The 72,089-nt window shown below is 41.0% G+C and overlaps 2 protein-coding genes across 3 annotated transcripts; both read right to left on the reverse strand.

Annotated features, from left to right (window-relative positions):
* Positions 1-4,219: 4,219 nt before the first annotated feature.
* Positions 4,220-11,640, reverse strand: LOC106581907 (SLIT and NTRK-like protein 5). Of its 2 annotated transcripts, none has more exons than XM_014164355.2 (2): positions 11,336-11,640; positions 4,220-9,376 (listed from the first exon to the last, which is right to left on the reverse strand). In XM_014164355.2, exon 2 carries the CDS (start codon positions 9,374-9,376, stop codon positions 6,716-6,718), a length of 2,661 nt encoding a protein of 886 aa, XP_014019830.1. In that variant the 5' UTR covers positions 11,336-11,640; the 3' UTR covers positions 4,220-6,715. The 2 variants fall into 2 exon arrangements, with proteins under 2 accessions (XP_014019830.1, XP_014019829.1); XM_014164354.2 differs by lacking the exon at positions 11,336-11,640 and adding an exon at positions 10,590-11,325.
* A 19,010-nt stretch (positions 11,641-30,650) lies between these two features.
* LOC106581908 (protocadherin-17) lies at positions 30,651-49,217 on the reverse strand. Its single transcript, XM_014164357.2, has 4 exons — positions 45,628-49,217; positions 44,194-44,252; positions 43,853-44,025; positions 30,651-31,944 (listed from the first exon to the last, which is right to left on the reverse strand). The coding sequence occupies exons 1-4, from the start codon at positions 48,112-48,114 to the stop codon at positions 31,346-31,348; spliced, it is 3,318 nt and encodes a 1,105-aa protein (XP_014019832.1). The 5' UTR covers positions 48,115-49,217; the 3' UTR covers positions 30,651-31,345.
* Between the last annotated feature and the right edge of the window lie 22,872 nt (positions 49,218-72,089).

Raw genomic sequence — 72,089 nt, forward strand, 5'->3', positions numbered from 1 at the left:
GTAGATTTACCGTATTTTCACCGCAACTAGACAAAAGCCTCCAGGGGACCAGGACACAACGATCTAAGAATATCCTGGGGACGTCCCTGGAATAAACCAGGATGTTTTATCACATTATCACGTTATCAAATGAACTTCACATTAAATCATGTATTCGCATGTGGTCACTTGAAATTAATGTGGTTTTCCGTAAGGGGATGATTGAATCTCATGTTTTAATGTGATTCGTATGACGTTGATTAAAACTGAATGTATTCAATGTACCATGTACCACTACAAGATAATAAGGAGAGATCCCACTATGTTTTTCTATATCAACTTCCTAATTAGGCTTATTGTCTTATGGCTTGGTGGTACTTACTTTGTGATATATTAATTTAAAATGAAGTGAGCAACTTAAAATAACTTTCACGCTTGAGTTGATGTACTTGCTATGTGCAACGGTACACAGCCGTAAGCAAATAATGCTACCAAGCATCTTTAATGAGGAAAGAGATGAATGGTCAAATGTATTCAGTGCTGAGGCATTGGGTTACAACTCTTTGAAGTACTGCATTTTGTATATTAATCACGCTCATGACCTATTTGCTTCTGCAGTTTATGGAAATGGCACGTGTCCTTGTTGCCCCAATCCAGTCGTTCAAGATCTGAAGATGCCGTTAGAACAACAACACATTTCTTTAAGATGGGAGTGGTTGGTTTAAATGTGTCTAACAAGAACAAGGAGTACAAGATGTCAGAGAACCCATGAGGACCGAGGCTCTCTGTAAGGACAATAGAATGAATGGCAAAAAGCCCAGTCAGGTAAAAACAAACACTGGATGGCTGAAACAAGACTGTGTTCTGACGGCTTGTCTCAGCCATACACACCTTGCCATCCCCCCTCCACACACACTTTGCCACCATCTGTCTCAACCCGCTGTACCTTTGAGTTCTCTCCACGAGAACACACTCTGAAGAGAGACAGAAACATGAAAATAGGCTTTTAGGAAACCACTCTACACCCTCGGCCTAACATGGAAGTTGGGCATGGTATGAGTGTGTGTTGACATCCCTCGAACCAAATTTAAAGCGAGGGCTTCTCCGGAAGCTTGTTTTTTTTCTGACTCTGTTAAATCAAAAGAGAAAATGTTGTCCGAAAGAACCACAATCACTCTGGGTCAAGACTCTATCATTTCAGGAAGATTCACCACCGCATCCTCTGTTTTAGACTGTGACAAAGCAAGGGCTATTATTTTCAAATCAACCAGATGGCAAAAAAATGGGAGCAGCTAATTGTATATGTAAATCCACATGCACTACTATTATTATCAGCTAAGTATGATATAAGTTGCATCATCTGCTAAGAACGCAATTGGCATAGATTTCTTCTCATCTGTCATAGAGATGGCAACAGCCCAGATAGAGTGAAGCTTTATTCTCCCCTGTAGGACTAGCTGAAACACATTCCCTGAGCTGTAATCCTCTAAGATGCAAACTGCTTCTTGTTCTTGGGCTTTAATAAGTGCCAAGATTTCCCATCTGCTCATCCTATCACATTTTCCAGTACATGGAAGGACAATAATCTTTGATCATGATCTCCTATATCACTTTGCCTGTTTATTGTCACCCTAAATTACACAGGCCAACGAGCGTGCCAGGCTGTGATAGGCACTGATTGTAAAGGGGGCAGGCAGTACTCCAGGCCAAGATACGGAGAAGGACATGCCCTTGATGTGTTGTGCAGCCATCAGGCTAGGGAAGGGACTGATAAACAGAGGCTGGGTCTAGCCCAGGGGCAAAGGTTAATGTGAAATGCACAAATATGTAGGGAACCATGAACAATACAGTTGAGAACACAAATAAGAAAAGAGGGAATAGTATTGGTTACTGTACAAACCACAGTATAGAACAGCATGGCCTTGAGAACCATTTAGAAGGTAGATATGAGGCAGAGAATGTGTTGCATTGAAACCAGCGGTGGTCACAGTAAATGACAGGATATGTAGACAGGAGAACATAGAAAACATCACACAGTCTCTAGCCTGAAAATATATCAAATACCTAAAATACTTCTAACATAAAAAGCCTATTACACACATGAACACACAGTCGTATTTTGTCTTTCACCAAGTCCCATTTTGATGCTTGACATCAAATATAGTTCATATGTTAAGTTTGAGAAGTATAAATGAGAGAGGATAAGAGGGGATTGTGTCACTCCCCTCATGCTGGCAGTCATAAGCCAGGATGAGCCCCTACAAAAATCACACCCGCTGTTTCCAGCTGTTGCAAATGTGCTGGCAAGGTGTATGCTGACATCCTGAATTCCTACTAGACTTGCCAAGCCAGTAATTAACATTCTGCTCTAACAGCTTAAATTCACACAAAGATTAATAAACATAAAAGAATACACACATAAAAGTGCACACATATACACAAACATGCTGCTTGCACGTTGGCACAACACACACCAATGCACACACACACTGGACACACACACAATGGACACATATATTAATGCAACTGCATGTTCAATCTTTATTCCATGAATTATTATTGAACAACTGTACTGTCAGTGAGTTATGTAAAGGTTTTTTGTCCAAAAAATGTTGAGAGAGGATAGCAGTGTTGCCACATTGGCTGGAGTCCTTGAGACATGCATGAATAGACTCTGAGTCAATAATTTATGCACCCAGACACACTCACAAACACACACATACACACACACATACACATACAGAGACAGACAGTGGCACAGTGCTACACAGAGGAACAGAAAAAATATCTTAAGGGCCAGGATCATTTTTGAAGACAAACAATACAAATGCGAACAGAGATAAGATTCTGTTTTTACCAGTGAGAAGAATCGTTATACCCCTAAACAAAAAGGGGTGATCACGGTCATAAAACTCCAACTGTATTTAGTACAAGTGATTTTGCTATTTTGCTATTTCTCCTTGGGTGAACACTTGCAGTCATATGCTGCCTTCTCAGTGCCTGACACATCTCCTCAAGCTTACATAATGTAGATCTGCCCTAATTCCTCTCTCCAGAGCAATACTGTGAACTTCAAGGACTAAGAAACATAACACCAGCAATCTGCCAGACAAGTCAAGACTATGTCATAGTGGATGAGGGGGCGATTAAAATGTACACTTTTCTTCTGATTCTTGAGAACGATTATTGTTTTTACATTTGTAGTCCTGTATCCTTAACGCAAAGGGATATTATAAACTCCAAAAAGCAACGCAAATGCGATTAACATCCAAGTCTTGCTTTTAACAAGGGATTTCATGAGACTCATTATAACAGACCAAATAGAATTTATTATTTCTGCATCTCAAATCTATCACTTTCAATTTACAAATTGGGGCTAATTGCAAATTAGCACACATAATAATAGTTATTGATACATTGCTTTATAGACAGAAATATTACTGTGTTTGTCTATGTCTGTGTCAGGTAATTGGATGTTTCCATGGATACTATGCCTGAGGAAACCAGTCTCCTCGAAGAGTATAGAGATTAATATGTGTCTTTCCCCATCCATGCATGTAAATTTGGCTGTTGTACATATTGTACAGCTACAGACGGATCAGATACCATTATCAAAGCATTATGCACATTTCTTCAGAGACATCAGTTAGCTGTCTTCACACAAAATGCTTCAAATCAAAAATCTGCTGTTTGAATGTCGAAAGCAGTTTCAATTTAAATACGTGAGTTCCCGACGCTAAACTACACATTTCATCACAATGACTTTGGACAGATCGGACTGACTACCTAATTTCATCCGTAGTATGATGATTCTTGGCCCTGTAAAAAATGGCAGGTGAGGACCAACGGCCCTTAGTGGAAGCCATTTTGTCAAACTCCCCAGACAATAGGAGGTAAAACGTGATAACTTTCAACAAAATAAACAGTATGATCAACCAACATTGATCATATTGGAGTATAATATAGAGGGAAAATGACACAATCTTCAAAAGACAGCAGAGGATTGAGAGTATTTCAGATTATGTAACATAATTCATGTTTTGCACAGTATTATATTTTTCCTGGATGAAATTATGAGAGCGGTGTAAACTGTGTATATGTGGCTCCTGTAATCTTTGTATTGCTATGAAACATGCCAGTGGGCTTTTGGGGCAGTATTTCATAATCCACCCTCCCGGTGTGCTATGACATTTACTACTTCTAACATATTGGAGGGTGAAGGAAAAACAGAGACAGTATACAGAATGAATGCACATATTTTATTCATTGGCTAACAATAGGAGAAACAGCACTTTTTAAGATACATTTATCTCTGTGCTCACATCGTATACCCAAGTTGCATTCCCTCTCGTCCTGTATGTTTCCACAATAAAAACCAGGCTTTGCACTCCGTGAAGCAGCAGTCCGCAAGATGCAGCTGGCACATTCTATTTACAAAGTTGAAGTAAGAAGTTATAATTCACCAAATAACTTGAACTAAAGGGACAAAGTCGATAAAAAATGTACAGAAGTGGAACACTCGCTAGACCTCATTTACAAAACCCTTGTATAAAAAATTCAGAAGAAAAAAAACACTGATGTCTACCTGTTCGTACAAACAGATTTCCACGAGTCACATTTAATTTTTACAATCTCTTTGATATACTTGAATGTGATACAAAACATTGTGTGTAGTTTTACTGTAATGGCTATTTGCTTGTGATATATACACTGTACACCCTAACTGCATATGGATGGACATATTAAATCAATAAAGGCTAAGGAGGAGGGTCAGGAATTACAGTAAATCATTGGATATATTAATTGAACTCTTGTCATGTGATTTCAAACCCAACAAGAACAATGCTATGGTGCGATGACAGATACTGGAATCAAAAACACAATTTCTAACCTCAATACAATAAAAAGTAAGATTGACCATATTGGATCCATTTTTTATCAAAAGCACTAACAAAAGACTGTCCTTACTACAGTGCACTGGATTAACATGTCAATATTACTAACATGTTAACAAGTTAATCCAGTGCAATGCATTGTAATAGGGACAGTCTTTTCTTAGTGCTTTTGATTTAAAGAAATGGCCCAAAAATGGGTTAGAATGTATTATTTCTGAAACCCAGTCTGCTTTTCAGCACATACTGAGCAACCTCTGACATAATCTCATCACAAGTTGTAGGAAATGCCAACAACACAACATGGCAGTGGTGACCTTGGAACTGGAGACCAACACATAGAGACTGGCACATTTCATTACATTTACGAATGTTTACACAATTCGTTGTCAATGCTTTGAATAGACACCGTACGTACCACAGTGAAAGGACCATACCTGAAAATGTGTATGTCTAACAATAAATTAGAATTAGAAGATTCCTTAGTAATACCAAACAAATGTATGAATGTCCCAAAAATATTTTGAGTGATCAAACGTATAAAAGTGGCAGTCACCAGAAGTTATTTTGCATCCAATCCATTGTATATAGAGCTATTTCCAGCGATAATAGGGATACACACTGTATGTGTTTGCTGTTTATTTGTTGACAATGATATTCTGAATACTGATTTTGTATCCCTAAAGATAAAAATAGGGAAATTGAGGATTGTCTCCATCCTGGAAAAAAAAGTGGCTTTATGCACGTATAGTGCAAAATGTCTTATAACTTTCCTTCAGAATGCAGTGGTTGCATGTCTGCAATCATTTTACATATGGCTATAGCCATGGTTATTTACATAGTCTATGACTTACGAAATATATATAAGAAAGTGACATCATATCCGTTGTTGACCTGTTCGGGTCAATCAGTGCATTGTGTACAAAGTAATAAAACAAAAACAGAAGAACTACATTTCCAAATACTATAAAAATAGACCATTTGAAAAAAATGATATGAGCATACTGTTCCACCTCAAAACTGCCCAGGAATTATGAAGTATGGATTTTCCATTTATCTTTTAAAAACATTGTTTTTTGTTTGTTTCATGAATACCCATATGCACACAGAAGCCAGTTGAACCTCCCTTTTTGAAAAAGTGCAACAAGCATACATGAACTGCATATTTACATTAGGGCTGGGGATTGCCAGCGACCTCACGATACAATATTATCACGATACTTAAGTACCGATTCGATATGTATTGCGATTCAATACTGCAATTTTATTGCAATTTAATGTTCCAAACATATTGCTCACTATATGTCTGCTGCGGAGAGACAAGAGAGAACATTAGAAAATGAGAGTTGATCAATCATGGAAATAAAAGTGCTGAAAACATGTTGACTCACTATTTAAAAAGAAGATGGAGAACAAGCTATAGGATGAAAAATACCAGAGTTTTGTTCGAAGGGTCAGCCGACAAGCGCTAGCGCTACCTTCGATTTTACCAATCGATACTTGGATATATATCGATATATCATCCAAAATAATTTTTACTATATATTTTTTCCCCCATCACTGATTTACATACAGTTGTTGGCAAAGGAATTGGATAACCTCAAATACAATTTTTCTCAAAGCAAAGACTGAAATTGATAAACAAACTAGCTACTGTAGCAACAAGCTGTATTGAGGATATATAAAGACAAAATACCTATTTTTTATGTTGTTAAGGGGAAGCATCTGCATACTGTAGTTTCAAAAGATAGAAATCAGTGTAAAATGCTCAAATTGAACATGAGCACTGTGTGCCAATGCAGCAAACATAGCAATGATTCAACCTTTTAAGGGAAAACAGTCATTCAAAACTGGGTGAACGTTGTACGTTTCTCAAGAACTTCAAGGTAGTCGGGATCAATATGAAGCTTGGCTTTCAGTTCCCAGTACTCGCTCCTGTTAGGCTCAACATAAACAGTACTTGGTGCTGTGCAATATAATATTGTCTGTTGTATTCTTTCTGGGTGCATGTATTGGTGTCTGATATCAAAGTCTGACGCATACTGATTTGATGAATGGGCAGTATGCCTGCAAGGTAAAGCATTGCTGTAAGATGACGGCTTGTCGGGTTCTACATCTCTGTAGCAATACTGATGATTGTCTTGTAAGGGGGAATGTTTGTTGAGTGGCTTTGGAGTGCTAACACTGTATTCAGAGCTTATTGCGTTACTAGTCGCCTCTTCATCCGAGTGATTATTCAGAAACGCCCCATTCAACTCATCAAAGTCTCTGTACCCATCCACTGACTTGCTCTGGCTTGGGGTATAGACGGTACTCTTGCATGTGTGTTCTGTGGGAGGGGGGATGTACTCATACACATGCCCTGCAGACGTCCTGACTTTTGGAACGGATCCCTTTTTGTAAAGACCGTACTCCATGTTCAACGAACTAATGCACGCGTTCATTGAGTTATTCTGCTCTTTTAGAGTCTTTTGACGTCTCTTCTTCACAGCCACAAACAGTCCTGCAGCGACAAACACCGAAACGATGAACATCAGGAGCAGGGCAAGGATCATAACAGATAGAGGAACACTGTTGATATGTGCGTCGTCATCTAATGATGTTTCAATGGTGATAGTGCTGCCGGGAATGGTTTCTTCAGAGGGTGGGATCACAGAGGCAAGGATATCGGAGTTATTGGGACAGAAATTACTTGTCTTAATGTATCGCATATCCTCCCCAAACAGTCTTTTAGGGGAGCCACAGATTACATTGTTTACAACCGTGCCTGTGCTGAGCTGTTCCAGCCACGTCTTCATCTCTACAATTGAACAGCGGCAGTCCCAGGGGTTCTCGAACAAGTCTACCTGCACCAGTGATGTCAGCTGATCTAACACGCCACTGACAGGCAGATTGCGGAGGTGATTATTGCGAAGATTTAGTCTGGCCAATTTCAACCCATTAAAGATTTCCCCGGGTAAGGTCTTCAAGAGGTTATTATTCAGGAAGAGCAGCTGAAGGTTGGGGACATGCTGAAAGGTGTTTGACACAATTTCTCTAATGACATTGTATTCTAAATATAAGAACTGCAGGCTCTCCAATCCATAGAACATATCGACTGTGAGGCGGTCTATCAAATTCCCATTCAGGTATAGCCTGCGTAACTGTGTTAAATCCCCAAAGGCTCTGTCATGGATGTGAGCAATCCGATTGTTGCCAAGGTGAAGCAAATCTAATCCAGTTGCTTCAATGAAATCTGATGTCCGCACCACAGGGATATAATTCCCTGTGAGATACATCTTTTTGGGATTGTAGGGTTTGGGATTTAAGTCAGAGATTCGCTCAATCTTTCTCTCTTGGCAGTTGACATTCAGACCGAGGTCTGAAATTTGGAGATTGCAAGTACAGGCAGTAGGACAGTCCAAAGGCACAGGGGATTTGGTTTGATATGAAACGATTTGACCGTAGTTTTGCGGTTTATTGGAGGGGATGCGAGACGTGGGTTTTGACTTTAGTTTGCCTGACTGGCGAGGTCCCTTGGTGGGTCTTGACGAGGACCGTAAGATGGCAGAGGATGGGAATGAGGCTGTGACTGAGGCTGGTGTGGTTCTAAAGTATGCATCAGTGGTCTGATGTGCTTGGGGACGCATCTCATACTCTGCAATAGCTCTCCTGGGACACAGTTCTGGTTTAGAGACCTCATCAAGATCTCTCCCATGAAGCCGGAATGGAAACTCACAGACCACATCACCCACTAAAGCGGTGTACGATATGCTCTCAAGCCAGGCCTTTAGAGCAATCAGCTCACAAGAGCAGTTCCATGGGTTCTCCTCTAGTTGTAATTCCACAACACTGTCCATGTGTTCCAAAACACCTGAATATGGGAGCAGTTTGAGTTGATTCCCCCTCAGGTCAAGGTGAGTCAAAGGGACATATTGGAAAATGTTAGTGGGAAGAGTAGAAATTAAGTTGTCATTTAAAATCAGGACCTCCAGGTGACGCAGTTTGCTGAAGGCATTTGGCTCGACATGGGTGATGTAATTGTAGTCTAGCTGAAGATATTCCAGACTTTCAAGGCCAACAAAAAAATCTTCCTTCAAGGCATCGATTTTGTTATTGTTGAGATGTAATCTTTTTAATCCCTGAAGTCCATTAAAAGCTCCTGATTCAACGTCGGATATGTCATTGTTGCCGAGATGCAATATTGTAAGCCCATTGTATTCAACAAAGTCATTGGCGGAGAGCCTTTTCAAAAGGTTCCCTGTGAGCAGTAAATTATACGTTGTGAAGTACACATGGCTTACTTCAGAGAGATCGACAATTCCTCTACTTTCACAGCTTACTGTCAGTATCCCCTCTTTCTCCTCACAGGCACACAATCTTCGACATATCTCTCCATAATTGTCAAACATTTCAACGATGCCCACCGATGTAGCCACCAACAATATAATTACAATCCAGAGATGCATTTTCCTGTGTCGATGGCCAAACTCACACTGTTGGGCCGCCGAAGTATGCACTGTCATCTAGAGGAAGAAGATATACATGTCATATGACGAAACATTCTCATGAGTCCTCAAACAGCTTGTAATTATAATGCTCAGGAATAGCACCTGCCCAAGGGTAACTACTGGCTGCCACAGAATGACCCAAACTAATTGAACTAGAATAGAGCAGGACTCTTAATGAAAAAAATGGACATTAATTACACTCCAGTTACATCCAGTAAGTAGCATAACAGTGAGGTGAATAATAAACAAAGTCACACTAATAGCCCATACTTTAGCCCAGTGTGAAAACAAAAACCTTCATTACTCAGTTATCTTTTAAAAGTCAGATACAATTAAATAGCCTTGATTTTCAAAAGCCATAATCAAAACAATCAACCTGGACTCAGGGGTAGACGTAACCTAGTAAAACTAAATCCGGGACACTGCAATTAGTATGACATGTTACATTTTGTATAGTATGTATTCATTTCGTATGATATGTTAAAAATTGCAATTCGTACAATATGTTATGAATTTGGAAAAAGTATGATATGTTGTGGCTAACGTCAGCTAGGTGGCTAACGTCAGCGAGGTGGCTAACGTTCGGCTAGGGGTTAAGGTTAGGGATTAAGAGTAAGGTTAAAGGGTTTTAAAGTTAGGGGGAAGGGTTAGCTAACATTATAAGTAGTTGCAAAGTAGCTAACAAGTAGTAAGTAGTTGCAAAGTTGCTAAAATTGTCTGTGATGAGATTTGAATGTGCAACCATTGGGTTGCTAGACATTCACGTTATACGCCCACCCATCCGAGGTGGCAGGTAGCCTAGTGGTTAGAGCGTTGGGCCAGTAGCTGAAAGGATGTTAGATTGAATCCCCGAGCTGACAAGGTAAAATTCTGTAGTTCTGCCCTTGAACAAGGCAGTTAACCTACTGTTCCTAGGCTGTCATTGTAAATAAGAATTTGTTCTTAAGTGACTTGCCTAGTTAAATTTAAAAAAACACCCTGAACAACTACCCTCCCTTAAGTAACCTTCTGTCTTATGTAACCATACCAAACATAACATACTAATTTGAGTATCCTGCATTTACTTTTTCTTTGATATGTCTAGTCTATGAGACCAGGCTGAAACAAGGTATACACGTATATCTAAAAACAACTATGATGACTATTGACACAGAAATGTAGCCTCAGCAACAATGCAAACACTCCCACATCGTGTCTACATAGGATAATCATATTTAGAAATTCTTACCTCACTCACTGGTAAATAAGGTTCCTTGTTAGGTATGACAACGCACGTTCTATTGTATGACTTGCAAATGTTCTAAGATGCCTATTTGTTATGAACAGGTTAGCCGTCAGTAATGCACTAAAGGAGGATACAAATAAACGCTGATCAACCATAACTGCCAAATGCCTTTCTCTTTTCATAACGTGCTGTGCCAGAGGAGACAACGCTATGCCTGGTAACAAAGTTGCTTATTCGGTATCCCTGGAGGAATGTCTCTCTCTCTCTCTCTCTCTCTCACACACACACACACACACACACACGCGCGCACGCTATCTCCCCGCCCCCTCCCCGTCTCCCACTCGCGCGCGCACACACACACACACACACAGAGAGAGACGAATCATGTTGTTTTTTTCTTGATCGCACCTGCAAAAACTGCCGTTTGTATGGTGTTACCCTGACTACTACATTTACCATGAACATAAAAAGGAATCCTCGGTTGACACTTAACTTTTATAATATACACGGAGACAACTTCCTTGGCATCTCTTAACAAATAGCCTGCAATTTAGCCCCTTCAACTAATACGCAACTATCAAGGGGCATAACATACGATTATATATGACAATCAACCTAAAGATAATAAGCACCTCGACTTTTATCATTTGCAAGTGTCCTCCACTCACCCACTCACGTCTGATAAATGTCATGTAATTTAATGCAATACAGATAAAAAAAATAAATTAAATTGAATGGACACATCTTACCTAGTTACAGTTCCAAAAGGCGTTACACTGCATGGAAACCGATACGGTCCAAACGTCATTAATAATTAATCGGCTTCCAAGTGTTTCGTGTCCTCGAAAGATGGAGAGTAAGTGAACGCGTTTACCATGTTAAAACGGAGGACCGTTATTATTCACAAGATGGTCAATCTAGCAGGGAAACCGATTACGGTGAGTCTGCTTCGTTTAGAATCAACTGTAACGACATAATGTCATCAGCACTCAGATTTTTTTTTATAAATTTAACTTTTCACATGAAAATCATCACATCCTCTGAGGTAATAGTCCACCCCTCTTCTCCACACCCAAATATAAAAACGTGAGACAGAATACACCCCTCCACTAATATAAAAATGGTAGGACTTGCATTGCAATGTATTCAACTCTCGTGTATGCTATTTTAGGCATCTCACCTTGAACAAGTGTTGACCATGTGATATAGTGATTCACACCTACAAATTATTAGTCTGTTTGTTTTATGTTAATGTCGCCTATTATGAGGGCAGGCTGTGTTTAAAGAGCTTAGTTAACACTGCCTGAAGCCTCCGGTGTCCCTGTTGTTGACAACCACCCCTGGAATGAACCGTCACTATTTCCCTTCTCTACAGTATATTCATCCAACTTGGACAGTGATCTAAATTATGCAGTCTTCCCTCAACAACGTTCATATTATCATCCGGTGCATGAAATATACAATTTCACCCTTGTCATGCATGGGATGCTTATTGAGAGATGAGAATTGAGGTCTATGAACTGTTTGTAGCATCCAGAAAAAGAACTGATAGAAATGAGTCAGAATGGAACCTTTACAACTATGCTTGTTTATCCAATAATCCCCCACATTAGATGTGTCCAATCACCTGCCCTGGGACAGCATACTGTTTACATATTAAAATGTTACATTTTTGATAATGATATCAAAGCCAACAACTATTTTGCCTGGGTTATTCATAATTGGTAGTTACTACTGGTGCGCCTCATCTGCCTCATCATGTTAGCTTCACTCTAAACCTTGATCTTTATGAAACCAGACAGTATTCGAGGCAGTCAGAATTACTATGTGTTATACCATGTATTTTTCCACATTTTGTTACTTTACAGCCTTATTGTAAAATGTATTACATAGTTTCCCACCCCCCTCATCAATCTACACACAATTCCCCATTATGACAATGCAAAAACAGTTTTTTATAAATGTTAGCAAATTTCTTAAAATGTCTTACATAAGTATTCAGACCCTTTACTCAGCACTTTGTTGAAGCACCTTTGGTATTCTTATTGGGGATGATGCTGGAAGCTTGGCACACCTGTATTTTGGAAGTTTCTCCCATTTTTCTCCCATGTTCGATCGGGTTCAAGTCCGGGCTCTGGCTGGAACACTCAAGGACATTCAGAGATTTGTCCCGAAGCCACTTCTGCGTTGTCTTGGCTGTGTGCTTAGGGTATTTGTCCTGTAGCAAGGTGAACCTTTGCCCCAGTCTGAGGTCCTGAGTGCTCTGGAGCAGGTTTTAATCAAGGATCTCTCTGTAGTTTGCTCTGTTTATCTTTCCCTCGATCCTGACTAGTCTCCTAGTCCCTGCCGCTGAAACACATCCCCACAGCATGATGCTGCCACCACCATGCTTCACCGTAGGGATGGTGCCAGGTTTCCTCCAGACATGACGCTTGTCATTCAGGCCAAAGTGTTCAATCTTGGTTTCATCAGACCAGAGAATCTGGTTTCTCATGGTCTGAGAGTCCTTTAGGTGCCTTTTGGCAAACTCCAAGCGTGCTGTCATGTGCCTTTCACTGAGGAGTGGTTTCTGTCTGGCCACTCTACCACATAGGCCTGATTGTTGGAGTGCTGCAGAGATGGTTGTCCTTCAGGATGGTTATCCTGTCTCCACAGAGGAACTCTAGAGCTCTGTCAGAGTAAACATCAGGTTCTTGGTCACCTCCCTGACCAAAGCCCTTCTCCCCCGATTGTTCAGTTTGGCCGGGCGGCCAGCTCTAGGAAAAGTCTTGGTGGTTCCAAACTTCTTCCATTTAAGATTGATGGCGGCTACTGTGTTCTTGGGGACCTTCAATGCTGCAGACATTTTTTGATACCCTTCCCCAGATCTGTGCCTCGACACAATCCTGTCCCGGTGCTCTACAGACAATTCCTTCAACCTCATGGCTTGGTTTTTGCTCTGACATGCACTTTCAACTGTGGGACCTTATATACTGTAGACAGGTGTGTGCCTTTCCAAATCATGTCCACTTGGATTTACCAGAGATGGACTCCAATCAAGTTGTAGAAACATCTCAAGGGTGATCAATGGAAACAGGATGCACCTGAGCTCAATTTTGAGTCTCATAGCAAAGGGTCTGAATACTTATGTAAATAAGGCATTTCTGTTTTTTATTTTTAATACATTTGCAAACATATCTAAAAAACAGTTTTCTCTTTGTCATTATGGGGTATTGTGTGTAGATTGATGAGGGATTTAAAAATATATATTTTAGAATAAGGCTGTAACGTAACAAAATGTGGAAAAAGGGAAAGGGTCTGACAATGCACTGTATCTAACATTTTAAAACTACCTTGTGTATGTTGTGTGTAGCAGAATATGAAGAAAAGAGCTTCGACACCCTCCTGAAGCTAGTGTTTGTCTGGGGTCAGTCATGTGGAAAACATCTGGTATCATTTTACAGAACTGTGTGGCATGTAGCTATCCCTCATCATTGCATGTCTGTGATGAGTTTCACATGAGAAGCGGATTTAATGCTGTATTTTAATTTGAGGTATTGTCGTGCATCCTAATCTTCTGGGTCTGACTGGTGTGCAAAGTGCACAAGGCTTGGGTTTCTATCGGGTTCAGGGATTTGTACTCGGTGTATTGCTTATTGAGAATCCTTAGCATCAGCCAAACCCTGTCATTACTCTACAATCTGTGAATATATTACCATTGATGTTTGTTGTAACATAAGAAAAACCATTAGCTTGATTTACAGAATGCATTAATGCAGTATTTACAGCTCTTAACACACCATTTTCAATGACACTAATTCTTTTGATTTAATATTCATTGTTAAACGTGTGTGTGTGTGTCCTTGAGCGCATCTGCGTTTGCGTTGTTGGTTTGTCTTTCCGACAGATAAATCATGTACACCCGAAGAGCAGGAAAAGCATGCAGTACACTACTTGAGACATAGTGAGGCATGGCTTGAGACTGATTTAATATCTTATCAAGTCTTCCATGACACTGATCACGCTCTGCACCTCCGACTGGGAACACAATGCCCTTCACAGTAAAGAAGCGACACACAAATGACTCTGAAAATGATTGATGACTCATAATCAAGGGTCACATGGTCTGAGATTCACAAATCAAGCTTCTATTAAACAAATGTTTGTACTGTTACGTTTAGCGGAAATTCATGTGGAGCATAAGAAAGTCCCCTCAGCATCATATGATAGTGAACTGTGTACACCAGTGATGTAGGCTAATTTGCCTAGGCTGCTCTCCATGTAGAATTACTATGAGAAAGCTAACCAAATAGAGACCACACAGAGAGCTTGTAGTAATGATTCATTAGTTCCAAACAGATGTGTGGTGTATGCTTTTGATAACAATAACACATCAACAAAAGAATGTGTAGTTCTAAGCAAAGCTCTGATATGAATACCGATGGCAATATTTTGTATTCTCTTGAAATCTTTTGGACACAGCAGGGTGTGTTTGCTGAATTGTTCACACGTACAATTGGCAAAACAGCTTGTAAACTGATTGACATCTCAGAGGGCATAGGTAAGCGGTTTCTCTGACTGAGGAGTGCACGTTTTGCACAGTTTGTTACCCAACACAGTCAGAAAAGGTGACTCAGCCCACATAAACAACTCCAGAGTTTTTGGCACTGGCTTCCTCTCGGCAACTTTGCAAATATAAACTTTTATGTCTCACTGTGAAACAGGAAGAGCTGCCAGTGGGGGTATGAACAAACAAGACCTATAGGCCTATCCCCCAGTGTCTAGCCTCAGGGAACAACATAGCACAATGCACTCATATAACCCTCTCTTAGGGACCTACTGGATGGCTGGACTTCAGCTCTCAACACGAAGGTAAGTACCTCTATGAGGACTATGTACTAGGACTATTTTAGTCTGTTAAATAAATGAACACTGCCAGGTTAACATGTTCCTGTGAGGATGGAGAGAGCATGTGACTATTGTACACCAGGTCTACTTCAACTGTGAAAGATGACTAGTTATGATATACAATAGCGCCCTCTGCTGATATCTTTTTTATTGAATTAAAAAGGTCATTACAGGTAGCCTGGCTGACTCGATTCTGCCAGGGAGAGCTGTGACACACTGGTCTGGACAGGAATCCCTTGGTTGGTGCAATATTTGTGCAAAAATGTATTTGAGCTTTGATATTTTTTTTCCTGGGGGGGGTTGAGACCTCATTGTTTGGATTTGAAAATCCAGCAGTTGTATTGGAAAGGGCAGCGCTCAGGGTCTGTGTGTGGCTTTCCGTGTGTTTGAGTGAGAAAGACACAGAAGAGAGCCAAGCAGTAAAAAACCACAGTGCCCTTCATTATCGACACATCGCGCCTACAACATCAAGGAGCCTTTCCAGACTCTGAAGTCGAAAGACTTTGAGCGGGTGTCAGCCAGACTACATTATTGGGTCATTGTCAGGGGCAGACTGGGACCAGAAATCTTCTCTGGCAGTTCTAACACAGCCATTTAAAAAAAATCATGGACCCCATTATTAGCTGGATAATGATCATTTGGCTCAAAGCTAGAATCCTTAATTGAAATAATAACAAAGCATTCAACCCACCTCTGTTTTGGTAAAAAGCTGAGGGATGGGCCTGGAGAAATGTAACCACTCTCAAATTCATAGACAGAGATTTGGACGCAAGGACTGACCATCCAGTTGAACTAAACATATGAGGCATTTAGAAGTTATATTATTTAAATATCCATGGGTATATATCATTCATTTATAAGTCCCAGAATTGATGTAGTAATTAATTTATAAGTCCCAAAATTGATGTAGTAATTAAGGATTCTAGACAGGCCCCCTGGGCTAAAAATGGACAAGCCCATCTGGCATTTCGGAAAATGCCAGATTGCCAGTCCGCCCCTGGTCATTGTACATACAAAGACAGACAGACGGACAGACAGACAGAATATCAACATACCAAGTCAAATCACGTGTCCATCTTTTGAAAATGTTTCCCTGTGATAAAGCCATAGAGGTCATTCTCCATTGTTCAGCCAAAAACTTGAATAAATAATAGTGACACATTGTCAAAGGGATCTAGGTTGAAAGTAAATTGATGTAGCTAATATTTTAGTCAGTATAAGTGACAATTGTGTAAAATAATCAGCTTTAATTGGTCATCCAGACATATATATATATCAGCAGACTTACATCAGGACACAGTCCAGAATACATGTGGTTCCAAGTCTAACCACAGTGTGGCAGTGTTAACCCCTCAAAAAAGGTTATTCTCTGTGGCGCTTCACAGGTAAAGAAACAACACTTGTGGCTTGAGAAGTCTGAGTATTACTTATTTGATATTTGTTGACAAAAACATGTAACAAAACGGCTGTTATTTTTTTCTCTCTTAAAAAATACTCCAACCACCGGTGTTTTCTGTTCGGTTCACCTCTTACTCAGCTCGTTATTGATGTGTAAAGTCATAAAATGTTTGCTAAAGTCAATTGCTGCATAGTGTCTGCATGTGCAGAGATAGCAGTAGAGCTTTCTTTCACCTTAATTGAAAACTATGCTCACCTTATCTCTGTTTCACATGCTGACATGACTCTCATGCCCAATAACAACATTTTGTCTTTGGTAGAGATGAAAAACTTACCAAAAAATAAATGCCCTTCGTACATTATTCAGTAGAATACAGTTCAAAGAATACCCATGAATCTAACATTAAGTAAATAAAAAATGTTGCAGTTGGAGAATGTGCGTTTTGCATGCTCCGTATCTCCTACCCATTTAAAAAAATATCTATGTTGTAAAATAGTTACTATTGAGCTCAATATTGGGAGTTAAGAAATTTAAATGACAGAAAGCTGAGACCAGCTGTGTTTCCCCACAATTGCATTTAGAAAATGTATACAATCAGAAAACATTTTTCTCTCCTGGAACACGTATGGGGGAGGGGAAGTGATAGTAGCTTGCTCATGAGGTTGCACTTTATTGTTTGACCAAATTGTGGTTTTAGCTGGCCAAAAGATAGGACGTGACCTATGTAGAATGTGCAGCTCGCACCGATGCGACCAATTTAAAAATATAACTCGCACAGCCAAGTCAAAGGGTCGCATGTGACTGGATGGCTACAGTCTGGAGCCCTGGATCAAACTTTCAATTGTCAATTACGGATACGATTACGAATACAATAAGTAGGCTATGGCTAGATCGGCACACCCCCCTCGGCTACTCGCACCCCTCATCGGTGCCGATTACACTGGGATCATTCACATACACTACATACACCCACCCACATAAAACACACACATAGACCAACACAACACAAACACACCTATCGGTGGAGGCTGCTGAGGAAATGGAAACCATGTGTTTGATGTATTTGATACCATTCCACTTATTCCGCTCCAGCCATTACCAAGAGCCCGTCCTCCCCAATTAAGATGCCACCAACCTCCTGTGATACATACATACACGTTATCAAATCAAATCAAATCAAAGTTTATTTGTCACGTGCGCCGAATACAACAGTGAAATGCTCACTTACAGGCTCTAACCAATAGCGCAAAAAAGGTATTAGGTGAACAATAGGTAAGTAAAGAAATAAAACAACAGTAAAAAGACAGGCTATATACAGTAGCGAGGCTATAAAAGTAGCGAGGCTACATACAGACACCGGTGAGTCAAGCTGATTGAGGTAGTATGTACATGTAGATATGGTTAAAGTGACTATGCATATATGATGAACTGAGAGTAACAGTAGCGTAGAGAGGGGTTGGCGGGTGGTGGGTGGCAGGACACAATGCACATAGCCCAGTTAGCCAATGTGCGGGAGCACTGGTTGGTCAGCCCAATTGAGGTAGTATGGACATGAATGTATAGTTAAAGTGACTATGCATATATGATAAACAGAGAGTAGCAGCAGCATTACACACACACACGCACACTCACACACACACACACTTTTACACTCATCATTTGCTGCTGCTACTCTGTTCTCTATTTTACTGTTATTATTATCTATCCTTATGCCTAGTCACTTTATCCTGTCTTTATGTACATATCTACCTCAAATACCTCATACCTTAGCACATTGTTCTGGTACTGGTACTACCTGTATATAGCTTCATTCTTGTGTATTTTATTTTATTCTTCCTGTGTTACAATTTTTCTATTTTTAAATTCTGCATTGTTGGGAAGGGCTCGAATGCAGGCATTTTACAGTAAAGTCCACACCAATTGTGACTCCTGAGTGGCGCAGCGGTCCAAGGCACTGCACCTCAGCGCAAGAGGCATCACTACAGTACTTGGTTCAAATCTAGGCTGCAACACATCCGGACGTAAAGAAATGTGTCTGGTGCATGTGACAAATAAGATTTGATGTATATAAGGGGTATACTGGCAAATAAGGGACTTTTTTTAATTTTTACAGTTTACAAAGTAAATTCTGTCTGAAGAAGGTGATACAGGCAATTAGCATAGCAACTGTGACAATCTGTTGCTTCTGTCTGCTGTTAGTAGAGCTGGTGCATAGAATATCAGTCAGTGGAGGCTACTGAGGGGAGGACGGCTCATAATAATGGCTGAAACGGCAAGAATAGAATGGCATCAAACACCTTTAAAACGTGTTTGATACCATTCCACCAATTCCCCTCCAGCCATTACCACGAGCCCGTCCTGCCCAATTAAGGTGCCACCAACCTCCTGTGATATCAGCACCACCCACTGTGGTGGCACCGTGTAGTACATTGGTGTAGATGACAACTGTGGCTCCTGAAGGAGCAGGTCACAACAAAATCTGAGGAGTGAGGTGACTAGAGGATGGTTAAACTGATGTGACACCAGTGTGCTGCGAGACTAGCTTTATTTAGCAGTGTCTCTTTAATTCCAGAGAGCTCTGGATGGAAGCATTGGGGACTGCACACAACAGGCCGGTGATTACAGGCCCAGCGTTCAAACGCAGGTGTCTATGATGTTGCCATGGTAACACGGTAACACACATCACTTTTATGACAGCGTTTGCTCTCCATCTGAACCTGAGGACTTCACAATACCATCATTTAATAAGAACACTATTATGAAGCTCTATTAGAGGTTCAGACCATGCCATAGGGTTTTTCTGTTGTTTGCCAGTTCCAGTTCAATCGTATTTCATTTCATCTTAGACAGAGACCAATTTATATTGTTGATTTTTGTTGCTTACTTGGTTTATCCAGAAAAGTTTATCCACTGTGTGTGCATATGTGCGTGTGTGTATGTATGTGTGTGTGTGTGTGTGTGTATGTATATATATATATATATATATATTGTTTGTGTGTGTGTGTGTGTGTGTGTGTGTGTGTGTGTGTGTGTGTGTGTGTGTGTGTGTGTGTGTGTGTGTGTGTGTGTGTGTGTGTGTGTGTGTGTTCATGTGCGTGCCTGTGTATTTGGTGCAGCTTGGTGTTATGTTCTCGTTACGCTCCAGTGATACTCAGTCAACTGACCGTCTCCTCACCCCCTCTCCTTTCCTCCCACGTGGATTTTGTTATAAAACAGGGTGGAAATCAGGCTGAGCCGACATAAACAGAATAGATATTTATTTCACGTTTATCAGACCATTCACCATCCAAGCAGTTATGGAGTTGCTTTCATTTTCACATCATAGATGTACAGCCTGAGGCATTTCCCAGAGTAATATGTGATGGCAGACAGGACAGACAGTTGTACATCACCAATACTGTTATGTGTGTTCTCCACATAAAACCTAAGGAACTAAGGCTATTTTTTTTTGGTGGGTAATTTCACTAACCCCATTAACATGAGTTCTGGCTGCCATGCACAATGACACATTCAATATTTAAATTAAATATGTATGTATGCATGAAAGTATGTTCATGTAGAGCTACAGTTCTCACTATGTAACAGTCGCGATGAAAAGGAGAAAGTGAGTCTGTACTGCATGTTTAATTTTAAATTCAAAGGATAAGGGGATAATTACTTGCCATCAGAGTGTGTGAAAGAGGAGATAAGGACCGCCAAAAATAGATGATGAAGAATTGTCTCTGTGTTACATCCTAGTGGGGTGAGAATGGGAATGAAAACAGTTTGAGAACATTATTCACTGGCATATAAGACTCAAAATATATTTGCAACTCTTCGACTGTTACTGCCTTGTACTGTTTGTGTTAGTCTAGAAATGCTGAATGTAAACGGAAGGCCTGCAAACTTCAAGTATTCTATGAGATAATGAAGGATCTGATGAGAAATTACAATGTTGCGGTTAAAGATGCAAGAGCGAACTACTTCTCTACCCTGATCTCTGAGAACTCCCACAACTTAAATTCTGTTTAAGACAATTGACCGTGTTCTTGGTGCCCCCCCCCCCCCACCCCACCAGTTATACTCTCACATCCCCTGATCTCTGTGAACAGATTTTACGGTTCTTTACAGAAAAGATAGAACATTTTAGATCCCAAATTGACATAAACCGACACCATACCAGCATTTCTGATCAGGAGACACTTGAGGCAACTTCTCTGAGACTGTCAACTGCTTCCTTTTCCTCATTTGAGCAAATATCCTTTCAGTCCCTTCTTGATACTGTAGCTCACATGAAGACCTCCTCCTGCTCCATGGACATGATCCCTACTAGACTACTAAAAGAGTTTAAGCCTACTGTTGGCCCCAACATTCTGTCTATTGTAAATAGCTCCCTGACCTCTGGCTCCTTTCCAGCCTATTATAAAACTGCTCTGGTCCAACCCCTCCTTAAAAACCCCAGTCTAGACCTCTCCTCACTGAGTAGTTATAGATCTCTCTCTTTTAGAAAAAGTTGTTTTCAAGCAATTGGTGGCTTGAGTATGAACAACTTATTTCAACAGTTCCAGTTGGGCTTCCGCTCACTTCACATCATGGACACTGCTTTATTGAAAGTCAGTAATGACAATTCTGTGGGCTGCTGATGCTGGTTAATGCTATATTCTAGTTATTTTGATCCCAGTGGTGCATTTGATGCTATTGATCATAACATCCTTGTTGACCAGCTGGAGAGGTGGGTGGAAGGTCATATCTACGTGGCACAGGTTTCTCAGTGTGTGGTTTGGTATCTTCCCCAGCACCTAATCACTATGGTGTCCCTCAGGGATCAATTCTGGGCCCCATCCTTTTTCCATGTATATGCTTCCTCTTGGTGACATAAACCACAATCATAACATTCAGTTTCACTGCAATGTGGATGACACACAGCTTTATTTACCAATCAGACCAAGTGACCAAGCTAGCCTAGCTAGCCTTCACAAGTGTCTTGCTGACATCAACTTTTGGATGTCTGACAATTTTCTCCAGCTCAATGATAAGAAATCAGAGGTTGTTTTATTTGGTCGCCACCTTGCTAGAACCCAGACTGTAAATAACCCTGGTCATTTGTCCACCAATGTAAGGCCTATGGCCAGAAACCGTGAGGTCTTCTTTGACTCTGACCTAAACCTTAAACTGCATGTAAAGAAGGTTGTCCAGTCCTGCTTTTATCATCTAAGATATATAGCTAAAGTCAAGTATTTTATTTCAGTCACTGACCTGGAGAAAGTTCTACATGCTTTGTTTCCTGTAACTCTTTGATTCAGTCAGAAATCACTCCATCGTCTACAGTCAGTTCAAAATGCTGTAGCTCAGCTTTAGGCACTATATGACACCTGTTTTAGCTTCTCTACACTGGCCACCAGTCACTTTTAGAATAGATTTTAAAATGTTATTAGTCACATTTAAGGCTAGGCTTGGTTTAGCCCCATCCTATATCTCTGATATTGTATCCTCAGAGTCAGGATGCAGCCTGAGATCCTCTGGCAGGGCACTGTTGACCATTCCGAAGTCTAGGTTGAAAACGAAAGGAGACCGGGCATTTTCCATTAGGGAAAATGTTCCATTCCAAAGCCCCTAGACTTTGGAATGGTCTACCAGAGGAGATCAGGCTTGCAGATTCAGTGTCTCTTTTTAAATCCCTGCTGAAGACACTTTTATAAAGATGCTTTTAACGCATGATTTCAATGTATGACTTTAATTAGCTGTTTTTTCATTCTCCTTTCTTCTGTCTTTGCTTCTTTGTTAGTACTTTTATTGTATTATTTTATAATGTGAAACGCTTTGTTACTTGTATTGAAAAGCTCTATACAAATAAAGTTATTATCCAAAAATAAATAAATACAAGTTTATTGGTCACATACACAGTTTAGCAGATGTGTTACTACCCTAACAGTGCAGAAAACTGTCAAACAAGTACACAAATAATTAAATAATAATTTTCTTCATATTATTATTATCAGGCAACTCATCTCCACAGTGGTGCTCAAACCTTAGTCCAGTTAACTTGGAAACAGCTGTGGTAAGCATGGCTGATAGTACCTCTTTGAGTGATTAAATTGCAATCGATTTCTGTCAAATGTCAGGAAAAGCAAGGGTCCAGTGCCATTTAATCCGTGTCAGATGAAAGCTGAAGGTAAGGGGGCTCTGTTATCACTCATGTGTCACCCCAGCTGGAGAGTGACAGAGTGGTGCCATGGGTTTAATTGCCGTTAACACTTCTAGTGGGGACCTGCTGCCGGAGTCTCAAAGGCACTGGCCAGTCAATGGGAGTGAGGTGGGAGGGAGGGCAGTGTTTAAATTGGGATTGAGGGAAAGCAGCCATGTTTATTTGCGGCATTCAAAGATAATAAAGGGTAACGTTCGGAGAGGCTGAAAGAAGTTTGAACTCCGCAGGGGTAAAAGTAAGACTATTCCGGAGTAAAGACAAAAACTTTTAAAAGCACCTAAAAGTAGCAGTAATATGAAGTACTGCTTTAGCTGAATGAGTCATACCATAAGGATGTATGGGCATGAGTGCCATTCAATTACAGTGATGGATGTCAAAAGGTCCCAGTATTTTTTTCCAGGTGGAAAAAATCAGCAGCAGATATTTCTGAAATGTTATCCAACAGAGTTTGTAACTATTTGCAACTATTTCTGATGTATGTATTGCGATGTATTATTCAATAGATGTACAATGTAAGGTACTGTATATTTATTTATGTGTGTTTTTATTTCACAATATATTTTACATATGCGATCAGATTGCTGGGTTGTGTATATATATATTTATACAGTACCAGTCAAAAGTTTGGACACCTTCTCATTACAGGGTTTTTCTTTATTTTTACTATTTTCTACATTGAATCAGGCTTTCTTGGTCAAATTGCTGCAAAGAAACCACTACTAAAGGACACCAATAATAAGAAAAGACTTGCTTGGGCCAAGAAACACAAGCAATGGACATTAGATGGGTGGAAATCTGTTCTTTGGTCTGATGAGTCCAAATTTGAGATTTTTGGTTCCAACTGCCATGTCAGATTAGGTGAATGGATGATCTCCGCATGTGTGGTTCCCACCGTGAAGCATGGAGGAGGTGTGATGGTGTGGGGGTGCTTTGCTAGTGACACTGTCCATGATTTCTTTAGAATTTAAGGCACACTTAACCAGCATGACTCCCAGAGCATTCTGCATCTAGTTTGCGCTTAGTGGGACTATCATTTGTTTTTCAACAGGACAATGACCCAACACACCTCCTGGCTGTGTAAGGGCTATTTGACCAAGGAGAGTGATGGTGCTGCATCAGATGACCACAATCACCCAACCTCAACCCAATTGAGATGGTTTGGGACGAGTTTTTTATTTTTTTATTTCACCTTTATTTAACCAGGTAGGCCAGTTGAGAACAAGTTCTCATTTACAACTGCGACCTGGCCAAGATAAAACAAAGCAGTGTGACAAAAACACCAACACAGAGTTAAACATGGGATAAACAAACGTACAGTCAATAACAATAACACAATAGAAAAACATATGTACAGTGTGTGCAAATGCACTAAGATTAGGGAGGTAAGGCAATAAATAGGCCATAGAGGCAAAATAATTACAATTTACATTGAACCGCATTGGACCGCAGAGTGAAGGAAAAGCAGTCAACAAGTGCTCAGCATATGTGGGAACTCCTTCAAGATTGTTGGAAAAGCATTCCTCATGAAGCTGGTTGAGAGAATGCCAAGAGTCTGCAAAGCTGTCATCAAGGCAAAGGCTGCTTTGAAAAAATCTAAAATCTAAAATCGATTTAGATCTGTTTAACACTTCTTTGGTTACTACATGATTCCATATGTGTTATTTCATAGTTTTGATGTCTTCACTATTATTCTACAATGTAGAAAATAGCAAAAATAAAGAAAAGCCCTTGAATGAGTAGGAGTGTCTGAACTTTTGACTGGTACTGTATATACAGTGCATTCAGAAAGTATTATGACCCCTTCACTTTTTTCCACATTTTGTTACGAAACAGCTTTATTCTAAAATTGATTAAATAAAAACAATCCCTCATCAATCTACACACAATACCCCATAATGACAAAGCAAAAACAGCTTTTTAATTTTTTTTGCAAATGTATTAAAAAAAACAGAAATACCTAATTTACATAAGTATTCAGACCCTTTGTTATTTGAGTGGAAATTGAGCTCCGGTGCATCCTGTTTCCATTGATCATCCTTGAGATGTTTCTACAACTTGATTGGAGTCCACCTGTGGTAAATTGAATTGATTGTACATGATTTGGAAAGGCACACACCTGTCTATATAAGGTCCCACAGTTGACAGTGCATGTCAGAGTAAAAACCAAGCTATGAAGTCGAATGAATTGTCCTCCGTAGAGCTCTGAGACAGGACTGTGTAGAGGTACAGATCTGGGGAAGGGTACCAAAACAGTGGCCTCCAGTTTGGAACCACCAAGACTCTTCCTAGAGCTGGCTGCCCAGCCAAACTGAGCAATCGGGGGAGAAGGGCCTTAGTCAAGGAGGTGACCAAGGACCCGATGGTCACTCTGACAGAGCTCTAGAGTTCCGCTGTGGAGATGGTAGAACCTTCCAGAAGGACAACCATCTCTGCAGCACTCCACCAATCAGGCCTTTATGGTAGAGTGGCCAGATGGAAGCTACTCCTCAGTTAAAGGAATGTGACAGCCCGCTTGGAGTTTGCCAAAAGGCACCTAAAGGACTCTCAGACCATGAGAAACAAGATTCTCTGGTCTAATGAAACCAAGATTGAACTCTTTGGCCTGAATGCCAAGTGTCACGTCTGGAGGAAACCTGGCACCATCCCTACGGTGAAGTATGGTGTTGGCAGCATCAAGCTGTGGGGACGTTTTTCAGCGGCAGGGACTGGGAGACTGGTCAGGAATGAGGGAAAGATGAATGGAGCAAACTACAGAGAGATCCTTGATGAAAACCTGCTCTAGAGTGCTCAGGACCTCAGACTGGTGCGAACCGGACAACGACCCTAAGCACACAGCGAAGACAACATAGGAATGGCTTCGGGACAAGTCTCTGAATGTCCTTGAGTGGCCCAGCCAGAGCCCAGACTTGGATGAGATCTAAGATCTCTGGAGAGACCTGAAAATAGCTGTGCAGCAACACTCCCCCTCCAACCTGGCAGAGCTTGAGAGGATCTGCAGAGAAGAATGGGAGAAACTCCCTAAATATAGGTGTGCTAAGCTTGTAGAGTCATACCCAAGACTGCCAAAGGTGCTTCAACAAAGTACTGAGTAAAGGGTCTGAATACTTATGTAAATGTGCTATTTCCGTTTTTCATTTTATACATTTGAAAAAATTCTAAAAACCTGTTTTTGCTCTGTCATTAACGGGTATTGTGTGTAGATTGATAAGGAAAAAAAACAATTCAATCAATTTTAGGATAATGCTGTAAAGTAACAAAATGTGCAAAATGTGAAGGGGTCTGACTACTTTCCCGAATGAACTGTATGATGTATTGTATGAATCCTATGAATTGAAATAACAAAAACTTTGATGTGAAAAAAAAGTCCTAGTATTTAGACGTCATAGAAATGTGTGATTAATTTGCCATCTGTGTCTGCGAACACACTGCAGCAGCTAATTTCCCTCTCTGTGGCACTGTCTGGTTTCACATGCATGAGATGATTATTCCTCTGGATTACCCAGGTGACTTTGCAGGGAAAGACAGTCATTAATCAAACCTAGCCTCTGGTCAGAAAATGGCTCCACGGTAAATATCTACAACCCTTTCATTTCGGAGCGAAGATTTCCGGCAAAGCTATGAAGCACAGTGTCATGAGTGACTGGCTCCACTCCAAAGCCATTAATGATGTGATGATTGAACTCCATTCACAGAATAACTTGGGACACTTCAAATGTCATATCAGGTTTGTCAGAGAATATTATTCTGACAGTTCAAGGTCACATGAATATGGACTTGCCTTTTCAGTCCACCATTAAGGTTCAGATGAATGCTTGTTATGCACATCCCTTTGTCAAAATGGGAGAGGAGAAAAGTGTAGACTTTTTATAGACATAGTTTGATGGAGCACATCATTGAAAAGTTCCATAAAAGCGTGAACCTTCCGTCAACGTTAGAACAATACAAAGGCGTACTGTCTTTCTTCATAATACGCCCGCTATCTTGTATCCTGTGAGAAAAGCACCTTTTATCTTACCAGGATAGCACAGTCCTAGTCAAGGAAGCAGCACGTAATCAGGTCCTTCGATTCAACTTGTGTCATTCTAGTCTGGCAGCCAAGCTTTGTGCTACACTAAACAGTATATTGATTTACTAAACTGTGCATTAGTTCAACGCTTCAGTCTTATTCTTCTGAAATATTTCTATTTTTCTGTCATAACAGACACCTGCACCTGATGGGTAAGTCACCTTGGATGGAAGGTTTGTAAGCCTTCATGCTGTGATAGAGGAACTGTCTTACTGTACTGTAGCCAGTGTTAGTGAAGCTACTCTGAACATTTTGTTTACCAAGCTACCAATTACTTCACATGGGAAGACGTTAAGTTAAACTAAAGCTACTCTTAAGAAAAAATGTGCTTACTTAACTAAAGTTACTTTGAAAAGGTTGTTTGTGACAAATTATCATATCTCAATCGGAAATGTCATAGGCCACAAATTTCAAGAACAGATCACTCTGGAGTCAGATGTTAACGGAATGTGTAATTTGGCCTATTAAACACAAAAGCTATGTTTCAAGTGAGAATTAGGCAGGTCTGATGCTGAAAAAAAAGTACACGATTGCCTAACACTGACTGTAGCCTACATTCAGATTTTGTCCCACTTTGTCTCTGAAGAGGGGAAGTACAGATGAGGTACCCCATAAAAGAGCCCGTCAGAGGTTGAGCTGGAACTTTCCTGATTCTCTATCCTCTCTTGGTCTGGAACACTTAGTGTTGATTGACAGGTTGTAGCTGTATTTGAACACTTCCCAGAGGAAAAAGCCATCAGTAACACAATTTTAACAAGCACTTAAGAAAGGATGGATGTGCATTCGACAGGGCCTATAAAAAAGGTGTTAATTCACAGGGGTGAGGGTGAAAACTATATGCAGTCAACAGTGTCATGATCTTCTAAGAGTAAGAGACTTAACACCACTGCTTTTTCAGTTGACTTCCAGTCTGCCATGTCTACTTTCACAATACATTAACACATTGTGAATAAATACTCTCTGTGACCTAGTGCAATCCTGAGGGTGTACAAAAGTCTCTAGAGTCCACAGCCTCGGAAATATTGTAAGATACAGTAAGTCAGAGTCCAAATAAGCCCTACGATACTGTAGTTGTTCTTGTCGAGCCATATCAGCTGAAAGTTTTGTTACTTCAACACTTCAATCATTCTTAGGAGAAAATGATTTTATTTAAACACCCAATTTCCACATCTTTGTCAGCAAAAACTTGACCTGATGAAAGGAGGACTCGAAAAAGAGAGGCTCTATGGGAAGACTAATGTTGACTGGTGTTTTTAACTTTAGGGGAAAGCACTCTCCCAATATTGTTTATGACATGCTCTCAGAGTTTTTCTTCATCAACAGCTTTCAACCAAGTGGAACCATTCCCCAAAGCATTTGGTTGAGGTAGAAACAAGCTCTTAATCGCTTGTGTGTTATTGAATTATTGAATTAAAAGCTTATGTGCTCAGGGTGAGCATGTCAATTTTTCCCAACTGAATGGTACACTGCTCATTCCTTTCTCATCTGAATAGATCATTTGTGTATGTAAAATGGTGAAGAATGGGGGCATTACACAGATCGCTTTCATTGTCTGTAATTCCTATTCACTCTGACTGTAATCATTGTGAAAGACAAGTCATATTCATCCACCCAACAGTGTGTGATATGCCCGTCCCTAATCTGCATTCAGCGCTCCTCTACAACACGTTGCCGATTTTTGTCAAGCAGTTGTTGCACAGTGTTAATTAAAGGAGGGTTTTCTTCAAAGAACACATTTTGCATAATTGCAGCTCAAGTGGGAGTTTCACCTGTAGCCATTTGTTAAGAGTAAGTGATATCTTAGAGGATCTCAAGGGGTATATTCGACCACATTGCCTGAGTCCTTTCAGATTGACATTCTGCTATCGCCTGTTTTCATGTCTAGTGTTTTAAAATTCTGGGGATTGAAGTAGAGGAGTAGAGCGAGCGAAGTGATATTATTGCCTGGCATTTCATTGGGAATCAGTTGCTGTGACCCACGCAATTCCCCCTCAAAGAGTATTTCAACTTATGCAGATGAGCTCATCAGAGCCGCCTGCTGAGCAGCAACATCTCGGTCTGGAATTGTCAATACCAGCAACGAAAACAAATGCAAATCAAAATCTAAATTAATATGTTTCCCCTGAGGAGGGAACTGAGTCTTACTTATATTCATCTCTCAGAACATGACAGGATCCTGTTACCCCGAAAACAAGCACTGTGGCATTCTCAGTGAGACGACACGCAGATGTCATATGTCTTCCACTGCTTCAGATAAGACAGGAGAAAATAGAAAAAGCAATTAATGGGGATAATTTAGCTATTGTGAAACACATAGCCTTCTGAGATGGTGATCTAATTTAGCACAAATCAATGCATCATAATAAAAATACAATTTAGTGAATAGTCAGTAGAGTAGCCTACTGTATAAGAGCCAGATGAGTTGGAAGGGATTCAAGTTCCCCTGTTATGCGGCTTTAGTCACTAGCAGAACCCATGCCACTGTTTGATAGAGCTACAGACAGCATCAGAGGGAATAACATGGTATGTTTGGAAAGAGCTGAACCAGCAAAGACAGGATAAACGAGCTAGGGCTGCCATATCATTGCTGTTGTCCATCACTTTTACCTGAAGTGCTTACCCCTGCTAGGGATTTTATTGCACTGGTGCTCTTTCTTGTTTGGAACTAGTGGTTCTCATGACAAACGGTTTCTATTCTGCTCAGGATGGTACAGAATGGGATGTCAGGAAGAGGAAAATTGATTCAAATGGACGGCTATCCTGCAGCTGGCTTTAATTCAGGCACACCAGTGTTAAACAAATTCCCACGTACCATACACTGGGGACTTGTTTAATGCTTAAGCAGCATAGAAGCATCATAGGTTTGGCTGATTTGCAGTTTAATGAGGTACACTAGTGGGCTGAGGTCGACAAAACTTGCATAAACTACAGATGTAGTATCTTAATTTGAGCCAGTTTGCTACAGTAGGAAAATAGTCCTGCAGCAACAGGAAAGGTGAATCATTATGTGGATTATAATTCATGTACATTTTTGTAGGGGTTGATACAGTGTCCCTAAGGGAAAATCAAGCCTGAAATTTCAAAGTGGAAGTTACAATCTTCAGAACCCATTTTAAACCTCAAATACACTACAAGTTTAAAATTGCAGAACGTTTTCCTGCAACAGGGGGATCAAATTAATTAAAATCCAACATCTGTAAAGTATTTCATATTGTCTTTTCATATTGTCTGATTTCATTTGTTTGCTGTAAAAGATAATTAGATGGTGTGTAAAAAGAAAGGTGACTGCGGTTAAGAGTATGATAATATTAAGTTAACTTGAGAGTGGGATCTCAACCGCTATTGTAAATAGCCATGGCTCGTGTTGGTGTGTGTTTGTGGGGTTGCAGATTTTTCTGACAGTTGATTAAGCAAGATAAATCATGTCAGCCCTTGAACCATACCTTGGAGAGAGAATTATGATCCTCAGGCATAACAAAGCTTAATAGCTTTAGAGGCACCATTTGTCAAAAATAATTACATTCCATGTTTCGCAGTAGCACATGTGTATACAAATTTAATAACAACAAGTACAGCAGCTTATATTCACTTGAAAGCTCAGCTTATTTGCACATAAACTGCAGAGAAGACGACGATAAAATTACAAATACATTCATAAAAAACAGTTAGAATTTTCAGGGACCTCAAATTGTTTTATGAAAAGCGACATTCCCTATTTTACCAGAGCAGAGTCGCCTTTAAATGTTCATAAGACACTTCACATTGTATTATACTTGAATTATACGTATTTCAATTGTCTGAAATATCCAAATGATGTTTCTCATACACTACAGTAAGTGAAGACAAAACATTTCACTGTACATAAGCAGACAGGACTCAATAGCTTCACAGCAGCAATTTGATCAACAGCCTCACAAAATTGGAGCTTGAAATGTGTAAAACACGGACATCTAAATTGAAGGGTATACCATGAAAACACGTAATGGCATGAAAGCAATGGTTTCCTTGCCCTTCCGCTCACAGCAGTCAGAACCAAGAGCACACACTTTACTTCCAACAACAAACCACAGAATCAAAAAAAGAGATAGCTAATGTCTGATGGTTTTTGGTTATACAATGCATGTCTGGAACCTTCCTGGGTCAAAACAAATTACCCCTCCGTCATTCATCTGTGACCTCATCACATGGCGGCCAAATGAGAGCAAGGCCCAGACTTTGACCTTTTAGTTCCCAGAGTCCCGCTGGTCCAGATTGACGCACTCCATCCCCCCACATTCCTGGCTGATGATCCCAGATCTGTGGATAAGGCTGTTGGACAGGGACTTGGGACTGAGGTCGCAGGACAGGTACGACGGATCCTCCAGTTCCGTATGGGGCGGTGAACACTGGCCATCTGGGGGTCCGTAGGCACTGCTGTCTGAGCCCCCCTCCCCGACCCTCCCCACCTCCTCCCTGGGCCCTTTGGTTGGGGAGTCCAGGGGTGTGTCCCCCTTGGTGGGGCTGCTGGACATGGAGGAGCACTCCTGCAGCAGGGGACTGAGGCCGCGCTGAGACTTTAAGTAGGGTTTGACGTTGGCTACTAGGATGATGCTGTCCCGCTGCTCCTTCCCGAACGTGCTGAGGGTTTTTCTGGCTGCACTGCGGTTGAGGCTGCCATAAATCTCTGTCTCCACCATGGCCTCCATTCCCACTGGGATGAAAAGGTTGGTGCGATTATCGGCGCTGTCTGCTTGGCTTCCTACACGTAACTTTGGCATCCAGCATCTGTCAGAATGGCCCAGTGCACGACATTCATCTGTGCAGTGAAGAGATCTGCCTTGTCCTAAGGAAAGATTTACAAAGTTCTTATTAAATGACTGATGATCGCTTTACAAAGTATAATCAAATATGCAAGTTAAAGAATACAATTAAATTCAGAGCCAGCTCAATCTCCTCCCACACATACTGAAATAAAAAGCATAGAAAAATGAATAAATCATTTCTAGGGAATAAGTACAACCACTCCAATTTCCAGTCTGTCAGGACCAAGATCAAGAGAAAATGTGAGTTCAAAATGCATATTAAATCAAAAGGGAGAACAAAATGACAACAGTTCGATTTTGTAAAACTGCAACATAGGTCCCACACATTACAATCACTGTGCTTTGAAGGCATACCCACCAATGTAGGGGACCACAGATTACAGTCAAGTGCCCATTGCATTTTGTCTGTCTTTCATCTCCAGTCAGAGGGGGAAAAAACAACCAGTTTTACATATATACATATAAAAAGACCACAAAAAAAAAACTATTTTTGGAGGTAGCGCTCACCACTGCAGAGAATCTAGCCTTTGACAATGATGTAAAGAGAGAGGTCTGTATATGGAAAAGGTTCATAGAAGCATTTGCACTTTATATTTTGGACTACTGCATTTATGTCTGAGAGAACAAAAAAGCCAGTTTCGCATTGCCTTCTCACCATATTCGTTGAATTCAAATTAGTTCAGACAATTAAAAATTAATATAAGGGTATGAGCATCCATTAAGATAGGTGCTAACAAGGCATTTTATGTTAATTTTGCAACACATATGGCAAGTGGTTAAATATAGGAAACTATCATATCTCGACTCACAGTGACCGTTTATTGTCACAGCTAATAGGCAAAGAAGCACACCTGGCCTGAAACAATAGCTCTTCGTTATCAGGATTTGTGTGTTCATGTCGGGAAAAAAAAATGTATGAAATGTATGCATTCACTACTGTAAGTCGCTCTGGATAAGAGCGTCTGCTAAATGACTAAAATGTAAATGTAAATGTCTCGCACAACACAGACCAACCATACAGATGTACAGTAGGATATTAACTTGATCACCCTGTTGCAATGCAGGAAATGTAGTGTATTTGAGGTGTTAACAAGGATTTCGAAACTTGGAACTTACATTTTTAAATTTCGGACTTGATTTTCCCTTACGAAAAATATATCAACCCTTACAAAAAATCCCATTAATTATAATCCACATAATAATTCCCACACAAAAATGTATTATTTTCCTGCTGTAGCAAACTGGCTCAAATTAAGATCCCACATCTGTATGTTACTTCCTTCCCTTGTACATACAGTACTGTAGCTATTCCTAAAGACATTGGGATCTTACAAAAAATAGCAAGAGTAGACAGGCTGTGCCTTGCCACGATCCTGCCACAGTCAGTATAATTTAAATCTCTTAAGGCACCTTAGAGTTCCAGGACTAATCATGTTTAATGGGTCTACAATTGCAGTGATATGCCTTGTGGATGCTTTTTAAAAGCCAGGGACACAAAGGACCCATTTAAAGGGATCACATGGGTGGTGTACTATGGTTAAGTTGAAGGGAAAAACATGTTTTCCAAGAAAAGAATCTGCCTGGTCATTATAAATAGAAACAGACAAAGCCTAGCAACAGAGAACCCCAAGATGTATGCTCCTGGTTTCTCCTGGAGACAATACATATTCAGAGGGGGACGCAATTGAGAGACGCACAGGTGCATAAATTACCTGTATCAAAGCTGAGAGGAGACTGGAGTCTTTGTTAAAGGTGAAAATACAAAAACACTACTTAATCCACTGTTGTGGCCTTTTGTGTTAGGGCTTCTCGGGATATGATTCAAAGACTGCACGGTTTTCCTGTATAGTGCTCTTTGAATTAAGTCTAAACTATTGTTCCAGGCTACCAGCACAACTTGCTGGAATTCAATACTTATTTTCCTAGAGATAAAGAACATATACTGTATCTACACTTCCTACAAACAAGTATGTGTGCGCTGTGGCCTATAGAAAATATACATAATGCAGAAACTGTCTGACTTTTCGTGCTTGGAGGATGAACTGTCTGCACACTCAATGTACATTCAATGTAGAACTGACAAACCCTTACAGTACACATTTAATGCGACAATTAGCTTAGCTTTAAACTGCTGTACATTTTCTACAACCAAAGACAACTCAGAGTACGTCAGAAAAAAGCGTTAACACAAGCTATTAATATTAAATGCATTGCCCCAGTTCTTTGCATTGCTCTTATCTTAAAAATGTAGTCCTTTAAATTAATTGACATTCCAGTCAAGTAAGCATCAGTGCAGTGTGTAAATTCCACTGTGCACATATGAAACATCTCTTTCAATATCTTTCCATTTGATTGGCCTTTGAACAGGGGCTGGAGAATCAGACTCAGAAATATGTGCTCCAGAAAAGTGTGATTGAATTTACACCTCCCACAGAGAGAGCATGGCCCTGCCGTTTCCCCTGACACACACGCACAATCCCACACGTCCCCCTGGCAACCACAACAGTGTTCCCATCGCTGTCCTCCTGAGCACGCCACAAACAAACAGCTCATAGCAATGCAAATGGAGTGGAAAGTACTGCACAGGGATCTGATGACCACAGCCATTCAATTCCAAGACACTTCTGTCTCTCACTGAGGGAAATGAGAACAAGCCCCACTTCAGTCAAGTCCTCCATTATCTTTCCGACTGCAGACAAACGGACTTTTATGGGAGACGTGCCTTATCTTTTATATGCATCATATCATGCAGGAAAAGAGCTACATAAACCAATCATAATCCGACCAGTAGTGAAAAGGACTTGACTGGTGGAAATTGAAATTCATCAATGATTGTATGTAGCCTATTGAGCACGTCAACAAGACTTGACATAACTGGTATGAAATACACATTTCTTTATAGGTCCATTCTAACAGTCCATTCTAACAGTCCATTCTAACAGTCCATTCTAACAGTCCATTCTAACATTCCATTTAAGATTCCAGACAAGGCAACTGAGAATGTCGCCCGTAGAAAAGCTGTATGAAAACATTCTGTCAGGAGCCACCAAACGCTACCTGTCTGTTTGTACTGAAAGCGTCTGTCATGCTCTTTTGTCCCCGTCTTCCAATTCAAGCTTGAAGGAAGTTTATAATCAAATAATGAAATGATCAAATGAGACAGCAATAGAGGTACACTATACCATGCATATGAGCTTGTTTGAATGCTAAAGCCGGCAGAGGATGTTTGAACATTCTTTCCTTCAGCCAATGGACCCTTTTATCCTCTTCACTATCATCTACTTTCCACTCTGGTGCCTTCATTTCATCTTGGCAGTGCAGCTCAACATTTCTGCAACAGGACTCCCATGCAGAAAAAAATATACATTGAAATATATTTCCTGTACTCAAAATGGATTCCAAATTAATTTATGTTTTCGTCTAAATGTGCACCGTTCAAAAGTTTGGGGTCACTTAGAAATTACCTTGTTTTTGAAAGAAAAGCATATTTTTTGGGCCATTAAAATAACATCAAATTGTTAAGAAATACAGTGTAGACATTGTTAATGTTGTAAATGGCTATTGTAGCTGGAAACGGCTGAGTTTTTTATGGAATATCTACATAGGCGTACAGAGGACCATTATCAGCAACCATCACTCTCCAAACAGGTCAGGGACAAAGTTGTGGAGAAGTACAGATGAGGATTGGGTTATAAAAAAATATAAAAAATTTGAACATCCCACGGAGCACCATTAAATCCATTATAAAAAAATGGAAAGAATATGGCACCACAACAAACCTGCCAAGAGAGGGCTGCCCATCAAAACTCACCAACCAGGCAAGGAGGGCGTTAATCAGAGAGGCAACAAAGAGACCAACGATAACCCTGAAGGAGCTGCAAAGCTCCACAGCGGAGATTGGAGTATCTGTCCATAGGACCACTTTATGCCGTACACTCCACAGAGCTTGGCTTTACGGAAGAGTGGCCAGAAAAGTGGCCATTGCTTAAAGAAGAAAATAAGCAAACACGTTTGGAGTTCTCCAAAAGGCATGTGGGAGACTCCCCAAACATATGGAAGAAGGTACTCTGGTCAGATGAGACTAAAATTGAGCTTTTTGGCCATCAAGGAAAACGCTATGTCTGGCGCAAACCCAACACCTCTCCCCACCCCGTGAATACCATCCTCACAGTGAAGCATGGTGGTGGCAGCATCATGCTGTGGGGATGTTTTTCATCGGCAGGGATTGGGAAACTGGTCAGAATTGAAGGAATGATGGATTGCGCTGAATACAGGGAAATTCTTGAGGGAAACCTGTTTCAGTCTTCCAGAGATTTGAGATTGGGATGGAACTTCACCTTCTAGCAGGAAAATGACCCTAAGCATACTGCTAAAGCAACACTTGAGTGGTTTAAGGGGAAACATTTAAATGTCTTGGAATGGCCTAGTCAAAGCCCAGACCACAATCCAATTGAGAATCTGTAGTATGACTTAAAGATTGCTGTACACCAGCAGAACCCATCCAACTTGAAGGAGCTGGAGCAGTTTTGCCTTGAAGAATGGGCAAAAATCTCAGTGGCTAGATGTGCCAAGCTTATACAGTAGAGACATACCCCAAGAGACTTGCAGCTGTAACTGCTGCAAAAGGTGTCTCTACAAAGTATTGACTTTGGGGGGGTGAATAGTTATGCACACTCAAGTTTTCTTTTTTTTGTCTTATTTCTTCTTTGTTTCACAATAAAACATATTTGGCATCTTCAAAGTGGTAGGCATGTTGTGTAAATCAAATGATACAAACTCCCCCAAAAATATATTTTAATTCCAGGTTGTAAGGCAACAAAATAGGAAAAATGCCAAGGGGGTGAATACTTTCGCAAGCCACTGTATCCCTTTAAGCATGGTGAAGTTATTAATTAGGCTTTGGATGGTATATCAATACACCCAGTCACTACAAAGATACAGGCTTCCATCCTAGCTCAGTTGCCAGAGAGGAAGGTCACTGTTTAGGGATTGCACCATGAGGCCAATGGTGATATTAAAACAGTGACAGAGCTTTAATGGTTGTGATATGAGAAAACTGAGGATGGATCAACAACATTGTAGTTACTCCACAATATTAACCTAAATGACAGAGTGAAAAGAAGGAAGCCTGTACCCGAATAATAATAATCCAAAACATGCATCCTGTTTGCACAGGCAAAATCCTAGATGAAAACCTACTTCAGTCTGCTGGGAGACTGGGAGTTGAATTCACTTTTCAGTCGGGCAATAACCTAAAACACAAGGCCAAATATACAGTTGAAGTCGGAAGTTTACATACACTTAGGTTGGAGTCATTAAAACTCGTTATTCAACCACTCCACAAATTTCTTCTTAACAAACTAGAGTTTTGGCAAGTCGGTTAGGACATCACTTTGTGCATGACACAAGTAATTTTTCCAAGAATTGTTTACAGACGGATTATTTCACTTATAATTCACTGTATCACAATTCCAATGGGTCAGAAGTTTACATACACTAAGTTGACTGTGCCTTTAAACAGCTTGGAAAATTCCAGAAAATTATGTCATGGCTTTAGAAGCTTCTGATTGGCTAATTGACGTAAATTGAGTCAATTGGAGGTGTACCTGTGGATGTATTTCAAGACCTACCTTCAAACTCAGTGCCTCTTTGCTTGACATCATGGGAAAATCAAAAGAAATCAGCCAAGACCTCAGAAAACAATTTGTAGACCTCCACAAGTCTGGTTCATCCTTGGGAGCAATTTACAAATGACTGAAGGTACCATGTTCATCTGTACAAACAATAGTACGCAAGTATAAACACCATGGGACCACGCGGCCTTCATACCGCTCAGGAAGGAGACGCGTTCTGTCTCCTAGAGATGAATGTACTTTGATGCGAAAAGTGCAAATCAATCCCAAAACAACAGCAAAGGACCTTGTGAAGATGCTGGAGGAAACTGGTACAAAAGTATCTATATCCACAGTAAAACGAGTCCTATATCGACATAACTTGAAAGGCCGCTCACCAAGGAAGAAGCCAAAACTGCCATAAAAAAGCCAGACTACGGTTTGCAACTGCACATGGGGACAATGATCGTACTTTTTGTCCTCTGGTCTGATGAAACAAAAATAGAACTGTTTGGCCATAATGACCATCGTTATGTTTGGAGGAAAAAGGGGGATGCTTGCAAGCTGAAGAACACCATCCCAACCGTGAAGCACGGGGGTGGCAGCATCATGTTGTGGGGGTGCATAATGTTTTAAGGTAAGATAGAACTTTTGCTAACTAAGGTGTTTAATAAGCAGTCAAGCAATGTATATTTTGTCCCAAATTTGATTCACCATTTCTCTTTTATTCACAGAGGTAAAGATATTTATAGCTGCATGACTTTGTAGGCTTTGACTGTCATGTTTCTAACTAATTACTAATCTTCAAATGTGTCTGTTCCATTTTTGTTTCCGTAGGTCATGAACAGCCAACATCACGTTTCATGAAATTGAATGATATTTGAAGGAAACCAGATCAAAGGATGATGACCAAAGTATGAAAAATGACTGTTGCTTCTACATTGATAAAGTTTGATTATAAAGTTACTGGTCCCCTCCCCCATGTCAAATGCTTGAATTAATTATTAAGGGGACAAGGTGACATCTCCTTAACTCTCATTCGAATACACCAATGGTAACATGATATTCTCTTACCTAGTATCGCCTTATAACCAACAGAAGGTGTGTTTGCAGAGGGGCATGGCTTATATAGATATATAGCTACTCTACTGGTGCCAAGATTTAACTGTGGAGTGTCAGCTAATATAATTAAATGTTTACCCTATTCATATCTGGTGTTAGCTGGTTACTGGCTAGCTAGGTTTTCAGCCAGCGTGGAACAAAAGGGAGGAGGGTCGTTCAAAACTCAGATGCAGTTGTCAAGTCAACACATCTGTTATTTGCATCACAAGAGACCTGCCAAATGGGTGATGTTTTTTTTATATCATTAACTAGGTTTCCATCCAACTGGCGAGCAAAATATTTTAGCGGCACCTCTCGTTACAGCGAAGAGAAAAATGTTTAGTTTAAAGTTAATTTCCTCCAATTCTAGTCATTTTGCCATGGGGCGGAGAGAAAAATGTGCAGTTTTACAGCTAATTTCCTGCAATTCAAAACATTTTGTCATAGGGTAGAGGCAAATGTTTGCTGTTTTTAATATGACAACTGATGATCAATGGGCCCCACCCCGGTCGGTAATTTGACCAAGTTTAGATAGCTGGCACTAGACTAATTTACCAATGTAAAAATGTTACTTCAGTAGCCTAATAAACGGCATCCTTTCCCTACAAGTCGTAGTCGGAGGACCACACATGTCATCATGTGACTCTAAGTTTACTTCGATATGAAAGTTATCATATCAATATTTGCACATAAAAACGTTTCTACTGACATTTTTCGCATAATTCATTTTACCGACACAAAAAGATCCCAGCTTGCTATCGTTTTTTTTTTTGGACATTTGGAAAGTTTACAGAAAAAATTCTATCAGGCCTGTCATAATAGTTTTTATCCGACATGTACTTTACTCGCATAAAAAAGTTAGTGATTCAATTTCAGTTGTTGTTTCAGTTGCTTTGTGCATCACCAAATTTGCTTATGATGATTTTACTGCAGCATTGCCCACTGCATCCAACTTGCTTGACATAGGCGTTTCAAAGAGGTATCAGTCAAGGAGAGTTCTGAATATAAACTCCCCGGCCACTCAGCCTGTCTTTTCAAATTTCCTGGTAGTTGGCCATGAAAGAAAAAGTACTTTTCAGAATGACTGTTCAGGACCTTTAATGGAAGAATATGCTGTGTAGCCCGGAAGATCATAAAGTAATTGTAAGCAGAGATTAATAAGGCTTGGATTTGTGAGTCAATGCTAAGAATGATGTCCAAGGGAATGGACTAAACGTGGAAGAAAAATGTTAGACATGCTGCAATCCTTTTTCAAAACAATGCACATCATTTTGAACTCTAAATTGCCAATCTGCAATTAATACACTCCCCTAATTCCCCTGTCCACAGCAACATCAATGGTGCAAACCGATGGTGCCTGCCTGATGTCTTAATGATAGCAGCATCATTTTTGAAAGTAAGATTGAACTTAAGTTGAATATGTGTTCAACAAATGCTCAAGCAATCTACATTATTTCCCAATTTGATTCAACATTTCCTTTTTCTTTACTACACGACCAAAAGTATGTGGACACCCGCTTGTCGAACATCTCATTCCAAAATCATGGGCATTAATATGTTGGTCCCCCCCTTTGCTGCAACATCTCCACTCTTCTGGGAAGGCTATAATGTCATTGTATGCTGTAGTGTTAAGATTTTCCTTCACTGGAACTAAGGGGCATAGCCCAAACCATAAAAAACAGCCCCAGACCATTATTCCTCCTCCACCAAACTTCACAGTTGGTACAATGCACTGGGGCAGGTAGCGTTCTCCTGGCATCCTCCACCAAACCCAGATTAGTCCGACAGACTGCCAGATGGTAAAGCATGATTCATCACTCCAGAGAATGTGTTTCCACTGCTCCAGAGTCCAATGGCGGCGAGCTTTACACCACTCCAGCCGAAGCTTGGCATAGCAATCTTAGGCTTGTGTGTCTGGCTGCTTGGCCATGGAAACCAATTTCACGAAGCTCCTGAAGAACAGTCGGTTTTTTATTAACCTTAATTTAACTAGGCAAGTCAGTTAAGAATAAATTCTTATTTACAATGATGGCCTACCCCAGCCAAACCATCCCCTAACCCAGACGACGCTGAGCCAATTGTGCGCCGCCCTATGGGACTCCCGATCTCGGCCGGGTTGTGATAGAGCCCGGGATCGAACCAGCACTGAGACGCAGTGCCTTAGACCGCTGCACCACTCGGGAGGTCATCAGTTGTGCTGATGTTGCTTCCAGAGGGAGTTTGGAACTCGTAGTGAGTATTGCAACCGAGGATAGATGATTTTTACGCGTTTCAGCACTCGGTGGTCCCATTCTGTGAGCTTGTGAGGCCTACCACTTCGCGGCTGAGCCGTTGTTGCTCCTAGACATTTCCACTTCACAATAACAGCACTTACAGTTGACCGGGGCATCTCTAGCAGGGCTGAAATTTGACGAACTGACTTGTTGGAAAGGTGGCATCCTATGGCAGTGCCACGTTGAAAGTCACTGAGCTCTTCAGTAAGGCCATTCTACTGCCAATGTTTGTCTATGGAGATTGCATGGCTGTGTGCTCGATTTTATACACCCGTCAGCAACGAGTGTGGCTGTAATAGCCGTATCCGTTAATTTGAAGCGGTGTCCACATACTTTTGTATATATAGTGTATGAAATCCGATGAAACCCCCCACCAGAAGCAATCAACAACCCAGATTCAGTTCCATAATTGCTTTAAATAAAATATTTATAGATTTTTTAATGCAAAGTTTATTTAATGTGACATTGAAAAATATAAACGTAAAATATACAGTACCAGTCAAAAGTTTGCATACACCTATTCATTCAAGGGTTTTTCTTTATTTTTACTATTTTATACATTGAAGAATAATAGTGAAGACATCAAAACTATGAAATAACTCATATGGAATCATGTAGTAAACAAAAAAAGCTTTGCACACCTTTGGCATTCTCTTAACTTGCTTCACCTGGAATGCTTTTCCAAAAGTCTTGAAGGAGTTCCCACATATGCTCAGCACTTGTTGGCTGCTTTTCCTCCACTTTGCGGTTCAACTCATCACACACCATCTCAATTGGGATGAGGTTGGGTGATTGTGGAGGCCAGGTCATCTGATGCAGCACTCCATCACTCTCCTTCTTGGTCAAATAGCCCTTACACAGCCTGGAGGTGTGTTGGGTCATTGTCCTGTTGAAAAACAAGTGGTAGTCCCACTAAGCGCAAACCCGATGGGATAGCGTAACACTGCAGAATGCTGTGGTAGCCATGCTGGTTAAGTGTGCCTTGAATTCTAAATAAATCACTGACAGTGTCACCAGCAAAGCACCCCTACACCCATCACACCTCCTCCTCCATGCTTCACATTGGGAACCACACATGCAGAGATCATCCGTTCACCTACTCTGCATCTCACAAAGACACAGCGATTGGAAACAAAAATCTCAAATTTGGGCTCATCAGACCAAAGAACAGATTTCCACCGGTCTAATGTCCATTGCTCGTGTTTCTTGGCCCAAGCAAGTCTCTTCTTATTATTGGTGTCCTTTAATAGTGGTTTCTTTGCAGCAATTCTACCATGAAGGCCTGATTCACACAGTCTCCTCTGAACAGTTGATGTTGAGATGTGTCTGTTACTTGAACTCTGTGAAGCATTTATTTGGGCTGCAATCTGAGGTGCAGTTGACTCTAGTGAACTTATCCTCTGCAGCAGAGGTAACTCTGGGTCTTCCTTTCCTGTGGAGAGCCAGTTTCATCATAGTGCTTGATGGTTTTTGCGACTGCACCTGAAGAAACTTTCAAACTTTTTGAAATTTTCCGTATTGACTGACCTTTATGTCTTAAAGTCATGATGGACTGTCATTTCTCTTTGCTTATTTGAGCTATTCTTGACATAATATGGACTTGGTATTTTACCAAATAGGGCATTCTTCTGTAATACCACCGCTACCATGTCACAACACAAAGGATTGGCAAACGCATTAAGAAGGAAAGAAATTCCCCAAATTAACTTTTAAAAAGGCACACCTGTTAATTGAAATGCATTCCAGGTGACTACCTCATGAAGCTGGTTGAGAGAATGCCAAGAGTGTGCAAAGCTGTCATCAAGGCAAAGGGTGGCTATTTGAAGAATCTCAAATATAAAATACATTTCGATTTGTTTCACACTTTTTTGGTTACTACATGATTCCACATGTATTAGTTCATAGTTTTGATGTCTTCACTATTATTCTACAATGTATAAAACAGTAAAAAATAAAGTCAAACCCTTGAATTTGATGCATTTCCAGAATACATTTGAAAATATAAAGAATTGGCCAAATCATATATTTTCAAAAATATATTTATTACTTTTTTCAGATGCATTTTAAATACATTTTCAGGTGTATTTTAAATACCTTTACAAATGCATTTTAAATACAATTTGCAATGTATGTCAAGATGTATTTTAATGTATATATGATTTGGCCATTTCTTTACATTTTCAAATGTATCCTGAAAATGCACCCAAAATGATATTTAAAGAAATAAGAAAATAGTATCCATGAGTTCCTCTGACTCTGAGGTAGATCAAATCCCGACGTATCCCTTTAAATGTATTTTTTCCATATGGGCTGAGCTACAATATCATGCTGCCTCATAGAGCTAAGATTGAATTACTGCTGCTTATGTCCTGTGTAGCTCAGTTGGTAGATCGTGCTGGTCCCGTGTGGCTCAGTTGGTAGAGCATGGTGCTTGCAACACTCGGGTTGTGGTTTTGAATCCCACCCGGGACCAGTATGAAAATGTATGCACTCACTACTGTAAGTCTGCTAAATCAGCGTTTCCCAAACTTAAGTCTTGGGGCCCCCCCTGGGTGCACTCATCATCAGGCTATGATTATTTGAATCAGCTGTTTAGTGCTAGGGAAGAAATTTAAATGTGCACATGGGGGGCTCCCAGAACTGACTTTTGGATACCCTGTTCTGAATGACTAAATTGTAATTGCATAGAATTCATACTGCTGAAATCTTGTTTAAGTATTATGATTTCAGGAATCTCTTTGAGGTGTACACTGTACTATCATTATTTGCTTTAGCTTTACCCTGAGGATGGTACTGTAGGATTGGGGATAAACAGACTGTGTACATGTGTTTGTAGTGCATTTTGGCTTGGTGCTGTGATTGGAAAAACAAGGGTCTGATACAAGGGTCCATTAAGCATCTTCAAGATGTCAGAGAGACAGAGAGAGAGAGCTTCCACTCACCCTGCTCGAGAGGCTGGCCATTAACCGCTGTGGCTTTCATCTTGATGGCCTCCCTGGCAGACGTGTCGCAGTGGGAGCCTTTATTAGTATCCTGGTCACTATCAGCCTGGTCACTATCACCATGGCCACTGTCTCGGAGGCTCGCTCGCTCTGCATCCTTAAATGTTGAGCTGCTGCAGGATGAGGAGACAGGAGAAGAAAAAAAACATAACTCTATTGGTGGTGGTTTCCGTCTGTCTTTCTTGTGATCGCCCTTGCGCCCTGTTTGACGTGCTTGTTCTGATGGCTTGATATTGAATGTAAATGGTGGTTGTCAGGTAGTTATCATTTAGCGGACTTACCTTTGAGCAAATGGCTGCCTGTTGGACGTATAATTGGGCTCCGAGGGAAAATTATCCGTCTGAGAATTGAAGAGAGATAATTATTTGTGTATTGTGCACCTGAATAGTTATCCTGTGTGCAACAGTTTATATGAGCAACATGACAAATTCAAAGGACACCTCCATTAACTATGGCTTGGGCTGCATTCAGATCTGTACATCTGAAGCATTTAGGAACACATTCAATCCTTACTCGCTACATCCATTTTTTTGAACTCTGTCTATGAATTTGAGAATGGTTACGTTTCTCCGGGTCCATAGCTCAGCTTTTTTTTTAAATCAAAACAGAGGCGGGATGTCCGCTTTGTTATTGTTTAAATTAAGGACTCTAGGTTCAATAAAGCATATTCCAGTGTGAGTGTCAGCAGTGAGAGAGCAGCAGCTATCAGTGGCACCCTGATAAGAACAAATCTCCTTTATGTCCATATGTGCCTGTTTGGCGAGGGACAGAAGTAATGCATCAGCCACTGTCATCTGCATCCTTGTTTTTTTCTCATCTTGAGAATAATGTGTTTGTGTTGATCACACCCACATGCCCTAGCAACTGGTGACAGCGCCAGCTCTTGTCATCAGTGTTATCATCTCCAAATGAGACTGTTTCGGAGACCGTCCTAGATATTTACATAATTTACAACTGAAAAGACCGCTGTGCTAAATAAAATTACATGCACTCCTTGTCAATTTAATATGCTGGCTTGCATAAGCAGCCTTGTCATCTTTTACAAGGCAGGGCTGGACCCTATTAATGGCTTATCTTGCCAACGTTGGATTTGGATTTGTGGAACTGGCCCATGTTTGTGGAGGGCAAGAAATGGGATTGTAAGGTTAGGCTGTGTGCATCTAGCTGTCTGGCACAAAATATTTCACTAATGTGATCAGACAAGCTGTTCAAACACCTGTCCAATCCCAGATTTCGGGCAGGGTTTTGTTTTCACTCTGTGGCAGGAGGATCTGGCAGTGGCAGTACAGCAGCGCAGTCCAAGACCCACACGGTTTGCATATCTTACAGAAATGGTTTTCTGGTTATTTAGACCACCTGTAAGGTGCTGCTAGAAGTGACTCATAATGGGCCAATTTGGTTAGGATCTCTGTGGAGGAAATGTAGATCACAAACAATCTATTCTAGCACACTAACAACTGGGATAAAAAATACAGTATCTTTTCATATATTATTTCTTCAATACGCTTGTGGTGTATCATGCTGCATTTTTTGTCCTTCAATTTGCAACATCGTATGGCGCCAGACAGGGAATACAAATGATAACAAGGATGTCTGATTGCATGGTGCCTGAGTATTGATTTGAAGAACGACCTCTCTTGTGGCAGATTTGTATAAAATACCATGGAAGAATAAAAGGCAATAAAAAAATATGGTACAATGATTCTGTTTCTTACCTGTATCACTGACATTCTATTCATAGGAGTCTCTGTGGTAAGCCCCGCGAAGCTTGAGTGACAGCCAGCCCGAGGCATCGTCAGGCTGTTGGAGGTGGTTTTCAGGTACATGACCTCTGACCTGGGCAGCGTGAGAGGCAGGGGGCTGGTCGTCTGGTAGTCGAAACAGATAGGTGAGGTGATGAGAGACGGGCTGCTCACCACGTTCATCCTGCTCACAGAGTCCCTCTCCTCCATCTCGCTCTGCACCAGCATGATTTCATTCTTGTTGATCCTTTTCTTTTTGCCCTTCCCCACTGGGGGATTGGAGTTGGAGTACTCAGCCATGCGGCACTTATAATTCCCAGCCTCCTTATCTTGATGCTTGGACTTAACGGCGATGGCAGTCATGACAGCCAGCAGCATGACAGAGATGATGCAAAGGGTGACGATGAGGGGCAAGGACAAGTCCCAGTGCTGCTGCTCCCCGCTAGCCCTGGACTCCCCTCCTGCCATGGCTCCTGTGCTGGCCTTAATGATCAGCTTGGCCACAGCAGAAAGTGGGGGCTTGCCATGATCGGTTACCTTCACTACCAGCTCTACAGCTGGGGCCACGTCCTCCCACACAGCATGGGCAGTCCTGACCTCGCCGGCCACAGGGTCCATCTCAAACAGGTGCTCCTCGTTACCCTCAGAGATCTCGTAGGTCAGACGACCACTCTCGCCGTAGTCGTGGTCGACTGCTCTTACCGTGGTCACTATGTACCCCAGGCCTACATTTCTAGGGATCATGATTTCTGCAGTGTCATTTAGCAGGAGGGGTAATACAATAACTGGTAGATTGTCATTGACGTCAAGCACACTGACCCTGACGGTGGCACTGCCCTCCATATGAGGAGACCCTGCGTCTTTAGCTTGAACATTGAACTCAAAGAACTTAGTTTGTTCGTAGTTGAAAGACCTTGATGCGTATATGGCTCCGTTGGTAGGATTGACAGACACGTAGGTGTAAACTGACACGTCTCCGATGTGCGACGGCAAAATGGAGTAAGACACAGTTCCATTCCGACCTATATCTGGATCATGAGCCAGAACGGAGCCTAAGTACTCCCCTGGGATGTTGTTCTCAGGCACCTGGAGCACGTACACCGTCTTGGTGAAACGTGGTGCGTTATCATTCTCATCTAAGATTTTCACTGTGAACGATTTGGTGTAATTCAAGGAAGGTATTCCGTTGTCTCTGGCCACTATAGTCACGTTATATTCGTCTTTCAGTTCCCTGTCTAGAGGTCTGTCTGTGAGCAGAGTGTAAAAATTATCATTGTTTTCCTGCAGCCTGAATGGTACATTGCCAAGCACTCTGCATTGGAGCTGGCCATTTCTCCCAGAATCTTTATCAGTGACTCTCACCAGGGCGATGACAGATTCTGGAGGCGCTGCCTCACTGATAGCTCCCTGGCGGACTGAGACAAAACTTATGACAGGCCAATTATCATTCTTGTCAAGCACTTTGACTGAAATCTTACAATGGCCAGGGATGGGGTTAGGCCCCAGGTCCTTGGCCTGCACGTCAAATTCAATGGTTGGATTCTCTTCATAGTCAATTTCTCCCTGAATCTTTACCACACCTGTGTTGGGGTCAATAGAAAACAACTCCTGGACTCTATCAGATGCATATCCACTGAAAGAATAGACTACCTGTCCATTGCTGCCCTCATCTTGGTCTGTTGCATTCAGATCTATCAGCATTTTCCCAGGTGGTGAGTTTTCAGGGAGCTCCAGCACATAGGCGGGTTTGTCAAATACTGGGCTATTATCATTTGAATCAGTAACTCTCACATTGATTTGCATGGACCCTGATCTTGGATACTCCCCTCCATCAATGGCTGTCAAAAGGAGGGTATGATGGGACTGATCCTCCCTATCTAGAGGTCGCTGAACCACCAATTCAGGATAGATGGTTCCCTCGCCCCTCAATTTCAAGTCCAAAGAAAATGTATTGTAATCATCTCTGGTGACCTGATAAGTCTTTATTCCGTTTCCCCCAGAATCTGAGTCATGCGCAATTGTTAGAGGGAAACGTGTCCCAGCAGCTGCATTCTCTGAAATATCAATATTGATGTGATCTGAGGGAAAACCTGGCGAGTTGTCATTTATATCCACTACATCAATCTTGATCATGCATATTTCCTTGTCGTTGGCAAACACTTCCATGGAGAGCTGACACTTGGGGTTGCGTCTGCACAATGTCTCCCTGTCAATTCGCTGTTTGGTAAAAAGCAGCCCACTCTCCGGGTCCACATCAATGAGATGGGGAGCAGAATTCTCCAGAACTCTAAAGTTAGATTTTTCCCCTCTCTCCACCGGTCCAAATCCGGCATCCTTAGCAATGTTTCCGATAACAGTTCCAGGTCCCTGCTCCTCTGGAACGGAATAATTTAGATTTTTCAGAGTCCGGGCTTTAGCCCAAAAGAGAAGGAAAAATATGACAGGAAGACGCATATCCATTTACTGTGTAGGATGCGCGTGCTTAAAATTCCCGTTTTAACTTCCAACCTGTTGATTTGTTCAGCGACCACACTACGACTACAATCACACGAGACAGGTAGTTTTGTATCCTACCACAACGGAGAGGTTATTACATCGATTTCTTTCTATCTTTTCTATATTTTACGCTGTCCTTTTAACCTCCTTCACATGCCGTACAGCTATGATGAACTCTTTGTGTAAACAAAGATGAACGCCCAAAGACATATCACGCTTTAACGCAATACAAAATGTAACATGTGGCAGACGTGATTCGCTGGTGCGGCGAATAAAATATATTCAGTGATTTTAAAGCGCATATGATTTCCCCTGTTGCTACAAGGTTACAAACGTTTGTACATCCCGCTATGCTGAAGGTTAGGCAGTACAAAAGCGCAATGCCCCTATGCGACATCTATAGCCTACCTAAAGCAAAATACTGAGATACTCATTCATTTAACCATTCATTTCCCAGCATAGTCAGCGACCATCTATCTATACAGTATACTTTTTATGAGCGCTACACACTGTTGCGTACAGGTTATGTACACATGGACCAACCCATAAAGTAAAGCAGATGCACCAAATAAATATGCTCCTTCGGGACCACGTTTTACATTTTCCTTTCATTCACGAACATCTGGAGAGCGATAAGGACTTTTGCCCGATAATTGTCCTATAATCAGTCCAGTAATCCGGTAATCCAGTCCAGTTGGACCTTGTGCCCTTGCATCCCGCATTGATTCGGGGTAAGAACATCAAACAATGCTCCTTTAGAGGTTAAACAAATCCAAGACTTCAGGTGCACAACGTTGTCGATTTTTTTTTCGATATGGACCCCAAATAATTCTGTGTTCAATTATCCGGTCACGTCAACAGTTGAAAACAGCTCTCTTGGCATTGAGATCTGGTTACCACTAGAATCCTCCCGACGCCCTACACACTGACTCCAGTTTATATCTTGGTGCATTTAACATTGTTTCTGATCGTCTTCCAACCAATGAGTGAAACTGTGACAGATCCTGCCTTGGGGGTTTTCTCCAATAGGTCTGGCAAGTTCGCATTGAACGAGGGCTGTTCCGCTGGTACGTGATTCAGTTACTGATGTGAGCGCACAGAGCACAGAGAGAGAGAGAGAGAGAGCTGTAGATGAAAACGTGCTTGTGGATTTTGTTCCTAATAGGCTACATTTCGATGTGCAGTAGGCCTAGAGATAGTGTGTGGATCATAAAAATGTGGGGATGGGAATTAATATAGAAAAACCATACAACCTGTGAGGGTTTGGGTAAAGTGGTGGTAATACCATAAAGCTTTGGTTAAAGGTGGTCAGTCCTGTTCATGCAGGGGCTGGTACTAGGCTACTAGACTAGGCAATCATAACAACAGACCTTTTGTTTTCTGACTGTGGAAATGCTTGTGGACATGATCGACCAAAATAACGTTGCAGAGCATGTATCCAATGCTTCCAATCCCAATCCACCTAATTACAATGTTTATATAACTGTTATGACACATCTTGATTTGGTCTTGTCTCCTTTCACTGCATGGTCCGATAATGACCGTGGTTTGTGATTCAAGAATACAAGCTGGTTGTATTGAGTGAGTAAAGATACAAGTCTCACAAGAGGATAAAACGAAAGAAAACGCAATAATATCATAGTAATAATGTAGCAAGTTGTCAATTAATATTAGATATTATTTCTCTACATGGGGATATTCTCTATATTCAGAGACTGTTTCCTATTTCTTATCATAAATATCCCACTTGTTGTTCCACCTCTTCCTGCTATGCAATATCCACAGTTATTATCATCCACAGATCTTGGGAAAATGGACTGACATTTAATCCAGTCTTCTTTCCAATCAGCTAACATTTGCATTTGAATTCTCACTTGGCCAGAGCAGTGCAATACCAGTCTCCTATGTAATACAGGTATGCACTGACATATTCTTTCTTGTCAGCGTAAGGGCAAGATCAGTATGGTTGCAGGTTCATCATTAAATTGCTTGTTGTGCCGGCTCTAAATCAACCTTGAGTTGTCTACAGGTTCATTTATATTGTCTGAAACATGCTGCCGTCCTACTCTGGGGAGCAGCAACTTTGCCAGCCCAGGGTGCAGCCTGCATAAATTGGACATTACTGCAGGTGAGAGATAAGGGCAACAAAGGCAAACCCTAATTTTTATTCAGTCAGTTAAACCCCCCAGGAAAGGATGGCTATTGACAATACTGTTTGCATTGACACATTTATCCATTTTTTCTTACTATTATCATAATTCCCTTAGAATGAATGTGAAGTTCAAATCCATAATGCATGCCTCTATCGTCCACGTGTGCCTCTCCATTTCCCCATAGTTTTTGTGGAGATTGAAGAGTTTCTTCCTCGGAGCATGTGGCTTTTCTTTCTGTGATAAACTTTCATTTGCATCTGCTTGTGACACCAAGACATGGGTGCATTGATTGTTTCACTGCAAATTGATTCGCAGTCAAATATGCATTAAGATGCCACTGCATATTTGAGTTGCTGTAATTCTGGAAAAGCCGGAATGACAAGTAGTAAACAGTAGTTACACAGCTTCAAGCATGAATACAATATTCACTTTCCACCTTGTAATGGTGTGATTAGAGTGTGAGATTGAACTGTTTATCACCCCATATCTGTATCACAGCCTGTATCACAGCTCATCACCTCTAATTAAAAACCTCCAAAACACCAAGTTAATGCATGCGTAATAAGTGATAAAAAAAAAAAATCTACAAAGCATCACAGAAAACATTTCGCCACAATAATGTGCAGTGTAGGAACACAGAATGTTCTTACATGTATGATATCCAGTCATGTGTGCTGTATGCTCTCAACACAAACCTCCTGAGGTGGGCAGACACATGTGCCTCCATGCCCTACAGATGCACCTCATCGCTCCTCCTACCCTGGTTTAGCTAAACCACTCTGACAGCCGCCTTTGGTCAGGTAAGCCTATGGGGACCAGTTCTCTGTTTACCACGGACAACGTGCCTTCAAAGACCTAATGCAGTTATACGGTCTGAACAATGCACATTACCCGCATATCAATCAATTATTTTCAAGGAACACCAGTGGAGAATCCTGGATGAATTTAAGCACATTTGAGACTGGGTATTCTAAGGGTTTGTGTTGGTTAGTCCTTCCAATACCCTTCACTGGTGCTGCATGATAGTAGCGCACTCAAAGTATAAGCATCTGCATTATAACATCATAAAGAGGTCTCTTGAGCCATCGTGTATATCTAATAATTCATAGCCTTTGTAGTTGAAAGTGCTTTTGATGTGGTCAAGTATGTGAGCATTTTCCAGTATTATCATTGCCCCCTACTGTACATTTCTGAGTCAGACAACAACTGCGTACAGTATACATTTGTATAACACTGTAATTACATTCTAGAAAAGACATTGTTCCTCATTTCACTTTTGTTTCTTTAAATTGAACAAGAACCATAATACAAGAGAAAACAGTAGGCCTACAAGCAGTATGCTGTAGAACGGGTCATTCTGTTTGGTATTGAACTGAATAGAGCCCTTGGCCTATAAATGGATTGTTGTAGTGTAGGGATTTCATTCAGTGCACAAGACCCAAGTGTTATCAACATAAATATAACATGTGTGCTACTTCACTTCTGGGCCACTTCACTTCTGGGCCTGTGCCTGCCTGTGTATCACTGAGACAGAAACTAGCACACTGATGCACAGCCTCAGGAGGGTTGTGTCAGATGCCTAGCTCAAGTGGCCCACATACAGTGTGGGGAAGTGATATAGGTGGATGTATGACTGGATACTCTCTGGACCAGCACTGAAGGAGCAGGTTAGGAAAAGTAATCACCCTAGATACATAGTTGGAAGTCCTGGCGAGAGCTTGAGCATAGAATAAAAGTGGATTTGATTTCAAAGGGATTATAATGGAGGTCACTGCGTTTTGATGTCCCCATTCCGATCATGAAAATAACTTGAGGATGATGAAATCAATTACTGCACCCTATGATGAAATATGAATGGAAACACTTTTAGTTATGCCATTTGTAATAAGACCCTTAAAAAGTCTGAAAAAATTGCCTGCTTTGGCTAAATGAAGTGCAGCTCTCTGAAACTGTACTATGGCGATATCAGTAGTCTGAAGGAAATAATACTTGAAACATGATGGATGGGTGCTTTGGCGCTATCTGGCCCTTTGTTTTTTTTTTGTGATGAGTGAGCACAAGGTCAAAAGGAGGTTTATCCTCCGATATCACCTGCCAGTCCAATCGGGGGAGTAATGTGCATTCAAGGTGACATCAAGTTTCTCTGTATTCTGTGTGCCACTCCATAATATCAATTTCCCGGAAGCTCAGAACTTTTCTTGTGACTGTAAGGGGGATATTTGGAAGACGTTGCAGACCCTTGCCATCCTATGTCATGGATAAGGACAATTCAAGTCTGATAAGGAATGTAGCCTGGCAGGAACACCCCCCAGCCCCAATAAAAGTCTGTTAATGCTTGTTCTTTAACTCAGAATAAAACTCCTTTATGGTGTTGACTGCCTCTCCTTGTCAAATGAAGGGTGTCCTAAAGGAGAACAGAGTGGATATCCCCTCCAACAGAAAATAACGGAAGTCAATGGCAACTCAGTGCATGCCTAATTGCAAATCAACAGAAATGACAAAGTCTACTGGGTTGTAAAGGGGGAAGACATGCCTTCTACTGCTTTTCATGTCTCTTATCATTTTATCTGTTGACAATGAAATGCCATGTTCAAAAGTGGTGTCACAGTGTCTTTTGTATGCAAATATTACCAAAAGAAGATCAACGTAGTCATCGCTAATGGTTGCAAGAGCAATGCATTCATTTCTAATGGCTTCAGTGATGTCTACCCTGTCTAGGAGTAGCCTACAAAGTTAAAGACACCCTGTCACCTAGTGGGGTGTGAACACAAACAGCTCACCCCCAATTAGTATTATGTGCTACTGTATAGGGACGGGGGAAACTCATTTACAAATACTGTAGCAACATGAAAGAGGAGGGAAGTCGCCCACTGAGAAGAAAAAAATCTGTCAGTCCTGCACAGATAGAGCAACATCAAGTGTTGTCTCGGAGGAATTCCAATTACTTCATGGCATACTAGCAAACCACTAATAACTTCTGGGAACCTTAAAACAAAACACAGTGGCTAATTCACAACCAAGTCAATTAGACTGATGGAACATGTAAGGTCTCTCATTTCCTCATCTGTGTGGAACGGAAGAAAATGGACAACTAGACCCATGTTTCATTTGACAGCTGTCTACAGGGGAACCGGTATTGACATAATGAGACACTCCACTGTCAGCATTGTGCAGAAAACAACCGGTGTGCAACTGGTAAAGATTCATCACTACCAACAGCCTCATCATCCCAGGACTAGGAATCTCTCTAGCAGTGTTGACACAGTCTGCAGAAATGGGACTGCAGACTCTGACATGTGCTGCGTAAGACACGGGTTTAAATGAATTCTCTCTGCACATGCCATGCCGTTTGTGGGATTATAGTAAAGGCTGGATGTAATGAAGTCTGTCTATAAGAGAGGTAAGATGTAACAGAGAGACTGGATGTAATGAAGTCTGTCTATAAGAGAGGTAAGATGTAACAGAGAGACTAGACTGGATGTAATGAAGTCTGTCTATAAGAGAGGTAAGATGTAACAGAGAGACTAGACTGGATGTAATGAAGTCTGTCTATAAGAGAGGTAAGATGTAACAGAGAGACTGGATGTAATGAAGTCTGTCTATAAGAGAGGTAAGATGTAACAGAGAGACTGGATGTCATGAAGTCTGTCTATAAGAGAGGTAAGATGTAACAGAGAGACTGGATGTAATGAAGTCTGTCTATAAGAGAGGTAAGATGTAACAGAGAGACTGGATGTCATGAAGTCTGTCTATAAGAGAGGTAAGATGTAACAGAGAGACTGGATGTCATGAAGTCTGTCTATAAGAGAGGTAAGATGTAACAGAGAGACTGGATGTCATGAAGTCTTACTATAAAAGTGGTAAGATGTAACAGATAGACTGGATGTAATGAAGTCTGTCTATAAGAGAGGTAAGATGTAACAGAGAATGGAACACTTGACTCTGGATCTGCATGGTGAAAAGCTAGCTTCCAGCTAAAAAAATAAAACAATATAAAAAATATATATATTTCACCTTTATTTAACCAGGTAGGCCAGTTGAGAACAAGTTCTCATTTACAACTGCGACCTGGCCAAGATAAAATCCAAGGGTTGGTTTTTCAGAAGACTGAGGCGAGTTTTCCTTGAACTTTTTACCTGGACTTTGTTCCTTTCATACAGTACCAGTCAAAAGTTTGGACACACCTACTCATTCAAGGGTTTTTCTTTATTTTTACTATTTTCTTCATTGTAGAATAATAGTGAAGACATCAAAACTATGAAATAACACATATGGAATCCTATAGTAACCAAAAAAGTGTTAAACAAATCAAAATATATTTGATATTTGATATTCTTCAAAGTAGCCAGCCTTTGCCTTGATGACAGCTTTGCACACTCTTGGCACTCTCTCAACCAGCTTCATGAGGTAGTCACCTGGAATGCATTTCAATTAACAGGTGTGCCTTGCTAAAAGTTAATTTGTGGAATTTCTTTCCATCTTCATGCGTTTGAGTCATTCAGTTGTGTTGTGACAAGGTAGGGGTGGTATACAGAAGATAGCCTATTTGGTAAAAGACCAAGTCCATATTATGGCAAGAACAGCTCAAATAAGCAAAGAGAAATGACAGTCCATCATTACTTTAAGACATGAAGGTCAGTCAATACGGAAATTTCAAGAACCTTAAAAGTTTTTTCATGTGCCATTCAAAACCATGAAGCACTATGATGAAACTGGCTCTCATGAGGACCGGCACAGGAAAGGAAGACCCAGAGTTACCTCTGCTGCAGAGGATAAGTTCATTAGCGTTACCAGCCTCAGAAATTGCAGCCCAAATAAATGCTTCACAGAGTTCACGTAACAGATGCATCTCAACATCAACTGTTCAGAGGAGACTGCGTGAGTCAGGTCTTCCTGGTCGAATTGCTGCAAAGAAACCACTACTAAAGGACACCAATAAGAATAAGAGACTTGTTTTGGTCAAGAAACATGAGCAATGGACATTAGACTGGTGGTAATCTGTCCTTTGGTCTGATGAGTCCAAATTTGAGATTTTTGGTTCCAACCGCTGTGTCTTTGTGAGACGCAGGGTAGGTGAAGGGATGATCTCAGCATGTGTAGTTCCCCCCGTGAAGCAAGGAGGAGGAGGTGTGATAGTGTGGGGTTGCTTTGCTGGTGACACTGTCAGTGATTTATTTAGAACTTAAGGCAAACTTAACCAGCATGGCTACCACAGCATTCTGCAGTGTTACGCCATCCCATCTGATTTGCGCTTAGTGGGACTATTATTTGTTTTTCAACAGGATAATGACCCAAAACACTCCTCCAGGCAGTGTAAGGGCTATTTGACCAAGGAGAGTGATGGAGTGCTGCATCAGATAACCTGGCCTCTACAATCACCCAACCTCAACCCAATTGAGATGATGTGTGATGAGTTGGACCGCAGAACGAAGGAAAAGCAGCCAACAAGTGCTCAGCATATGTGGGAACTCCTTCAAGACTGTTGGAAAAACATTCCAGGTGAAGTTGGTTGAGAGAATGCAAATAGTGTGCAAAGCTGTCATCAAGGCAAAGGGTGGCTACTTTGAAGAATCTAAAATCTATTATGATTTGTCTAACACTTTTTTGGTTACTACATGATTCCATATGTGTTATTTCATAGTTTTGATGTCTTCACCATTATTCTACAATGTAGAAAATATAAAAAAATAAAGAAAAACCCTTGAATGAGTAGGTGTGTCCAAACCTTTGACTGGTACTAGATTTATTTTGATCTGGACAATCTCCCTAGTCCCTGCCGATGACTAGCATACCTATAACATTATGCTTCCACCACAATACTTGAAAATACAGAGGGTTTCACTCTTTGTTTTGTGGTATTGGATTTGACTCAAACATGTCGATTTTAATTTAGGCCAAAAAGTTCATATATTTGCCGTAATGTCTTGCGGTATTACTTAACGGCCTTGTTGCAAACAGAATGGATGATTGGAGCGGATTTTTTTTCACACAGTTTCCTTTTTTTGCTTTGTCATACAGGCCAGTAATGTGGAGTGAATGCAATGTTTTTGATCCCTTTGTATTTTCTAATATTGTGGTGACAGCATCATGTTATGGATACGCTTGTCACCGACAGGGACTGGTGAGTTTGTTCGAATCAAAATAAATATGAATGGAGCAAAGTCAAGGTAATAAGTTACAGGAAAACCCGCCTCAGTCTTCTGAAAACCTAACCCTGGCCTAGAGTTTTTTTTTTATAGCGGGACAATTACTGAAATGTTAATGCGAAAGACACACCAGAATGGCTTTCCAAGAGGTGTTGAATGCTACGGAATTGTCCAGTCTCAGTCCTGACTTAAATCTGCATAAACAAATCAGAGACAAGGTTTGAATACTGCTGTCCATCATTGATTCCCAACCAAATTGAATGAGCTTGAGCAATACAATAACATTTTTAAAAACAGTGGATATATGTTGTGCTTAGAGTAATGCGAGGTTGATAGAATATTATTACAAGTGTTTCACAGCTGTAATGGCTACCAAAGGTGCTTTCACCAAGTATTAACTCTGGGGTGTGAAGACATATACACTTAATGTGTTGTGAAATCTGTTGTGAAATGTATTGTAATGTTTTTAAAATTGGATATAACTGCCTTAATTTTGCTGGACCCCAGGAAGAGCAGCGGCTGCCTTGACAGCAGCTAATGGGAATCCATAAAAAATACAAATACAAAATATGCAATCAATACATCCAATTTTTTTATTTGTATTATTTGAAATATTTTCTCTAATTTTTCTTTCACTTTGAAAATGTAGAGTCGGTTGTGTCGATTGGTATGGGGGGAAAAAATCCAATTTAATCCCTTTTTGAGATTTAATTTTGAGGCAGCTATATGTGAAGACTGTGCAAGGGGTGTGTACACTTTCACTAGCGACTGTATCTCAGTGAGAATGTCTAACAATTACTGGGGCCCTAAGAGACCGTTTATGTCGCTTATGCCTGGAACCGACACTGTGGTAGTGGTGGTGACAGCAGAGGTAATGGTAGAAGTAGTAATAATAGGGTTTTCATAGGCTTATAGTTATAGTAATATATACATAAAGTGACCTATTTTGTTGTGGTTTGTAGGTGTGGAGTTGTTATAGTGGGCTAGTAGTAATGGTAGTAGTAGTAGTGGTGACTGTGGCAGTAGTGGTGGTGGTGGTATTAGTAGTGGTAGTAGTTACTGCATTATAGTGGTATTAGTAGTGACTGTGGTCAATTCTAGCATGAAGCTTTATCGCAGAAATCTAAGTTGAGTCAGTCTGTATGCCCTGGACCAGAGCTAGTTAATGTGGACCAGAGCTAGACCAATGCTACGATCTACGCCCTGGACCAGAGCTAGTGCAGACCAGAGCTAGCTAGCGACGAGCTATGACTTGGACCAGAGATAGTTAGTGTGGACCAGAGCCAGACCAGAGTTCTGGTTCGGGGTGTAGCTAGCTAGCTCTGGTCAGCATTAGCTCTCGTCCGCTCTAACTTTGGTCCACAACGTAGCTTGTAGGTAAAGTTTGAATGACATTTCTAGCTTAAAGGGTTAAAGACTACTTACGGTGGAAATGTTTACCATTCAAGTTAATGGCCATTGAAATGCATTGGGATTTATGTAAATATGATTGTAGTGTGAAAAGTATAAGTAGTATCAAAAAGTTTTTTTCAAGCAACCTGACCAGTGGCAGTCTGGATGTTTTAAAGTTGTTTTGGTGTTGGTAGCTTTTACGGTTTTGGCGCTACAGGTGGCAGCAGAAGACAAATAACAATACGTATGAACAGTTTCTAAAGTTGTGGTTGGCTTTCAGCAAGCATACCTAAAATTGCTTATAATTTGAAAGGTCATGCAATTACAAATTCAGGATTAGCAGTCCACAATTAATCATTTTTTATTTATTTAACCTTGATTTAACTAGGCAATTCAGTTAAGAACAAATTATTATTTACAATGACGGCCAAACCCGGACGACGCTGGGCCAATTGTACAATTGAAATAGATTTCAAAATTTTAAAACAATCCACCAGGCAGGAAATATGTTGAAACCCTTGCAGGGCCTGATGATACAGATTGATTCTTCACTGCTCATAAAAGAGATTAAATTACTCCTTATTTGCATAACATGACTCATGAATATAGACTATCATCAGAATTTCTATTATTTTGTAGCTTCTAAACTGGCCACCATCAACCTTTAGTCATGCCATAAGTGCCTATGAGATTCAATGTTATATTGCTTGCACAGTCACCTGCACCTGACACTCATCAGCTTATCATTGGTCAGTTCCACCCATTGGATTTCCGGCCTTTCCCCAACTACACTCTTTGAGGTTCCATTGCGTGATGTTTCCCCCTAGTGGTGTGGATTTAACCTGGTCCCAGATCTGTTTGTGCTTTTGCCTACTCCATTGTCATTATCAAGCCAAACATGTTTTTGCATGACAATTCCATAAGGAGTTGGCAAGAGAGCAGAAACAGACTGTCAATCAGGCTAGTGTGAATTGCCATTCCACTGAGGATAGGGTCAGTGGGGGACAGACAATAGAATAGAAACAGTAGGCCTGTAGTGATTATAGATTTTTTTGGTCAAAATATGTTCCTATATCAGCCTATAGGAATCACTTTCATTGCTGATTCATATCCATTATGTTCTCATCTCAACGTAGTTCCTAAAGGGGGAACAATCAATGTGTCTCCATAGTATTTTGAGCATGTGCCTTTCAGGCAATTAGCTATATTTCAGCGTGAGGGGATTACTGGGTACAATCATCAGGCTATATATTCAATCTAAGAACATTTTATTTATGTAAAAGTATGTTTAAGAAATGAATCAACTATGATAAACGTCTAAACATTGTACTGTAATTATCTATCATTGGGGATTAAGCTATGTTTACAACATCACAAGTATTTACAAACCACATTATGGCGCCCAGATGAGTGCATGCAATACCCATACTACCATAAATTGTTTTCTTTTTCGTGATATGAATTCCATCACATATTTTGATGTTGTTCCATTGATGATGCAATCACTTAACAGATGCTAAGGATGTCTCCACTTCGGGGAGAGAAGATAGTCGGATTACACTCTCCGTGCCTCTTTCAAGGTAAAACAAACCCTAATTAACAAAGGAATTGTATTGGTCTAAAATACTGTAGGGTCTTGGATACACGTATTAGACATGGGCTGTGTTAGAGCTCAAAGACGATGTTGGGAACAACAAGGCGTTAATACAACTACTACTTCAGGAGAAACAACATAAGGCCACTGACTTTTTGACAAGACCATCCTCAAGCTATTTCTTTTCGACCTATTTACTGTTTGTACATTGTTGAGAAAATTAGGACCATCCGATTACGTTGTAATTGAAGAAGATGAAGCTGGCTCCGAGACCGGGAACCTGCGGCGGGATCTGGTCATTACCCTCGTTTGACGGTTCTTTTGCACAAACATTTTTCGATGTATTGAACAACCAACCCAACGTCTGCTTGATAAGATTAAGAGAGCTGGATGGACAACTGTCGTCGACAGTCTCAGAGACTTGGCCGAGAAGAACTGTTCAATTGGTTGCAACGCTGCATGCAATGAGATCTTTCATTTAATTAATTCATTCATTCATTCATTCAATGTTCCCTGTTTATTTTTATTTCACCTTTATTTTAACCAGGTAGGCAAGTTGAGAACAAGTTCTCATTTACAATTGCGACCTGGCCAAGATAAAGCAAAGCAGTTCGACAACATACAACAATACAGAGTTACACATGGAGTAAAACAAACATACAGTCAATAATACAGTACAAAAATAAGTCTATATACAATGTGAGCAAATGAGGTGAGATAAGGGAGGTAAAGGCAAAAAAGGCCATGGTGGCAAAGTAAATACAATATAGCAAGTAAAACACTGGAATGTTAGATTTGCAGTGGAAGAAAGTGCAAAGTAGAAATATAAATAATGGGGTGCAAAGGAGCAAAATAAATAAATACAGTAGGGGAAGATGTAGTTGTATGGGCTAATTTATAGATGGGATATGTACAGGTGCAGTGATCTGTGAGCTGCTCTGACAGCTGGTGCTTAAAGCTAGTGAGGGAGATAAGTGTTTCCAGTTTCAGAGATTTTTGTAGTTCATTCCAGTCATTGGCAGCAGAGAACTGGAAGGAGAGACGGCCAAAGGAGGAATTGGCTTTGGGGGTGACGCGTGCTACAGGTGGGTGCTGCTATGGTGACAAGTGAGCGGAGATAAGGGGGGACTTTACCTTGCTGGGTCTTGTAGATGACCTGGAGCCAGTGGGTTTGGCGACGAGTATGAAGCGAGGGCCAGCCAACGAGAGCGTACAGGTCGCAGTGGTGGGTAGTATATGGCGCTTTGGTGACAAAACGGATGGCACTGTGATAGACTGCATCCAGTTTATTGAGTAGGGTATTGGAGGCTATTTTGTAAATGACATCGCCGAAGTCGAGGATCGGTAGGATGGTCAGTTTTACGAGGGTATGTTTGGCAGCATGCGTGAAGGATGCTTTGTTGCGAAATAGGAAGCAAATTCTAGATGTAATTTTGGATTGGAGATGTTTGATGTGAGTCTGGAAGGAGAGCTTACAGTCTAACCAGACACCTAGATATTTGTAGTTGTCCACATATTTTATAGGTTCCCTGTTAATAACATCTACATTGAGATACTTGATTGCAAAACATTAAGTACCCGGTTCTCTTTAGGAAGTTGCATCTGATCAAGATGGTCAAAACTACTGTATATCCAAAGTTACCATGTTTCAGTGAATAATCATTTCAAGTGCGAATTAACGAGGATGAGTAGATATGCAGACCTGGTGTTAGTGAAAGAGCTTGACAGAAAAATGGAGGACTCATGCCTTTGTGGTCATGGCAATGGACGGTGGAAGTCCACCAAGGTCTGGCATACCGACAGTCCAAGTCAAAGTGATAGATTTCAATGACAACAGGCCAATATTTTTGGACAGCTTCACCAGAGTGGAACTCTATGAGGATGCTGAAGTAGGGGTCTTGCTATCACAGCTAAATGCGATTGACCCGGACGAGGGCAAGAATGGTGAAATAATGAATAGGTTGGTGGAAAAAGCGCCTGCAGAAAATAGGCTACAACAAATCTTTACAATCGATTCCTGTGTGTTTCTCGCTGCAGGTTGATTTAGAGAAAAGTTTGTTTTATGAATTCAAAATATGAACAGTTAGAATTGACATTTAAGATGTTAATGATAATGCCCCAGAAATTGTTATAGAACTGTTTAACAGGGTTGCCTACAAAACTGAGTCCGCGGCAGAGAGCAGCTTTGTGTCTGATCAGTACCATGGACAGCGACTCTGGGTTAAACGGATATGTGCGCTGCTCTTTATACAGCCATGAACATTTCAGGTTGCAAAAGGCATATGGAACATGATTGTGACAACAACAACGTTAAATAGAGAAATATTACCTGAGTACAATCTGACTGTTGTTGCAATGGACTTTGTAACACCGCAGTTCAAAACCACATTCAAATACACAATCCGAGTCAGCGAAGAAAACGACAATGTTCCTACTTTCAGTAAATCGTTCTATGAAGTGTGGGTAGAGGAGAACAATGTAGTAGTGGGTACATTTCTATGATCTGTGTTAGCCAATGAACTCGATCTGGGCCATAACCCTGAGATAACATACTGACTAATTAATGATAAATCGAGCGCAAAATTCCCTTCATCAAAGTGTGTCAGTCAATTCAGTTTCAGGCTCGGTGTATTCAACATTAGCATTCGTTTTTGAGTTGACCAAAGAAATGGATGTGCAATACAAGCCAGTGATGGTGGATAACCAGTGCTATCTAACACAACATTGGATAAGAGTTATGGACCAAAATGACAACACATCAGTGATAACATCCCCTCGTTTAGTAAATGGAGCAGCTTTCGCGTTCTTGGCAACTGATGTGTCAACTGATATGCCGGTGCTGCGGATCAAAGCGCAAGACGATGATGAGGGATTGAATGAAGAATTAACGTTCCTTATCTTGGAGGAAGCCAACAAATTATTCACAGTAAATGAACAGACCGGGGACCTGTATCTCTGAAACACACCATCTTACCACTCGGATAAAATATTTTATGTGGAAGTGGGTGTGAAAGATAAGGGCGTTCCACCACTAATGACAAGGCTAAAGGTTAATGTAATTTCTGCCCACGAACATCCATTGACAGGCCAGACAATAGATAAGCAATAGATAAACATGAGTTAACATTTTCCAAATCTTACACAATTGGGGAGTTGTGTATTGATGGCCTTGGCCTACAAAGCGATGACAGGAAGAGGCCACTACAACACTAATTACAAAGAAGACTAGCAATCTGACCCAAAATGTACATTTCATCATCGGAAGTTGAAGGCCATCACGCCCTGTGTGAATCCTGCTCATTTATCGATGGTGAAGTTGTGAAAACAGCGCAGGCTTTATGTGACGCCTCATTTTCCATCTGCTGCGGAGACCAACAGAATACTGTAGTGAGTTACTGAGTGAGGTGTGTGAGAGCTGAGCAGTAGGCTACACTACTGTCCCTGATATTACCGATGAGATGATAGGCTACTAATATTCACACGACAAAATTGATCCACAAATGTGTTCTGATAATGGACCTTCCCTCTAATTCAACCCTGTAGATGAATATGCCTTGTGGCACAAATTTTCGGGTCGATGGGCAGCTTTTTGACCTACATGGAAAATATATAGCAATGATGAAGCAAGCCATTTCATATTCTATTGATTGATAAATGCATTTTCCCCCTGTGGAGATCTGTCACAACCAGTCACAAGCTAGTAGCCTACATCACCCAGAGAAAAATACTATGGCCTTATTTTGTCCATAGTGGAACGTCATAAACATATAGGCTGTCCATTTTGCCACCAAAAATTCCCAAGATTCTTGGGGGCTTCCCTAACCATACAATCAGTGGATATGGAATAAGAATATTCTGAAGGCGGTGTATTGTGGTTTGTTGTGAGAGCTTCCTAGAAAATGTGCAACTAATCAATACAAATGCTCATCTTGATTTAAACTATACACCATATGTTCATCTATCTTATATAATTCCTTAGTGACGAATAGTAGTCTTAGCTATGTTGAATGGAAAAAACGACTTGCTAATGAACATCCAGCATCTGCTTCTAGCACTGTACTGTAGGTTCTCTGGCAAAAATTCAAGTAATACTTTTCCTCCCTCTTCCTTCAGGGCATGAACTTCAGATGGCTGGATTATGTACGGTTTTTAAAATCCTGGTGTCTTATTTGCTCTTCTAAATTGCAGGTTCATTTGATGCCGACTCTAAACCATTAGAGGATTCTGTGAAACCAGCACAAAGGCCGCATAGCCTAAACAAGACTGTCAGCCCATATACAGACGATACAACTTTGAATCATCATCATCAACAACATCACAAGCAGGAGCTGACGCAACAGAACAACACAAAAGGGAAACTGTTTCATCAGAAGAACATCGCTCTTATACACAAACTACCAAAAACTAGAGATTTGCTGCAGATGAGTTCGCATTCACTGTAACAAATTGCTGTAAATTTACAGCAAAACATTTAGTTAGCTATGGTAATTCTATATTACAGTACAGTACTTTAAAGATCAATGCATTATGAGGGCTCAATGGCATTCCACTACACTACTGTACAATTGCTGTAATTTTACAGCAGCGCCATGGTAAAATGTTGTGGGCGGAGAAATAATTTGTCTCATTAACATATTTGGAGTCGTGCCTTGTAAGAGGCTATATTGGTTGCACCCATTAGTGAGAATGCTGTACCCTACAGAATACAGTACCATACCATATTTGTTTGTATATTTATCCTGTAAATCTACAGTAATTTACTGGCTACTGTGTTGCCAGAAATTTACTGTAATTCAGTACCATACTGTATTTTTAAACTGTAAAAACTTTTTCCTGAAAATCTACAGTAATATCCTGGCTACTGTGCCCTCAGTAATTTACTGTAATTCAGTACCACCGCCACAGAATACTGTACCATATTGTATTTTTGGAGCACCAAAAACCTTTTGTGAGTGCATGGTATTGTTGTGGCTCATTAACACATTTTGAGGCGTGCCTTGTAAGAGGCTGTACTTGTTGCGCCCATTAGTAAGAGTGCTGCACCAATTGAAGTGATATGTGGTAATAGTTCCCTAACACCTACAGTACATGTATATAGGGGACAGATCATAGTGGCAGTAAGCTTTTGATCTGTTTTGCCCTGGGGTGTAGCACAGTGCCGTCGTTGACGGCAGCCACCCTCCCTTCCCTCCCTTTAGTAAGGGGAATTTTTCTTTTTGGTGTTGCTTGGGGTTATTTTTTGTTAAGGTGCTTCCGGGGTTAGCACCTTTAAGGGGGGGGTACTGTCACGTCCTGGCCAGTATAAGGTTAATTGGTATTGTAGTTTGGTCAGGACGTGGCAGAGGGTATTCGTTTTATGTGGTTCGGGGTGGTGTGTTTTGTTGAAGGGGCATTTGGTTTAAGTATTCTGGGGGTTTTGGGCACTGTTTGGTTTTCAGGTATTCTATGTTTAGTCTAGTATGTCTGTTTCTATGTTTGGTTAATTGGGGTTGGGACTCTCAGTTGAAGGCAGGTGTTGTCTATCTGCCTTTGATTGAGAGTCCCATATATGAGGGTGTGTTTGTGTTTGTTATTTGTGGGTGATTGTTCTGTGTTAGCCTTGTGCCTTGCAGACTGTCAGTCGATCGTTATTTCTGTTTGTTATTTTGGTGTTCATTTTGTATTCATTAAAACGTCGAGATGAGCATTCACATACCTGCTGCGTTTTGGTCCTCTTTAACCGACGACAAGCGTGACACCCCGGCCAAACCTAGACGACGCTGGGCCAATTGTGCGCCGCCCTATGACACTCCCAGTCACGGCCGGATGTGATACAGCCTGGATTTGAACCAGGGATTATAGCGACGCCTCTTGCACTGAGATGCAGTGCCTTAGACCGCTGTGCCACCCAAAAAGCCCAAAATTAGTAGACTACTCATTGTGAACGGTACATACTGTATTTATTGGAACATAAAGCAACTGAAGTACTGGAAATGCACTTTAGCCATACAGGCATTTACTGATGATACAAGTCAAGTGCTGTGTCCAGCATCATTTGTATGGCATTGAAATAAATCTGTATCTTTATGTTAAAGATCACTGGTGCTTTTCCCTTGCATGAAAAGAGGATTGTTCTTAATACCACTGGGGATTGAGTGTGCCAAGTATCCTTGTGGTTTTCCATATTAACACTATGTAAGAATTAACCAAGGTGTAAATAATGTAAACATGATTACATAATTTGATTAGCAAATTATGTTGTCTAAAATAACACAATATATTTGTAGCACACAATCTGTTTGCCATCATAATGGACTTTGCTTAGATGCATATTGATTCATTTTATACTATAAGCCATCATAACTAACAAACAACATTATAATTGTTTGTTTATACACCTTATATCATTTCACATACTATATACAGTGCCTTCAGATAGTATTCTTAACTCTTGACTTATTCCACATGTTGTTGTGTTACAGCCTGAATTCAAAATGGATTCAATTTATTTTTTTTGTCATCCATCTACACACAATACCCTATAATGACAAAGTGAAAACATGTTTTTAGAACATTTTGCACATTTATACAGAAATGTCTATTTACATAAGTTTTCACACGCTTGAGTCAATACATGTTAGAATCATATAGTGCATTCGGAAAGTATTCAGACCCCTGGACTTTTTCCACATTTTGTTACGTTACAGACAATTGATTAAATAGTCCCCCCCCCATCAAACTACTACAATACTCCAATAAGATAAAGCAAGAATTTTTTGCAAATGTACTAAAAATAAAAACCGGAAATATAACATTTACATAAGTATTCAGACCCTTCACTCAGTACTTTGTTGAAGCCCCTTTGGCAGCGATTACAGCATCGAGTCTTCTTGGGTATGACGCTACCAGCTTGGCACAACTGTATTTAGGGAGTTTCTCCCATTCTTCTCTGCAGATCCTCTTAAGCTATGTCAGGTAGGATGGGAAGCTTTGCTGCACAGCTATTTTCAGGTCTCTCCAGAGATGTTTGATCGGGTTCAAGTCCGGGCTCTGGCTGGGCCACTCAAGGACATTTAGAGACTTGTCACAAAGCCACTCCTGTCTTGTCTTGGCTGTGTGCTTAGGGTCATTGTCCTGTTGGAAGGTGAACCTTCGTCTCAGTCTGAGGTCCTGAGCACTCTGGAGCAGGTTTTTATCAAGGATCTCTCTGTACATTGCTTTGTTCATCTTTGCCTCGATCCTGACTAGCCTCCCAGTCCCTACTGCTGAAAAACATCCCCACAGCATGATGCTGCTACCACCATGCTTCACCATAGGGATGGTGGAGGTTTCCTCCAGATATGACGCTTGGCATTTGAGCCAAAGAGTTCAACCTTGGTTTCATCAGACCAGAGAATCTTGTTTCTCATGGTTTGAGAGTCTTTAGGTGCCTTTTGGCAAACTCCAAGCGGGCTGTCATGTGCCTTTTACTGAGGAGTGGCTTCCGTCTGGCCACTCTATCATAAAGGCCTGATTGATGGAGTGCTGCAGAGATGGTTGTCCTTCTGGAAGGCTCTCCCATCTCCACAAAGGAACTCTGGAGCTCTCTCAGAGTGATCATCAGGTTCTTGGTCACCTCCCTGACCAAAGCCCTTCACCTCAGATTGCTCAGTTTGGCAAGGCGGCAAGTTCTAGGAAGAGACTTGGTGGTTCCAATGTCACGCCCTGACCTGAGAGAGATGTTTTTCTCTGGTTAGTTAGGTCAGGGTGTGATATGGGGTGGGCATTCTATGTATTGTATTTCTTTGTTTTAGCCGAGTATGGTTCCTAATCAGAGGCAGCTGTCTATCGTTGTCTCTGATTAGGAATCATACTTAGGCAGCCCTTTCCCACCTGTGTTTGTGGGTAGTTGTTTTCTGTTTAGTTTTCTGTTACCTGACAGAACTGTTGGCTTGTTTTCGTTTTGTTGTTCGAGTGTTTCATAGTGGAATAAAATCATGAGCACTTACCACGCTGCGGTTCCCTTCTCATTACGACAGCCGTAACATCCAAACTTCTTCCATTTAAGAATGATGGAGGTTACTGATCTTGGGGACCTTCAATGCTGCATAAATGTTTTAGTACCCTTCTCCAGATCTGTGCCCCGACACAATCCTGTCTCGGAGCTCTACGGAGGACAATTCCTTCAACCTCATGGCTTGGTTTTTGCTCTGACATGCACTGTCAACTATGGGACCTTATATAGACAGGTGTGTGCCTTTCCAAATCATGTCCAATCAATTGAATTTACCACAGATGGACTCCAATCAAGTCGTAGAAACATCTCAAGGATGATCAATGGAAACAGGATGCACCTGACCTCAATTTGGAGTCTCATTTTACATTTACATTTTAGTCATTTAGCAGACGCTCTTATCCAGAGCGACTTACAGTAGTGAATGCATACATTTTTCTTTTTTTTCCCCCCCTCCGTACTGGTCCCCCGTGGGAATCGAACCCACAACCCTGGTGTTGCAAACACCATGCTCTACCAACTGAGCCACAGGGAAGGCCATAGCAAAGGGTCTAAATATTTATGCAAATAAGGTATTTCAGTGTACAATTTCTAATAAATTTGCAAACATTTCTTAAAACCTGTTTTCCCTTTGTCATTATGGACTGGAGTGTGGACCTCAGTTCATCTTTCAATCACCCACGTGGGTGTATGCTCCTTAAAACCAATGAGGAGATGGGAGAGGCAGGATTTGCAGCGCGTCGAGCATCACAAATAGATCCAAGTTCTATTGTAGCGCCTGGCTAGGCAGATGTGTACATTTATTTTGAAATGCTCGCACACGTGACGCTAGCCCTGTGGTCAGCATGTAAGCCTGTACAAAGTTTTGTACATTTGTAGAAAGAGATTTGCAAGTGAAAATGTGATTTGCTCTCTGGGGGCAGGTCATTTAACTCCTAACCAATCAGTTCCCTCTGCCAAAATCACAATCTCCTAACCATTGCCTGGATTGTTCCATCAATCAAATTGCAGGAAGTATCTCCCCACATGAGCAAGAAAGGATGAGGTAAATTAAACAAAAGATCTACTTGAAAGTAATCGTCCCTTTTATCTGTGTTTATCAATTGTTTGTTGTTGTGAAAAGGCATGACAGTTTGCTTATCATGTGAAATATAATTGTACATATCAGGCAAACTTCAGACAGACACTATTGTGTTCGCTAGCTGGCCTCTGACATTCATCCTAGCTTTAATATCAACTGGCTGGCTTTATCAGGCAGCTTTAGATGTGAGGGGAAAACAAATATATTTGCTAGTTAGTTAACCATCTGATTGATGAAATCCATTATGCCATTAGCTAGCTAGATAGCTAAATTGAAACTGCTAGGGGAAAGCTAGCTAGCTAACTCCCACCATCATCACTGCAGTGTAGCTAATGTTTGCTAGGTTTCTAGAAAATAAAGAAAATATATGTTAAAGACTTGTTTCTGACTTTTGAACACTTGTCAAACTACTTAATTCCACTGCCTGTTTATTGATTAATTGGTGACTGAAAAGTTGCAAAGAAAAATGCCCCTCCCAATTTCACTGCAAATAGACTTAGGCTGGTTGAGTATCATTTGGCTGATGTGCACATTTAGTGTTTAATTAGCTTCGTTAGCCAATTTACTGACTGGTTAAAATGATTGTTATTCATGTTTTTGTTGTTATTGCATTTCAGGTGGGGAGGGAGTAAGATCATTAGAAAGGAGCATGCTGCCAGACCACCAAAGGACCCTAGATGTATTACAGTCAATGCTTATGAACTGGATATTGTATTTGAATTGCCCATTTATATCACTGACACTAACAAAATGGTTGGATTGTTCAGCAACGTGCAGTAAATGCTAACACGGCTTTGGTGGTGAAACGTACATGATGTATTTATCAGGCCACTGCATGCTGTGACAAGGGCCTGGATGGTGACACACATCTTGTTACTGACTTTAGAACACTTGTCAAACTACATTCCACTGCTTGTTTATTGATTAATTGGTGACTGAAAAAGTTGGCAAGAAGAATGCCCCCCTCAATTTCAAAGCAAATAGATTAGCTAGCTAAAAGTAAACAAGTGACAACTTGATGAAGCTTATGAAAATGTAAGACTGTTTACAAAATGATGGCACATTAGTTAAAGGTAGTTGGGGTTCTCAGCAACTTCAATCAGCACTGAAATTTGAGCAGTGAGGTTAATGTCTTCCCCCTCTGCTCTTTTCCTCAGTTTGAAGCACATCCCTAACACCCAGACAGATCTAAAGAACTTGGGAACCGCCCAGCCACCAGGAAAATCTTGGGTTCTTGGTGTTCATTCACAAGGTTAGATAGAAACAGATTCACACATGTTATTCTCTATCATGCAGAACTGTAGCTAAACTTGTAACTTGGGAAGCTCATTCAATAATAGAGATGTGGGTGATTTCTGTCCCAGAGGACTGAACGTTGTGCACGTTTTTGTTCAATTTAGGCCAGAGGCTGGCACTTAGACAGCATTGAATGAGCTTTATTCCGCCATAAGCACACAAGAAAACGCTCACCCAGAGGTGGCGCTCCTAGTAGCCGGTGACTTTAATGCAGGGAAACTTAAATCCGTTTTACCAAATTTCTAACAGCATGTTAAATGTGCAACCAGAGGAAAAAGGATTCTGGACCACCTACACTCCACACACTGAGACTCATACAAAGCTCTCCCTCGCCCTCCATTTGGCAAATCTGACCATAATTCTATCCTCCTGATTCCTGCTTACAAGCAAAAATTAAAGCAGGAAGCACCAGTGACTAGATCAACAAAAAAGTGGTCAGATGAAGCAGAAGCTTAGCTACAAGACTAGCACAGACTAGAATATGTTCCGGGATTCAACCGATGGCATTGAGGAGTACACCACATTAGTCATTGGCATCGATGACGTCATCCCCACAGTGACCACAGTACATACCCCAACCAGAAGCCATGGATTACAGGCAGCATGAGGGTAGAGCTAAAGCTTTGAAGGAGTGGGACTCTAACCCGGAAGCTTATAAGAAATCCCGCTATGCCCTCCGACGAACCAACAAACAGGCAAAGTTTCAATACAGGCCTAAGATCGAATCGTACTACACCGGCTCTGACGAACGTCGGATGTGGCAGGGCTTGCAAACCGTTACAGATTACAAAGGGAAGCACAGCCGAGAGCTGCCCAGTGACACGAGACTACCAGATGAGCTAAACTACTTACAGTGCCTTGCGAAAGTATTCGGCCTCCTTGAACTTTTCGACCTTTTGCCACATTTCAGGCTTCAAACATAAAGATATAAAACAGTAATTTTTTGTGAAGAATCAACAACAAGTGGGACACAATCATGAAGTGGAACGAAATTTATTGGATATTTCAAACTTTTTTAACAAATAAAAAACTGAAAAATTGGGCGTGCAAAATTATTCAGCCCCCTTAAGTTAATACGCCACCTTTTGCGCCACCTTTTGCGCCACCTTTTGCTGCGATTACAGCTGTAAGTCGCTTGGGGTATGTCTCTATCAGTTTTGCACATCGAGAGACTGAAATTTTTGCCCATTCCTCCTTGCAAAACAGCTCGAGCTCAGTGAGGTTGGATGGAGAGCGTTTGAACAGCAGTTTTCAGTTTTTTCCACAGATTCTCGATTGGATTCAGGTCTGGACTTTGACTTGGCCATTCTAACACCTGGATATGTTTATTTGTTAACCATTCCATTGTAGATTTTGCTTTATGTTTTGGATCATTGTCTTGTTGGAAGACAAATCTCAGTCCCAGTCTCAGGTCTTTTGCAGACTCCATCAGGTTTTCTTCCAGAATGGTCCTGTATTTGGCTCCATCCATCTTCCCATCAATTTTAAACATCTTCCCTGCCCCTGCTGAAGAAAAGCAGGCCCAAACCATGATGCTGCCACCACCATGTTTGACAGTGGGGATGGTGTGTTCAGGGGGATGAGCTGTGTTGCTTTTACGCCAAACATAACGTTTTGCATTGTTGCCAAAAAGTTCGATTTTGGTTTCATCTGACCAGAGTACCTTCTTCCACATGTTTGGTGTGTCTCCCAGGTGGCTAGTGGCAAACTTTAAACAACACTTTTTATGGATATCTTTAAGAAATGGCTTCTTGCCACTCTTCCATAAAGGCCAGATTTGTGCAGTATACGACTGATTGTTGTCCTATGGACAGAGTCTCCCACCTCAGCTGTAGATCTCTGCAGTTCATCCAGAGTGATCATGGGCCTCTTGGCTGCATCTCTGATCAGTCTTCTCCTTGTATGAGCTGAAAGTTTAGAGGGACGGCCGGGTCTTCGTAGATTTGCAGTGGTCTGATACTCCTTCCATTTCAATATTATCGCTTGCACAGTGCTCCTTGGGATGTTTAAAGCTTGGGAAATCTTTTTGTATCCAAATCCGGCTTTAAACTTCTCCACAACAGTATCTCGGACCTGCCTGGTGTGTTCCTTGTTCTTCATGATGCTCTCTGCGCTTTAAACAGACCTCTGAGACTATCACAGAGCTGGTGCATTTATACGGAGACTTGATTACACACAGGTGGATTCTATTTATCATCATTAGTCATTTAGGTCAACATTGGATCATTCAGAGATCCTCACTGAACTTCTGGAGAGAGTTTGCTGCACTGAAAGTAAAGGGGCTGAATAATTTTGCACGGCCAAT

The sequence above is a fragment of the Salmo salar genome, chromosome ssa21, assembly GCF_905237065.1.
Source record: "Salmo salar chromosome ssa21, Ssal_v3.1, whole genome shotgun sequence".
Taxonomy (NCBI): Eukaryota; Metazoa; Chordata; class Actinopteri; order Salmoniformes; family Salmonidae; genus Salmo; species Salmo salar.

What these genes read in the sequence shown, in the direction of transcription:
- LOC106581908 (XM_014164357.2), bottom strand. Translation starts at nt 48,114, where the DNA reads ATGGATATGCGTCTTCCTGTCATATTTTTCCTTCTCTTTTGGGCTAAA. An exon ending in ATAGAATGTCAGTGATACAG is followed by an intron (nt 44,253 to 45,627) that starts GTAAGAAACAGA and finishes TTCAATTCTCAG; the next exon opens with ACGGATAATTTTCCCTCGGA. An exon ending in AGGCAGCCATTTGCTCAAAG is followed by an intron (nt 44,026 to 44,193) that starts GTAAGTCCGCTA and finishes CTCATCCTGCAG; the next exon opens with CAGCTCAACATTTAAGGATG.
- LOC106581907 (XM_014164355.2), bottom strand. Translation starts at nt 9,376, where the DNA reads ATGACAGTGCATACTTCGGCGGCCCAACAGTGTGAGTTTGGCCATCGA.